This window comes from Anoplopoma fimbria, chromosome 4 (genome assembly GCF_027596085.1).
Source record: "Anoplopoma fimbria isolate UVic2021 breed Golden Eagle Sablefish chromosome 4, Afim_UVic_2022, whole genome shotgun sequence".
Lineage (NCBI taxonomy): Eukaryota > Metazoa > Chordata > Actinopteri > Perciformes > Anoplopomatidae > Anoplopoma > Anoplopoma fimbria.
Window position 1 is genome coordinate 8,771,580 of NC_072452.1, and position 72,089 is coordinate 8,843,668.

Consider the following 72,089-nt stretch of genomic DNA (forward strand, 5'->3'; position numbering starts at 1 on the left):
AGTATGTCGAAATGAGTAGACAAAAGGTCATAGTATAATATGTCAAAAAAGTCAGACTATTGTATGTCGAAAAAAGTAAAAAAAAAAGTCATAGTATAATATGTCAAAATAAAGTTATACTGTAGTATGTTGAAAAAAAGTCGAAAAAAAGAGTAATAGTATAGTATGTCTAAAGAATTTCAATCAATACCATTAAGTGTTTATGATATACTGACACTTTTTATGACATACTATGCTATGACTTTTTTATGACATCTTATATATTATTCGGTACATTTTTATGAAATTTTTCTTGAAATACTATGACTTTTTATGACATTATATACTGACATAATAAATAATGAAATGTTTTATGGCACAGTGTAGTTGGACATTTCTTCAGTAAATATATAATGAAATTGTTATGACATACTTTTTGGGTTTTTTTGTAGGGCCAACATTTTTCTTGTTTTTTCACACAAATGTCAAACCTTACCTTTAATAGCTTAAGTAAAACAAGACAATTGTTATATTGGTATACATTATACATTTATTAGTGAACAACCCTTTCAAATCAGCCACAATTAAAAAAAAATGATTGCACTACTTGGTAAAGCATAACTAGCAACTTTCATTTAAAAAAAGTACAAATCTTAAAAATTTCAAACAGTATACAGATGTATATATAATACACTAACTAGTTATGTTAAATGCTACAAACAATATGATTCCAATGGAATGAAAAATTATAACAATAAGAACCATTTCCTATATATAATATATATTAGTTGTTTTTCCCCCCCACCCCCCAATACAAACATGGAAAAAATGAGGTAACTGTAAATGTGCAAGTACCAAAGCAAAACATCTGCCTAACACAGAACACATGCCCCTGGCTCTATCGGCGGGTGGGTAGTCTGGTGTTCAGGCAAGGACCCCTAGAGGCCAGGGAGAGTAAGAACAGTAAACCACTATCCCACCACAGCAAAAGTCATTGGTAAACAATAAATGGCATCTACGGAGCAATCAATCACAAATCCTAAATTAATTTTAGCTGCTTATTGGAACACATTTTTGCACCACACAAGCTGTGAGATAATTCAATAACTCTTAACAGAAAGACTACAAGACTCTATTCTCAGTTGTCAATAAAAGTTACCCCATTACCTAGGCCTTAAGGGGAGGTTATCTTTTTATTTATTAGGGTAGCTGGATATTGTCAATTAAATATTAATTCCAAAATAAGATAATATTAACATCAATTAAGGTATCTATATGTGAACAATACATTTTAAGATATTGATACACTGAGAGCAAGAGCCTGATAGGTAGGTACAGTACTACACTGAAATAAGTATGACAACACTTTTTTTTTTTTAAAAATCCCTTAAACTATATTGATTTTCACTGACATTGTTTAGGGGTATTAGTATAACATGCTTTAAGAATACATGGGATCCATGACAAACTATTGCATTCACGCAAGTGAGTTTTCATACCTAAAAGCAGAACATCTAGCACCGTTTCACTATGGCTTTTGATTAACTACAGTAGTTTCAGAGCATGTCATTTTCAGTCGTTAGGGAAATAACAGTAACACAATGTATGTAAGAATTCTGGATTTAAGACCAGTTTTTTTTCCCTCTATAAAATGAAGTTAGCGCAATAAAATCTTGTAGTCATTCAGTTCTATTACAAATGTGTGCAGTACAATGCATGGCAGTTATCAGCTGAGCGTTAAGATCCAAACCTCCAGAACCCAAAGCCAAATAGAGCTAAAAATCAGTTGGGATCTGGTTGACAAGCATGCATATTGTGCACCATTAAATAGGTCTCCACCAGATTTTGAGATATCCTCCACTATAACAAACTTGTTTTACTTCTTTTTTTTTTTTTTTTTTTTTTTAATGTCATGCAAAACACCTCTGAAGTAGATTTAGGAGTGAATTAGGTAGGATAGTGTGCACCACGGCACATTTAGAAAAGGGATCACAACCGCTATGTCAAACATATGGTTTAAGTAAAAGAACAAAAGTATACACTTGTAATGAGTTGCAGTATACATTGCCTCTTTTCAGTGAATATTAATCAAATATTTACTGATCTTTTTTTCTTGCATGCCTGTCTTTAAATGAAGTAATATCTACTATTTCCGACAAAACTTAATATTATAATTGATTACGTTAAATTATTTGTGGTCTGAGGAAAACAACCACATTAAATCAGATATACCCTTTTCATGGCAACCTTTCCATCTGAAATGGACTGTTCTCCTTTAATTTTATATACCGAGAGGCCCTGAGTGATTTTTTTTTTTTTTTTTTTTTTTTTTTTTTTAAACTTACAATATATGCCAGCGAATAGATATGTACACATAGGTTAATTCTCAAAGCTGTGGGTTTTAACTCATTAAATGGCTTCTTTTTTTCTCTTGAAGGTGGCACACACATCAAAGACTCACATTCACTTTAGAAACAAAAGTAAAGAAAAGGCAAGATCCCTTTACACCTAAAAGCAAAGGTTACAACTGCCTGTTAGTGCTTAGTGGGGCAGTTAAGAGACAAGAGTGAATTCAAAGCAAAAGTCCATTTGTTGCTTTTCTTTCCACCCACCCGAAAACATACACTGGGTTTTTTTTTTTAAAGAGTGAACACAAGCAGGGAACTAGAAGTCTAACAGTGTTTCTACACTACTGAACACTCCAGCTCTGTGTCATTTGAACCCCGTCCTAATCACTGTGGGATACAGAGTTGAAGTATCGTGGAGTGTCACCAGTGACTTCTACAAGGGTTTTTTCAACATTCTTCTGTCTTCAGACGATTTCTAAAAGCATTCACACTGAAGCTATACGTACAGTTGCTCTTTTACAACACCATTACCATGGCCTAAGACAATGACCTGACCAAGTTTAGTAGAAATTAGAACACATACATTACACAAACATGTTAGTGCTCCAACTGTTTCCTTCAATGTATTTTCTCTAGAAGATAAAGCAAATAAATAAACGTTTTTTTAACAGCATACCTTCAAAACAAGTGGAAATGACAAAGTTTTTTCAGGGTTAGTTATAGGTTTGTGCTTGTCAAGGTCATACGAAGGCAGATCTGAAATCTTGAACGGTAGGCTATATCTGTATATTGGATTTGGCTCACAAACAATGAAATAAAAATCCTAGTCTTCCTAAAAGGGGAAGAAAGTTCATTTAAAACTTGCCACTCACTGCACATATTGCTTTCTGCACAGACCTCCAGAGCTTTATGGCATCAGCACAGCCTTCAGACGGGGATTCCCCTCCCTAAAAGCAGTTACGGTGGAACCACATGCTAGTCTTCCTTTGTGGTGCTTTCTGAATAAGCAAGCAGTTCTTTTAGTATGCTTATTTGTCTCTTCTTTTCTTAAAATTCGACAATTTTGGTGGCAATGCTTGATTAAAATATTGCTAGTCTGAATCAACAGTTCATGCAAATCCTAGCATGCTGCCCTGTATCCAGTGGTTACACAATGCATTGGCTCTGTCAACAGGACAAACACACACACACACTATATGTACACACGCATACACGCTTGCCAGAGGAACAATGCTGACGTGGAGGGTGGATGTAGCACTTGTGCAGTTATGCCAGATGACCTCAAAAAGACGCAGTCCGTTAATCCATGACTGCTTTTGAACACATCTGTGTTCCAGAGAGGATAATTAGGAGTAGAAGAAACCCCACAGTTGCATGTCCCATCACTTGCAGTCCATAACGTCGGGCTTAACAGAATCTGCGTTTAACCACAGCAAGTCACACTTTCACAATAGAATTTGCAAATCTAAAACAAATATGGGGTAAAACTGTTTAAATGATCAATACATTATTGCAGAACATACATTATTAACAAGTCACTTTGCCCAACATCTACACAAACATGCATCTATGATGGTCAGGCATCGCCTCCAAACACAGACACCCATGTTGAAGCGTTCCTATTATTTTTTCTGCTAATTGCACTAGGTGTCCAGCCTATCATCCTCCGACTTACCACTTCCAATGCAGGACTCCCACTTTTTCTTGAACTCCACAACCAAATCCACCAAATAAAAATGAAACCCTGTAAACAAAAGCAGCAAATAATGCATTGTAGGGGAAATCTTTGGAATCTGCAACACGGGGGCAGAGAAAGAACTGGCCGGAGATCCCAGAACTCTGGCTATAGGCTGCGATAGGCAGTGGGTTTCATGAGACTTGGACAATGAAGCACAGCAGAGGTACAACAGGCTCCAGAAAACAATCCTGGATTGCTTATTGTTTAGGAAGGGGCAGGAGTGGTGGGTTGGTAAGCTATATTTACTGGTGGACGCAGGTTAGGTGGCAGGTGTCCCCAGTTTTGGGAGAGACTCTGGTGTGTGCAGCTTTCCAGTTCAGCACTCAGAGACAGTTCTCACTCCACCTCCCGGTGTACTTCCGAAGCATCGGCTCGGCAGATAGGACAAGTGCGATTGGTCTGGAAGTAAAGCGGCGACATTAAGCATTAATGTATTAAGCACAGCATATCAAAATATTCATATAAAATTAAGAGAACACTATGAAAAAGTTTGCTTATTAAAACTGGCATGAACTTACCTTTAACCATTTGTCCACACACTTTGCGTGGAATTCATGGTTACAAGGTAATACCCGAAGTAGCTGCCTACACTCAAAGTCACTAAAGCACACAACACACCTGAGGAGAAGAGAGGATTGAGTTAACAGGAAATAAATGCATCTATTGTGATTGAATAAGTAGTTTACTTAATCAAAAGGGGAGGAAAAGGCTTACAGCGTTTGTTCAGATAGATGATTCTCTGAGTTGAATCTGTAGGACGGAAGTTGCTCTATATCGGCTTTAGTGAGTCCACGTGGTTTCGCTTCACCCAACCTCTCCGCCAGATTCAGTAACGCCTAAGCACAGGGAGGGAGGGAGGGAGGGAGAGTGTGAGAGCAAGAGACAGAAACCTTTCACTAAAAAAGGTCTTGTACTATTTCTAGCTTTTAGAATGTATGGTTCTGATGCTCTGTCAGAATTCTAAATTATTAAACATTTTCCAAATTAAGGTAAACCATCAGCACCTCTATATGAAATTAATTGTAATTCCAAGTGGATTACAATGGATTGAACACTAATGACCAAACTAATTAAAATGAAGACAGCTCAAACCCAGTTTATACTGTATATTCAATGTGTGTAAAAAGATTTAATCAAGACTAATTTGCTATTCCATAAACCATCAAGCTAAGCCAGTGTTAATTTCGTTAATTAAAACTATGACAAAATATCTTCGTCAACGACCTTTTTAAATGACTGTGGTAAGATGGCACAGACTTCATTAAACACTTACAGTAACCATATCAAACATGTAATATCGTTGACGAAAAAGACTAAATTATAGTATGAACATTTTTTTTATGTATTTTAAAACTCACCAAAACGGTCTTTTTGCACTGTTCCACCAATTTGGTCAAAGTAAACGCTTAATTCATCGAGTTCAATTTGAAAGTATGGCGCCTCTTCACACAGTATTTACGGATTTCATAGAATGATCGAATAGTATTCTTCTTGAAATGCCCATCCCTACAAAAGGTGCATTCTTAATTTTTCAACCTCTGTTTTTCATCAGATAATGATAAGATGAAATGTTATGTGAAATAAATTTGACTTAAATTACAATATTATTGTTTTGACTGAACTATATAGTCCGTCAATCTAGTCTAGCATTTATATAAATCAGTATAATCTGATGGAAAATTATATTTGACACAGGTCTAAAAAAAACTAATTAAGAGAGAAAACATTAATGACTAGTGGTTGACTAAACTGTTATGACTTTTCTGCGACTAAAACTATATGAAACGTTAGGGTAGAGAAAGGGTAGTAATGACTAAAATGTTACTAAAACAAATGAGCATTTTTATCTAAAATAATTGCAGCCAAAATGAACACTAACCTCATAGTTCTCCATCTCCACATCATCCACATCCAGGTCTAAACTGATTGCTGGGCCCACTGCTGTTGGAGGCACAGGAAGCATTGACCTGAGCACAGAGAGAAACAAAACTTGTTGAGCATCAACACAATCACTGCAACTTCACTGTGAAGCAGCACCTCTTCTGCAAACACCAGAAACAAGGGGGAGCTAGAGTTGATAGCTTCTATCCTGCTTGAAAAGTAGAGATGCAGAAGCCAGATTGTATATTATTAAGCCTTACTCGGCTGCAGTGTTGACATAGTAGAATAGTTGATTGCTGAGGCCAGTACCTGAGTAAAATCTATTTGACATTCAAGTAAATAACCACATAAATAAAATTGCTTTGCTTCACAAACAGGGTGATTTGTACTGCAGGTACTTACAGGAAGTAAGGGAGAAAGCCTGGGTAGTAAGATGGAGGGGGAGGAGGAGGGGGTAGAGGTTGCTGCAACCGGTATCTCTGTCCACTCACTCGCCGGGGCAGCATGTGGGGATATGGCTGAGGAATGACACACAGAGATTCAGGGAATCATGTTGAACAGAAGTCTGTGACTAAAGTGAACTTGATAATAAACATTTGATAGCAAGTTTAAGAGTAGTCTTACTGCATTAGAAGGATATTGTTTAGGAAATAAAGACACACTGAAAATTCTTGGTGACCAAAATAAGTATAATAAAAAAAAAAAGTTAGAACAGTGCATACAAGAGCAGTTTTATAGTAATGCGACAATTATCTTGGAACAGTTCATATGGGAATACATAACAGCACCTGTCAAATACACGAGATGCAACATGTGGCGGCTTTAGAGCGGTTGGAAGGCACCTCTGACCGAGCTGTAGCTGAAAACGAGTAATGTAAGAATATGCTATGTTAAGCAAAGTCATTTGGTTGCTTTTCAATGAGCAACTATTAAAGCAAAAAACATGTCTTGCCGTATTAAGACACTAGGTCCCAAACTTTATTCTGACATTTGATAGCATTTTTACTAGCCAGTAACAAAAAGGAGCAAATTATGAGTTTTTTTTACTTAACTGAAAGTTAGACTTTGCCTAAACTGCCAGACTTTTTAGGCACAAGATACATTTCATTATCATTACTGTGCTAAGTTATACTTAAAATAAACTTCAGAGCAAGATAAGCTTCCTCATATTTTGGATTTATTTGATGCTAATCTTTGTGAGCATCACCAGCTTTTCTTTTCTTCCCTGTCAAAGGTTTGTCAATCTTGATCTAAATAACTGCCATTTAGTTTTAAGCATAAATCTGAACACTTATTTCTTTATTGTTCCAAAATAAATAAGATTCATACACCTTTTACACAGAGATTTAGACCCCTCATAGCAGGAATAGCGGAACTTAAAACATCAATGAATTCGAGCAGTTACTGCAATGCAATACAGCAAATTCATGGTATTAGTTAATAATTGGCCTTTGGACATCTATTTAAGTTTAGTTTTACTCACACTAGTACCCCCTACTTATATGCACCTTCTTAGGTATGATACACGTGCCCCCCCAACTACCATCTTGGTGCTTTTGAGCAAGTTAGAAACGCCAAGACTGCTGCAATATAGCTACTCAGTGGCCAGCAGTATGAGAAGGCAGTTGTACTCAGTGTTTCTGCAGGGTTTACAGAGTAAAATTTAAGTCCTTTTTAATACCACATAAAATGCAATGTAATGCGGGCGGCTGTGGTGTAGTGGAGAGCAAGGTAGTTCTCCAATCAGAGGGTCGGTGGTTCGATACCCGGCTTTGGCAGTCGATGTGTCCTTGGGCAAGACACTTAACCCCAAGTTGCTCCTGAAGGCTTGCCATCGGTGTGGACTGGATGTTGCATGAATGTTAGTTAGAGTCTGATGGTGGCACCTTGCATGGTAGCCTGTCATCAGTGTGTGAATGGGTGAATGATATGTAATATACTACTGATTGTAAGTCGCTTTGGATAAAAGCGTCTGCTAAATGACTGTAATGTAATGGAATGCTTGTTTCACAATTATTTCAGCAAAGTATGAAAGTATGATGGAAAACCAAAAAGGTCACTTTTCCCTCTTCTTTCAGCACGCTGTTAGAATAATTTAACAATCATTTCTAATGATATAAATATTTTTCTTCCCAATTAAACTTGGACCATTTGAATGTGGATACTTGGCATAAAATGGATGGCTTGATTAGCCACTCAAATTTTATGAATTAATTCAGGTTCATTTAAACTGTGCTGAATTCCAAATTTGGAGCATTAATTTAGCATCAAACAACAATTTGCTATGTAAAGATATAGTGGAGTAATGTCTACCTGAGCAGTGAATGAAGTCACACTTCATCTGTGTGTTGTTATCGGGGCTTCTCAGAGCTTTGTTGAAGGAGCTGGTCTGGCTACAAGTGTATGTTAATGCATGTGAGACCCAAATGTGTGTGCCCCACTGGCTAGTCCCGTCCTATGCCATGTTCAAAAAGCAAAGCATCCACCCTTCATATCCCCCTCAGGTCTACACAGTTATCTGTGTCAGCACTGTTGCCTCTGTTTGCACAGTTTGTGCTTTTAGCACCGTTAGCTGCAAGCCGCCATCCTCAGCCATTACCATGTTAAGTGTGGAGACAATCTCTCAATTATGGATATGCTCTGAATTTGGAACTTAGCACCTTTAGGTCTTTTTTGCAAGGACACTTGCCCATTATGAGACAATAAGCTTCAAAGCTGTTGTAGTTAGCAGTAGTGACGGTGTTTGCTACAGGTCTGATAGAACAGAATGGAACTCCACAAAAAAAAAAGGATCGAACAGCCTCCTGCAAGCACAATCCACTGTCCAAACAATCCCACGCCGTTTTTTCTAAAATATTAGTCATAAGTGCACTGTCAATTTCCCCAAAAACATATAAGAAAGGCCGTCTTACCACACCAAAGGGAAGCTCCTGATGCAGAGGCTCTTGAGGAAGATACTGTAGGGGCAGAGAAGGAGGCAGCGCTGGTGGGTGATGAGAGGGAGGGTAGGAGAAGGTCCCTAATGGGTGCTGGTCCCCTCTTAGGTCAACTTCATTGTCTACCCTCTGTAGAGGCTGAGAGGAGAGATAGATGTACAGGAAATGGTGTTGAGACATATGTATGCAAACCAAAAAGCTACTGATAACATTCAACATGCTTTGTTTTCATTCATGAGCATGTGTATGCTGTGGACTACTCACCATGCGTGGGTGCTGAGGCTGTAAAGGGACAAATTGGCTCAAAGGAGTAAGGTGCGGTGGCTGGTGGGGGGGTACAGATGGGGTTGGGTGCAATACAAAATGTTCGCTGGAGATCAGGGGTGGAAAGGCTTGATAAGACACTGGCATATGCTGCATGGTACATGCCTGTATGAGCTGTAGAGAGAAAAAAATACACAAGAGCGGACAGAATTTAAATAAAATAAAATCCCCCCCTAATTTTATTGATGTTATCATTTTAATTACACTATGAAGCAGTCTCCCCCTAACTAAAGCAAATGTTTTCCTTACATAAGCAGTAGGGCAATTATAATAAAAGCATGTTGTAAGCGTGTAGTGAACAGAAGAGATTACATAAAACCACACCACTGACAGTATTGGCACGACACTAATTATTATTCTGTTTGTTTCCACACATACACTAAATACCCTACAGAATCATATTTTATGTTGCTTAACTGTTTCTACTTCTTGTGCTTACATCAAGACTAAACCACAAATCCTGCACAGTAACAGCAGCAGATATTTGTTAGTCATGAAAGGTGACAGATTGCATGGCTGGTATGGTGTGCTACATGGATGCCACTGACATTTGGGCTCTTCCTTTTCAAACTCACAGGAGGAGGAAGGCAGCAGAGCAGAGAGAGCTGTCCGCTGAACATTACCGAGCATGCTGGGAGCTGCTGAGTGTTGCACCCCGGAAGGGGCTGCCCGGTGTGGATAGGAAATCCATGGGTCGTCACCGTTGTAACAGTGTATGATATTGGAACGGATCCTTGGTGCATCTTTAAAGAAAAGAATGGGGGGAGAGATGGGGTGACTCACAATCTGCGTGTCTGCAAAAAAGAACTAATGTATACTATTACACAACACCAGGCATGTTTCATAGTAAATATGCACATTACTTAGAAACATGTTTGGACAGACAACACATCCACAACTGTACCCATCAGGTTGTTCTTATTTAGTTACCTGGTCATGTAGATCCACCATGATGGGGCTCTGCTGGGGCAGGTGAGCAGCAGGGTGAAGCATGCGTGGTGGTGTGCTGGTGCGGCTGTACTGTCTGGACTCATCTAAAGGAACCTGTTGGTGATGTTGGGAGAAAAGCAGATGATGGAAGTTCTCATCCTGGACCAGAGAAGTGTGCAGTACAGGCCTGTCTCGTCTCCCCCACTGGCGTCTCACTGGTGGGCTGTAACATTACACAGAATAACAAAATTGCCACAGACAGTTCAATACATTGTACATCGTATTGCAGCCTCTGCCACCAGTGTATAAATGTATGTGCGAATGTTGCAAAACAAATGTGCGGTAAGACCAATAGCTCAATTAAAATGCAGTGCAGTTAATATACCATTTAATTACTAGCATACTTTAAATAAAACACAATGTAGCAATTTTTTTCTTCCTTTGGAATCTTAAATATCTTTTGAGGAAAGAAGCAAGTCATACTTCCAAGTTTTTATTAAGTTTATGTTGACAAGGGCTTATGGTGCTTGAAAATCACCCTTTTTTCAACGAGTCAGAGTGCAGTTTTGCTGGATAAAGCCTGGTAAACATGTTGTATGTAACAATTTTATGTTTACTTAATGTTAAATTACATTTAGGAATAATTAAGGTGCATTATGAGTTTTTTGTCCGTAGGTAAGGCAACAGTCACACACTAAACTACCATTTGGTTGATGTTAGAAGTATCCCAATGTCAGTTTACATACTTTAAAGTGAAATTCAACAAAATAAATGAAAAGTGTCTTTTATATAAAAAAAAGTGTCTTAAGGAAAGACAAGGCAAAGTTTGTACCTTCTCCTGAGATGCACCGGGGCGTTGCAGGGCTCTCCAAGGAACCTCCTTGGATTTAATGGGGCTGTTGGTGGCAGCCTATTTACTGCTATTTCCCATGGTCGCATTGGTGACGTCGTGCAGACGAGTCACACTCTGGGAACGGAAACTGTACAGTGGAGGCACTCGTATGTTGCCTCTGATTGTCTCAACCCTGCAAAAACACACCAATTGACAAAATCACAACCCTGCTTCTTATGCTACAGACAGAGCTTATTAATATAATGTATCTATCAACAGAGTACACAGTTTGGTCGTGGAAAGCCATGGAGTAAAAAAAATACTAAAGGTAGCTAATTTAGCTCTTTACAACAGGCATATTCCAGCTATCAAGTGGGAATTGTACAGTGTCAGTCACCTTTTTACACATCATATCCTAAATGTACAGACTTTCAAGCTTGATACACCACATACCCCAATGGGATTTAAAATGATGTCACTGATACTGGATTATATAACTATGTGCAAATAAAATATAACTTTGAATTACAATATAAATTGATAATTTCTATGATGACCACTCACCCGATGTTGGTGACAACTACTCTCCTTTACAGTTAAGGTTTATTCTCAAACAATCAGATTGTAAATTAGCTGTGCTGTAAATCCCCCCCAAAATAGGAATATAGGAATTAGGTTTGGATGATTTGAGAAAATGTTTGTGACTTTGTATTTTACCTAAGCACGTGTTTTTGTTCAGGGATTTTTTATCTCACTTCTACACTTCAAATATTCTCATTGGAAATGGCCTAAATACAAAACAACTGTGGGCACATTCAAGGTTTCTTGTTATTTAAATGTATACATTTTATTTTTACATCTTTTCCCTTTTGTGAGATGACATTGGCCACCCGTTATGACTGCTAGGTGTTTTCTAAAAACTAAAATTCATATTCACTTGCTCCAATTTCCCAGTAGCACTTTCAATTGCCGCTTTATTAATATACTTGAAAACTACATTACATTTTAAAACACATGACAGTGTTTTAACACATATCATACGACAATTACAAGTTTGATGGCCCTTAATAAAGTGATCCAGATCTGGGCCTTTTGAACCCAAATCAATGTAATTTCTAACACAGAAAGAAAAGCCAGTCTAGTTGTACAAATTCCAAAGTTACAATTTTAATTTGAGGGTATAATAAAACACTTTACAGGTGTTGCTTAAATAGAATGGCACTATTGTACATTGTTAAAGAGGCAGTGTAATTGTTGCGGTATATTCGAGGGCAGAATAAATAGGGGTCGCTGTAGCCTGCCTGAACAAAAACATGGAGAGCCATGTGCTCAAGAGACAAAGCAACAACAAAAGATGTGAAAGGCAAGCGGAACTGCTCGCCAACATGCGCTAGAGGAAGCCACCGCACCGCCACACCGTTTCTTACAAACACCACGTTAAGCCCAGCGCTCACACACACGGCTGCGTAAAAGCACCGACATGACCCCCCGGTGGGTCCCTCACTGTCCGGGACGCGTCGACGTCCCCTGGTGAAGGAGAGCAGCTAACTTTAGCCACGCCAGGCTAACGCTTTGTCCCAACCAGCTGCAGAAAACTGCTGCCGACAAGCCATTTAGTCAGAATGCTGAATTTAGGACATTAACACTGCATATTATAGTCATGTGCCACGTGACACCATAGGCATAAACCAGCATTGTTGCGCACGGGTTACAGGCCATGTGAGTTGGCCAACAACACACCACATCTTACTTTCTTGGCTACTTTGCTTGCTCGATGAGAAGGAGCGATGGGAGATGTTTGTTGCAGCCTCTGAAATGGCGTGGCCCATCCGGTTATCCTTGCACCCCAAAGCGACTACTGTCCCCCCGACCAGTCTGCTGTTGTTGTTTTCCCCGACAGATTTTTTGGACAATGTCGGACGGCGCTTACGCACGCTTCCAGCTGCTGCACAGACTCTCTGTTTCTCCAGAAAGCGCACAAGACGTCCTGTCCATTGAGGGCAGCGCTCACCTGAGCAGGAAACACCGCCGGACATGTGACAAGAGGACATTCGCTACACGACGACAGGAAACATTCCTTGGCGGGTGTATGTCCCTTGAATGCATTGTTATGACGAAGCCACGCCTCCTGCTGCGAGGGACCAATCAGAGCGCAGCAAACACAGACAGCAGACACCCAGACAGCCTTTGCTACAATGTATCAAAACAAGCAGTTCCGGTTGTTACTTGTAGCTTCCAAACAAAGGAGGTCAACAAACACTCAACAAATAAATAATTAAATATCCCTCAGACCGAATAATCTGACCTTTTTTTGGGTTACTTTTCGTACTGCATCTTGCCACCTATAGCACAGGCAGATTTATAGTGCAACTAGAAGTCACCAGTGGTGTGAAGTAAGCAGATACATTTACTGGAGTTGTATATTTGCATATTTTTGAGGTGCTTCTACTTTATTTCCATTTCCTACATTGATGCTTTGATTGAACTATTAAGCAGTGCCTATATAAAGCAATTCAAATTGAAGCTTCTCCTCAACATTTATACATTAAAGCGCTTGCATGCATTAGTAATAATGATCCATTAATGTTCAGCAACACTAATGGGAGCCATGCTGCACAATGAATACTTTTACTTTGAAGTGCATTATGTTGCAAATACTTCTCTACATTTGCTCAAGTAAAATTCAGGACTTTATCTGGTAATGTTGTATTTTTTATAGTGTGTAGGGACGCTTAAGTAAATAGATTAATACTTATTCCACCAGAGCCAGTCACTAGAAAGTACAAAATAAAAATAAAAGTTATCCAGAGGTTGAACTCTTTCCAAATCAGGAACATATTATTTAACCATTTGACCATTACTGACCTGAAAAGTTTTGGGGGATTTCTCAACTTAAGCATCTCTCTTGAGGCAACCTGTCTCACTTCAAACACAAAAACAGAAGTGATCAATTTAGCAATTTCGACCAAAAGTAAAATAGCATTTTAAATAATTAGCTTTAGCCCACTGAAAACATAGGCTACACCAAGTGTCTCTTTTGCATGAACACTGTTTTTGCAAAACCTAAAATGTTGGTCTAAAACTCTACTGTTTTGACTCTCACTGGAGGCCACAGTGTCCGGTACACTACCCGGCCGGTTATGTAATATTGCACTTGCATGATCACAAACACCCTTCACCAACTAGTGCACAAAATGTATAATCTAAATATTGTTGTAGGCCAGCAAATGGAGCTGCACAATACTTTATGTGATGCCTCAATCGAGGATTATGAAGCTTTATTAGGCCGTATGAGCTAGCAATCAGGCCCATTTTCTCCAGTAAGAGTTAATAAATAATGCCTTCGTCTGTTTTGAATGCTCCACTGCAAAGCACATGAATGCATCCCGACGTGTACACGCCTAACACAGAGCTGTATGAGGATAGCAACGGTGGTATGCCACATTGACTAAATGTAAACATTACAACATCGCACTCGGTAGCAGCAAAACAAGGAGGGGCTGGAGGATCAGCAGGATGACAGCCCTGATAGCCCGTCAAACCATCCCCCGTAAACACGCACTGTAAAGCCCCACAATCAACCGAGACAAAGCGATAACGAGAGGAGCAGCGTAGTTACCTGATTGTTAATGTGCAAACATCTGATCACTGATATTTCCCTTGTAATGTTCACATCTCGTTAGGCTAAGTGCGGCATCCCACGGTCAGCTGTTCCCGTGTGGAACATTCCGTGGATTTCACCACTGTTGTGAAAAAGGTGTTCAATATTAGACGCTCATGTAATCGATGCATTTTGTCTGTATGTTGTGCGGGTTTATGGTTTTGTGACCCAAGAGATTATTTCCGAAATCGCCACTTTTTGGTTTGGAAAATGGTCATCCAGTCACACGGTTGCTTTGAGTTTCTGCGATTCCCTGTTACACCCCCATTTCTGCGTGTTTCAGGAGCAGAGAGCACACGCAGTGCTGCCATTTTTACCGTAATGGACAGAAAAAAGTGTTCCAGTTTGTCTGGAAAGTTCAGGGTTGTTTATTTGTAATCTGGGAGAGAAAGCGAAGAAACATAAAGAATTCAGAACCTTTATTTTAGTAATAGTAGTATTGCCAAAGTGTAAAATACTGATAAAGGTAAAGCCAATACATTAAAACATTTGAGGGAAGGACAAATGCAGAAGCTCGGGCTGTCTGAGGGGCAGAAAAAAAGGAACAAGGCACCAGCTGCCTGCGGTGGAGCACCAATGGGTAGAAGGTTAAAGGGCACCCCAGAGGGCTTTTCATCGTGTTTTATCCAAGAGGGCTCTTTATTATTTAACTGATTGATTTAAAGTATCAAAAGTAAAAGTACTCATTATGAAGAATGGCCCCTTCCTGACTGTCATTATGTAATTGGCTTGTAAATTATAAACAGCATTACTATGTTGATGGTGGAGGTTGAGCTAAGTTTACCTACTTTATTGGGAAGTTTAACTCATAATGCATCATATTATCTTGATCATATGTTTCTTTTGTGCAATCTTAATCTACAACTATTAGGTATAGCTGCCAGATAAATGCAGTGAAGTTGTAAGAACAATATATCACCCAGAGTTGTAGTGTAAAGGGACAGGACATTACAGTACAGTAGAGTAAGTCAAAACTACTTTGTTACTTTTCTGCTCCTCAGTAATGTCCACGTGACAGGTTATGTTAAGTTTAGACACTAAGCAGGATTGGCACACTGTAAGTCCATAGTTGTTGTTTTTTTTATACAGAGGACTTACTTTAGTTTTTACTGAAAGACATAGAGCCCTCAGTGATCATTATTCCCCCAGCAGTTGAATGAGTGATGACTGGTGAGTTAACATTGATTTCAACCCATGCAAGATCTTAATGCAGTGCACTAGACTTTTGATTTATTTGCATTTGTGTTAGAAGTCATTTATCACATTTTGGCATTAATATTGTTACTGCCAAAATGTGATGAGTGAGTTAAAAAAAGAAAGAAGGATATACACTGAGACACAAGTATCCCCCCAAAAGCCAAAGAGATGAATGTCCCTTTTTCTAAGGAAGTAGATAATAATATGGCAAAATGGATACTGCTTTAGTAGACTGATATAGTTCCTCCACACTACATCAAAACAAGGATTATGCCTCAGAGGGTCCTTCCATATATATGCTAAATGACTGTAATGTAATGTAATGTAATGTAATTTATGTATTGGCACAAATAACTATAACTGTAATTGACATTTATGTTTCTTAATCCATGAGCCAAAGTGCGTCAATACTTATCAGGATTTTTTTATCATCTTGTCTATGTGGAAAGACCACACCCTGACTAACCCTGTGATCGTTTGATCATTAATTAAAGTTAGATTTTTTTTATTTTTAGGTTTCTGTTTACTGGATTTGCTTTGATGACACTCCCAACAATTTAGATTGCTTCATTGCAGGGACAAGAGTGGGAGTGTCGTGTTCAGTACTGTAAATCATAAACCAAAGTCTAATTGGTTTATGTGTATCAGAGTTCTAGGATATGTCATCAATACCAAGACAGATGTTGCTTATGAGTATGTGAATGATAATATTCCACACGTAGGCTGCCTTTGGTTGCAAACGTCTTTGTAAAAGGTCACATATTCTGTTCAACTAACTGAATGATTTTCATCATACACTCATCATCAATCAATCATTCAATCCCGACGTACTAAACAAAGGCTATTCTCCAATTGCAAACACTACTTTTTTGACTTAAGACACATTATAGGTCAATTTGACAAATTAGTATGGTTACTGTGTTTAAAGCTATGCTAGCAGTATTGGTACATGCATGTCACCCTTGAGATGAATTGTAAAAACTTTGATAATCACTTGACTTTCCCTCCAACAGTCAGCAGAGAGGTTACAATTTAATTTGGTCAATACCTTGGTTTATGACCAAGTACTAAATATGTAAGGCATTCCCATCAGCCTCAGCTGCACTCTGTGGAGTGCCAGCTATCAAGTGCTAGCATGCCAACAAATTATACTAAGATGGTGAACTGTGTGAACACCATACCTGCTAAGAATCAGCATGTTAGCAATGCTATTGTCACTGGGATGAGCATGACTCAGTTGTAAAAACATGAACATCCCTTTTAAAAAACGACAATTCTCTCTCTTAAGAGCATTTAGCATGACAGCTAAATATTTTGCAATAAGTAATAAGGAGGACAGAAGTGTGTTTTCATTTACCACCATTCCAAGGACTCCATTTTAAAATCACACTGTTACATGTTTTCTGTTGGGGTAAAGAGAAGGGGCAAAGGTCTGATAATGAATGAGGCCAGTGTGTGAAGATAGAAGAAGAGAAAATAATCCTTTGTGTAATAGCTTTTGATTAGGAGGGCAGGCAAAAAAAAAAGGGGTGGGGGGCTTACTGAGAAGAACTCATTAGGGAGGTACATGGATCTGTGCTTTTTGAAAAGGGCATTGGTCCACTGATTGGTTCTGATGAGACATGTTTTAGAAAGGCCCCTGGTCTTCCGCAATGGAAGCAAAGAGCCTGCTGTTGTTGCCATGACAACAGAATCACCCATTCAGAAAGAGCTCCCGGGTTCTGATGACCCAGTATGGCATGCTGCCATTTATTACTAGTGACAGGGCTGGCCAGCCAATGATGGGGTGAGAAGTTTGCCTGTTCCTTTCTCTCATTACTACCCAGGCTTAAAACAACCATAAAGTAGTCATGAGAGCAAACAACAGGTGGATATTTCTGTTTAATATATCAATTTCACTTCAGTGCAATGTTTTTGGGTGCGTTTTGTCAAGATACATACGCACGAAGGTTTACTACTTCGTTATTGGCTGTGCATCTCATACTTGTGTTAATCATTTATATTTACAACTGCAAGGCAATATTCACAGGGAGGAACAAGAGCCAAAGGTCTCATCTAGACATAAAGCGGAACCACCTCAGTGAATGTCGATCGGTAAGTCTGATTGCTACATTTTCATGTGATGTTTTTAGTTTTTAGTTATGTGATTTTTGCTGCTCTGTTGAATCTGACATAGTAAACTATCTTCTACTGTACTGTATAACTCTAGCGTATTTATAGCCTATACTCGTCTTTTCATAGATACATATTTAGTTAAAACAATTTTCAGTAGCATGGAGATATCAGAGTGTTTCATCTGCTGAAGTCCTAGCATTAAAAACCAGATGATACTGAAATATATTCAAAATAGATCATTGCTTATAACATCCAAAACCTACCAAAAGTGCAGATTCATTTTTGTCTCTGTCAATAAGAAAGTAGATTCGGGGAAAGTTGTGCAAACCGTCAAAAACGTAAGTTAACCGAGGGGTACTGTACAATGTCCTACTTGTTGTTGTCTCTTGAAGACTAACTTCATCTTGATGAGATTGAGAGGTTTTGTTCCCTAGTGTTGCTCATGTTATATTCAAATGTGTCTACTGTAGACGTTCTTGCTTACATTGGTAAACATGATGTAATTTAATTCTCCAATTTAACACAATTTTACATAAAGCAGATCTTGTCTAATTACCTCCATTTGTATCATTATTAAAGATGAAGTCACACAGGGCAGAGAGCTGACGCAGCTCTGCTCTCTTAGTCATGAAACGTTACAACATGTTATGAGACACTGCTCAGTGACATCACAACAGGTGGTGAAAACACATTGTTATTTGGGTGTGGCCAGGTGCAATATGCTGTTAAATTTCAACCCATAAGTGAATCACATAAGTGACTTAAATGTCTGAATTTTGAAGGTTTTATCAGAATAATCTTTTATTTTGCTTTGTAATTAGGGATGCAAGCTACAATTTTTGATTAATCTGCTGACCATTGTTTCAATTAATCGATGAATCATTTAGTCAGACATGCCCCTCACAATGTGAATTCTTCAGATTGCTTGTTGTGTCCAACCAAAAATAAAATCATAATACTAATTTACAAAATACAAATCAGAGAAAAGCAGCAAAGCTAAGTTAAGTATTTGCAATGTAAGCTGAGTTGGTCATCATTTTTAGCAGCATGGCTCTATGGATAGCAATGTAGGTCTCATGGTCAGAAGGCCGGTCCAACTCTTTGGGCCAGACTGAAATATTGTCATTAAAATGAATTGTTGAATAGATGCAAAAACTATTCAATACTATTAAGGAGAAACACTGTATAACCAATTTGTTAAATTCAAGTGTGGTGTTCAATTGTTTAATTGACTACTTGTATCAATCAGCTCTACTTATCAGATTGCTCATTCTTTTTATTTGCAGACATGGAGGGGCTCATAGGAATTATGCTAGTGTTGTGCCTTATCGGCTCAAGTAATGGTGAGTATTCAGTTAATTTTATTTCAATTTTGTCATTATGTCTTTACTAAGTGACATTTATTCATAATGTGTCTGTTTTCTACAGCAAATACCAGTCCCACAATCAACACTAAAGTTTACACTGTGTGTGAAGACACCCCCATAGGTACCGTATATACGTGTGTGTGTGAATTATGAAGACCTATTTTGTTTTACTTTTGTGACATTATACCTCAACAACTACTGCACACATTTATATATGTTCCACCAATGTTGTTTCCATAGGTGTCCACGTGTTCACGATTGACGCATCGGACGCAGAAAATGACCCATTGACCTTTACACTCGTTGCGCCCAATCAAAATTACTTCACAGTTGACAGTAACAGCGGGAGTGTATCAGTCCGTGCGACACTAGATAGAGAGGTAAAGTGTGGTGGTTAGAGAGCCTTCAGTACTAAATAGTTTAATTTGTATTCCGTATGTGTTTTATCAATTCAGACATTTTTTTTTCTTATTTTCTTTATTCTAGATTAATAATGTAATGCCACTTGGAGTGACTGTGTCCGATGGTCCGAATATTGTAAGTTTCAGTTAATGTTAATCAACCATTCATATCAGTTTGTTATTATATTATATTCAGAATACACCATGCAATGTCTTTCAGTCACCAGACAGATTAACTATCATATTATCAGAGGCCAATGACAACCGACCCATATTCCAGGCAGCTCCTTACGATATTGAGATCCCAGAAGTAAGTCAAACATATCAGTTAATGATTCTCTTAACATATGTATGAATCAGTTTATCTACTCCAGCATCAAACTGCCAATCCATCATGATGTCAAAATTAGCTTACACAGTTGATAACGTTGAGAGATATTTGTGTGTTGAATTTACTTTTTTTCATTTCCGTTTTTGTTTTTATTAACTTCCAAATCATCAGAACACCACCGTAGGCACGACACTTTTTAGGGCACACGCCATTGATGCCGACACTTCGACCGGTGCTGTTGTTCGATACAGCATTGATGAAGTAAGCCTCTTTTGTAAATCATGTAATTGATTCATATCATATTGTGATGTTGCATTAACTTTATTGATGTAATACTTACGTGGTATTTTCTAGGTTAGTCCAAGTACTGGATTCAGTCTTTTTAGCATTTCACCCCAAACTGGAGAAGTCAAATTAAATGGACGTCTGAATTATACTTCATTGAGCACTTTCTATCGGCTGCAGATTAACGCAACTGTAAGTACCATGCAATAGTAAAGCAATAGTTAGACATTTTGGGAAATTAGCTTATTTGCTTTCTTGCTGAGAGTTATGTGAGAATATTGATGCCACTCTCATGTCTGGGAGTGTTGACAAACTTCTCATTTAACTGTGGGCAAGAAACTGAATTAGCATATATTACAAAAAGTTGGATTCAGTTGTTTTTCCCAATATATTTCACCTAAACCATGAAATGAAAAGTTTAAGGAATAAAAAAAATATATTTGTACAAGGCATATAATGCTGATAATTAAATGTTGTCAAAAATCACTTTAATAATCTAGAATTATTAATGTGGTAAAAAAAGTGACATAACAATTTAGAATTTTGACAACCTTGTTTGTCCCGTTACAGGATGGCGGAGGTAGTTGTTATTACAGTACAATAAATTACCAGTCAAGCATTGCTTATTCCTTCGTTACGGTTACGGATGTCCCAGACCTTGACCCACAGTTCATTGGTTATCCCTACGTAGGGAGAGTTGAAGAGCATTCTGTTTTGGTAAGTGCTGATGCATTTTATTCTGAGTGCTGCATTGGAAAATGTGGCTTAACTGGACTAATGTTAATTTTCAGTGAATGAAATGGAGATGAATTACAAACCAGTATGTCATCCAGTGCATTCCATTCAGTTATGGCACATTTTTACTTTTCTTTGTGTTACATCTGTTTTTAATTCTGATGTAGCTGCATGTTCTTGTGTAAACCCAGGATTGATGTCTATCTTTAGCCATTTTGTGTGACAAAGCTGCTGCGTATCGTGTTGTGATATATACAAATCTACAGGCAGTAAGCCTGCTTTGAGTTGTGTGTAAATGTAAAAGTATTTTTTGTTTCTTTGCCAGGGCCAGCCTGTGTTAAAAGTGACTGCCCTGGACCAGGACACAGGAGTCAATGATGTTATCATCTACAGCATTGAAAGTGAGCTTGATCAACTCAGCTAGAACAATTTTTTGTATGTACCGATTGAGTAAGAAATGTTTTTGTTTCTTCCACATTGTTTGACAGATTCCACAGCAGAGGGCCTGTTTACAATCTCAACATCTGGCCTCATATCTGTACTGTCGGATATTGACAGAGAAGTTATTGGTGACACTGTTACCCTAACTGTAAAGGTACAGCTGTTTTTTGAGTAATACACCAGCTTTAACACTTAATATCATGATTGTTTGAATTACTTACATTCTGCGTCTTAATAAGGCTTCATAGCTTCATCCTCCCTCCTGCGGCTCCTGTAATGAGAGACAAGGAGGCCAAAAAGAATACAAGGAGTTTGTGAGGGAGGATGTGAGAACAAACTCAGATACCCAAACGTTGAGACAGTGACATTTTTAGTTTTTGTTCTGTTTAAGGCTACTGAGTCTAAAGAAAACATCCACGGGGTCCGAGCCTATGCCACAGAAACAGTACAGATCAACATCATCGACATCAATGACAACAGCCCGGAGTTTTACAAATGTGGAGAAGAGTGTGTGAAAGAGAGTCACTTCACAGGAGAGGTTGTTGAGCACTGGTTGGGCTCTGTTTTTATTAACATGACTGTCAAAGATCTGGATAAGGTGAGAAAAAAAATCAACAAAAAGAAGAGCACATTCTCAAACAAAATAAAATGCATCTTTCTGCATAATGAGTGAATTAAACAAAATGATGTCATGAATTTTCACAGACTGCCAATACTCGTCTTACCCTGGAGGGAGATGACAAAAACGTGTTTTCTGTGGAACCAGGATTTACAACTTCAGACAACATCGTTCAGCTTCTGGTCAAGGAGCCCCAAAAACTGGATTTTGAAAAAAACATCAAATGGTTCTGAAAGTGAGAACAATTAAAATCAAGTCTATGATCATAATAATTGTGAAATTTTTCATCTTTTGGAAATCTTATATGTGATATTTTTAAAGAACTTTATCAGTCTGAGCTGCTTCCCATGGTTGTAATATGCTACAGGTCATTGCGATAGATGAAAAAGATCCCGCCTTCCACTCCACTGCAACAGTTACTATTAACATCAAGGACGCCAATGACAATAGCCCTAAGTTCCCAGAGCACACCTATGAATTGAACGTTTCTGAGCACTCTCCTGTTGGGACAATATTTGCCACCTTAACTGTAAGTCCTTTACTATCTGGATTCTTACTCAGACAGTCTAAGCTTGCATATAAGTAACACATAGCACTTGATGAACACACGTTGTTTTTTTCCCCCCCAGGCAGAAGACCCTGACACGATGGATCAAGGCAACCTAACTTACAAACTTCTTCCAGAAAGCATGTATGGGAAACCAGTTATTCTGCTAATTTGAATGCAGCCACTGTGCACCTGTTGCTGTCTTGCTAACTGAGACAACACCCCTGAACCGTCTGTATCTGTGTTTCAGACTACTGTATTTTGATGTGGAGTCACACACGGGAAAAGTTTACGTAAAAAACTCAACTCTGTTGGATCGTGAGGTCAGATCTCTGTATTCAGCCACTCTGCAGGCCATAGACACAGACGACAAGCCCGGCAGCACGGTACTGGAGATCACTGTGACTGACATCAACGACCACGCCCCAATCATCAACAGAGACCCTTACCGGGAGTTTGTTAAAGAGGGTGAAGAGTTTGAACTTAAGATAGAGGTAACTATGAGACAATAAGGGAACAGTTAATATATCCAACTCTTAGGTGTTGGTGCTATATTTAAAAGGATTTATGATTTATTTAATTCTCCGTATCATAAAAAAAAGGCCTCATTTCCACAGATTGTAATTTAATGGAAAATAAAAAAATACTTTACCGTCTTTACTTTTGAAGAAAGCTTTTTGGAACCCGAAACTGTGGAGTATTTGTCAGAATTTTAGGGATGAAGGATGGTGACACATTTTTGTTTTTCCTCATAGTCTGAGGGTGATTTCACAGATTGGACAATAGTACCCATATTTCCATTTAAGAGTTGGTCTTAAGAAAGCACTCCACCAATGTAGCACTCTACACTTCACACTATAACTTTGTCAAACTGAAGTTGGTCAGTTCACCAAAAATCTAAATCGATGCAGCGGAACCAGAGATATTGTCTTTTTATTTCCAAGCCTTCTTCCTTATTAGAAACCTGGGACCTACATTACTCACATTGCAACTCAATCGCCAACTGTTTGATGGAAAATGCGGTTGTGTTTAGTTAGTAGTAGCTACTTTAGCCTCAAGCTAGTTGAGGAGCGGGCTACAGAGGTCTAGTCTCCCTAACTCCACACCCCAAGATCTTTTCATTTTCAGATTTGTAGACCTCAGCCCCAAATGATGCTGAATCACGTGACATCATTTGAGGCAATTTACCAGATTTCGCACAGCTCCCTCTGGGGACACAACAAACTTTTTTTCTCATATACAACAGTACTAGAAAACACCTGTAAACTGACTCACTGTAGATGTGTTAAATCAATGGAGATCCCTGTTATGCTACAGCATACAATAATATCTTAGATAATAGTATTCTTCCAATAAAGTAGCAACAGTTTAGAGAGGCGCCTCTCCTGCTTCAACATGACAATGCACGGGACATAAAATAGTTATTTTTCCAGTTTGTTGGAGAAGAACGTGATAGGCTTGCACAAAGCCTCAACCCTGTCTAACAGCTTTGGGATAAACTACAACAGGTAGCCAGGCCATCTCACCCAACATCAGGGCCCAACCTCACTAATGCTCCTGTGGCTGAATGGGAGCAAATCCCTGCTGCCAGGTTACAAAATCTGCATGTAAATGACAATAGCGTTTAACTGAGATGTCCAACAGTCACATATGGGTGTCCACATGTCTTTTACGGGTCTTCTCATACTTTTGGCAATGTAGCTTACTTGCATTATTAAGTAACTAATGTAATCTAATGTTTCTTACATGGACAGGCAACTGATGCAGATGACTCCGATACAGTTAACAGCCAAATAGTGTATGGAATCGTACCCAGCCTCTACAGTGATAACTTCACCATCAATCCTGACACCGGTGTGTTAACAAACAGGGGTGAGCTTGATCGTGAGGCCCTGGACCCGAAGCTGAACGGGGTGATTGAGCTCAATGTGACTGCTACTGACAAGGGTACACCACCATTATCCACCATGGCCACCGTTATCATAAATGTAGAGGTAAATCTTCAACAGTTTGTAACAAAGTATTGGTGCTGTGTTGCTACTGAAGCTGACACTCCTGGCGTAGATGATAATTGTCCGTTTTTTCATTTGATGCATCCCAGGATGTCAATGACAACACACCAACATTTGAAGCCTCCTCTTACAAATTCTCTGTCAGAGAAGGAGAAAAAGGTCAGTATTTAACTTTGCAAAGCAATTTCAAGTGGTCATAATTGTGTGGCTGGATAGTAATTATTTTTCCCATCCAATTAGGTGCCTTTGTGGGTTTTGTTCAAGCTATGGATTTGGACCAAACAGCAGAGTTTGACCGTATTTCTTTCAGCATTATCGAAGGAAGCTTTGGCAGCTTCATCATTCGCACCTTCGCAGAGGAGCGGGGTTACAGGGGAAACATCACTGTGGACCCCGACATTGAGCTGGACTACGAGAGCGCTCGCAAGCAATTCAAACTGCAGGTGGAGGCAACAGATCTGGAACAGAAGAAAGCTGTAGTGTTGGTGGAGGTGGATGTGTTGGACGTGAACGATGAGAGGCCCGAGTTCAAGCCAGCAGTGACAACTGTGATAGTGAAGGAGAACACGACCATTAGCGGGGTTGTTGGGATATTTACAGCACAGGACAAAGATGGAAACCACTCACTGGTCTACGAGCTTGAATCCATGGAATGCAGATGCAACTCAACTTCTCTGACACCCTGCAACTGGTTTATTCTGGATCCAACGGGGGAGGTCAGAGTCAACCCAGAGCACACAGTGGATTATGAACAATGTGACATGGTGCTGATAAAGGCTCAGGTGGTGGACAAGTACACAGAGAAAGGAGAGAACAATAGCGTCACAACAGGTTTGCATTGGGTTGTTGAAGAGATAACAAAAGCAGTAAAAGCATACAGACCTGCACACACATCTCATTTCAATTTACTTCATTTTTCTTTTGAAATATTTCAGGACAAATGGAGATCAACATTGAAGACATCAACGACAATGCTCCAGAATTCATTTACTCAGATGCTGTATTTGGTGAGTGTATATTTGTGATCCTATGGGTTTAATTTTATTTATTTAAGCAGCCTTTGTTTGGCTTGTGACCCCTTTAAACTGAACTTCAAGCTGTCCTGCTCAACAAAAGGCATTAGTCATTAGTCATAGTCATTTGACAAAAAAATTAAAGCAATAAACTTGATTTTTTGTTCTCCTTTGAACAAAGCAAAATGTGCAAATATACAACTTGTTGTCATTTTGTGTTTTTATCAACATTATAATTATAATTTAATATGGATTTTCTTTCTTTGGATTTTAGTTGTGGTGTCAGAAAGTGCAAGTAAGGGGACATCGGTAGCAGGAGTCACTGTGAGTAATGAAAAACAAATAACTGACATGATTTCAGCTTGTAAATGAGATATGTGACATGAAGTCTAGACATTCTTGCTTGTATCTTTTGCTGCTCTCAGGCTACAGACCGCGACTCTGGAATAAATAGGCAGATTACCTTTGAAGTAATCACTGTCCAATTTAAAGACACCAACAATCAAACAAGTAACCTGAGGATACTGTTCGAAGCCGTCACCACACAGCAAAAGGACATATATGTTGGAATTATTCAGTGAGTACAAAGTCATTCATCAGCATCATAATTTTGTTAATAAAACAACTAAAAAGAAGTGCAAAATGATCCGGAAAGAGACAAAAAAAACTACAAAGAGACTTAAAGTGACTTCATAGTGACTAAGAAGATGTGCAAAGCAACAACAGAGACTCAAAACAACTTGCAAAGTACACAAAAAGTCACAATACGACAACATCAACCAAAGAACTACAAAGAGACACATAACTACAACAGAAATGCAAACAACTACAAAAGGACAAAAAATGACCACAAAAAGACACAAAATGACTACAAAGAGACAGAAAACTGCCACAAGGACACACAAGACAGCCATAAAGGCAACTACGATGACTATAAAGAGACAGAAAATAACTAGATAACTGACTACAAAGACACACAAAATGACTAGAAAGAGACACACAACAGAAACACACAATTGCCACATAGACAGACAAGGCAACCAGAAACACAGAGTGTCCAGATGGACGACTACAACGAGACACAAAAGAACTAGAAAAGTGACTACAAAGAGCCACAAAATGACTAGATAGATGACTACAAAGACAATTAAAAAGAGACGGAAAATGACCAAAAAAAGGACATTATTACCTTAATGTGTATCATTCCGTCTGGGTGTCTTGTCCCTGTGTATGAGGGGTGGGGGTTGGCTGGGCTTATATATGTCTTAGCCAAGGGACCCATTGTCTCAAAATCTGTCCATGGCTGGACTGATTGATTCCACTTTTCACAGAACTAGCGAGGCGCTTGATACATCACTGAAAGGGAAGTATTTGGTAACAGTACGTGCAACTGACACCGCCAACCTCTTCAGACACACTGTACTGGAGGTGAGTGATTCAAATCAAGCGGCTGGATTTCCATTCATGAAAACACCAGACGGACAGTTTGACTTCAGCCGGAGTTAGAAATTCTGTTCTTATTATTATGCAGATTTTCGCAGTTGATGAATCATTTAAAGTGGAACTTGCTTTTACAAAACCCCTATCCTTCATTGAAGAAAACCTCAACCAAATCACCAGGTACATTTCTCCATGCTATACTGTGTTTTAGTAATATTTGAATCTGATGACCCTGACTTGAAGAATTTCTCAATGCTTAATTTAGTTGACACTGTCATGTTTTTCATCGGGGACATGCTATTTTCTCTGATCTCCGGATTTCCAGAGCGCTTGTTGCTGCAACAAAGACTGCTGTTGAAATTGTTTCCATCAGGTCTAACACTGCTGAAGCATCCAGGCAAGCTTTCTTTTCTCATCACCTCAATGTATATAAAAATATATGATGCAGTCTGTGAATACAGATAAAGATAACCAATTATTGGCTGGCTCCAACAGGAACTCAAACAATCTTCAGCTTTTTACTCAAATGTGTATACTGTTGTCCACTAGATGGTGCCAATGCCCCTGTAGACAACAATATTGTTGAGGACCAATTATTTGCTGATAATTGTAGATGACACTTGCAGCAACAAAATATTATTTTGATTTAGAATTTAAAACAGCTGAAATAATTAATTTGGGTTCATCATTTTAAGTGTTTAGGTGTTTTGTATAATAGTGTTGTATTTTTTTCTCAGGGTTTCAGGTAACACTATCATAGTGGCATATTTTGTCTACTCCAACGGGACTGCTCTTATCCCTATTGAAGTGGAAAGGATGATCTCTGATCCTCAACACTCTCTTGGACTTATAGAGCTTGGCCTTGCGGACATTGTGAGTATTAGCACTTTTAGAGTTTTTCTGAGGCCTCTTTTCTGTCATGTTGTACTTACTTTAACTTAATTAAGCAGCATTACCTGCCCATTGTTAGTCGCTAGATTAGATTTCCATAACTTCCTCTCCCGCTGCTGTTGATGCATAACTTTCCACTGTATTGGAAGAGATTTCCTTTTATACAGCACAGTGAGTCCCTGAAAAAGAAATCATAGCAAGGAGCACATCAGTACTGTTAACTGCAGAATATTTGTTGCCTTGTGGTATCTGATTAACAACGCAGAGGACAAAACTGTATTTGTCAAATTAATTTAAAAAAATTGATTGTTGTACATTTCTACAGTATTAATCAAAACTACAACATATTGAGCTTAATATGTTTTATTGAACCAAGGGTGACGGATTTTGGGTTTTGAATACCGAAATAATGAATACAATTTTATTAATCATTACTTTTATGTGCAAATAATAATAATCTGAATTTTATGACAGAGGATTTTATTGCAGAATAGCAAGATGTCTGTAATGTTTGTTTCATTACAGTATTTGTTTTTTTTTGTTTAATTTAATTTATAATGAATGAGTCAGAACTTGATCTGACAACAAGTGGCAAAATACAAAATGATATACACATACACAAATATACTTACACAAATATATTAAAGGGATTTGTTACTTGTGTTTCAGGGGAAGGCTCCTGTGATTGAACCAGACACTGACCCTGTGAAGTACATCCTGCTTGGGATGGTGGCCGGCCTCGTCATCGTGCTGGCTGTCCTCACCACTTCACTGATGTGCACTCGCAGAAAGTAATAAAAGGGATTTGGAATAAAATTAGGGACAGGATTTGATGGGACAACTAACTATTAACTGCAGTTTGTGACAGTGAAGTTTCTTAAAAATCTTTGAGACATACTTTTTGTATTCACAAATAAACTCACTTCTACCTACAGCTACAAGAGGAAGCTGAAGGCAGCTAAAGCCATGAACTCTGCATCCATGGTGACTTCTGACAACCAGAAAAGTGGTCCTGTGGTGCCGGGAACCAACAAGTACACCATGGAGGGGTGAGGAGACGACAGTTTTAACGAGAAAAATGAATAGATAAATGACTTGAAATATGACACGTTTGTCTTCCTGTGTATGTCATTATTAATCAACAGGGCTAATCCTGTTCTCAACCTCAACATCGACACAACCATGATCCTGGACATGGACGCGGAGAGCTCAGATGTGGACAAAGTGAGGTAAAGTAAACCTCTCTGGGACTGTCTCCGCCATCTGTTGATAGCAGTTATTTGCACGGTCACAAGGTGGTGGCTCACAGTGACACACGACCTCGCGCTCCACTCTGTAGCCGTGCTGGTTGATGAACTGGGAATGTTTCCAGCTGAACATTTTGTCACAGCATGCTCATGACAGCGTGTTGTGATGGAGGACTGGCTCTCCAACGTTGGCATGTGACATTTATTTAAATCAAAAAACCTTAACACGGATTTTTGATGGGGAAAAAAACTTTCTTTATGAAATTGTTAGTTGGGCATATGGAGGTAACTTTGGTCCCTTTGTTTTTCTTTTTACACTACAGCCTCAACTCCATGGACTCCGCTGATTATATGAGCATTCCTGAAAAAGATACATCTTTAATGGTGAGTTTGCATTTTAAAGTCCAAACCAGTTGTAATAATTAGAATACGGTTACATTTCAAAACTTGTCTGCTCCTCATTAGAACATGATCCAGGAGGAGGAGGAGGAGGAGGGTGACCGCGTGCCACTGGAGTACATTGAGCCTCTGGGTGCAGCCCTGGCTCAGCGGGGCCAAAAGAAAGGCTCTGGCGATCCTCGCGCTGGTATTAGTAACCCTCTATTCAGCACTACAGACCTGTGATGGAAATAAAGAAGGGAGAGACACTGACCCCCAGCCGCAGATGGACCTAATTTTGCTTCTCTATAATCAGTCAAACACATTGATGGTGTTGTATGAAGTCTTTGTGTCTTCAAGTAGCCTTCTGTTGTGACCAATAGTAATGAGTTATTGATAATATGCACAAGCTCATGGCACCAAGTGATGAATTTGCTTTGTCAAAACATTAAATCCAAGGAAAAAACAATAAGGACAACCAGAATTTGGAGATGTTACTCTGTGAAAACAATATAATGACACCACATAGTGTATTGATGTATCGATATGCTCATTCTCCAGCCTCTTGCCTGCTGGCTGTGGCTTCACATTCAGTGCACAGACACACAAGTATAAATGTCCTCACATGATTGTAGCTAGACATTGAAAAATTGGACAGAAGCAAAGGGAAAGCAAACAAAACAATTGTTTGTTGCACATTTGAATCACTTTATTTTTTAAGCAGCAGCTTAAAAATTATTGGTTTGCTTTGAAATAAACTGTATTATACGTTATGTCAACACACAATGTTAATTTTTGTTGCAGCTGATGCTGCCAGAAAAATACTTCCAATAAGCGGAAAATATTGTTCAATGTCAATGTATGAATTAAATCCTTTTTATGACTGCACGTCAGCCAAAAGGCTGAACCTTATGCCTGTTTAATGTGTCAGTGTTTGCTTTAAGTTTGAAATTCTCATGCTGAAATAAAATCTCATGCAGTGTGACTTTGTGACTTCCGACAAGCAGTGGATAGAAAAGATTATTTCACTGTTTCCCGACATCTAAATGAATGTATTGTAAATGCAATCTGAATAAAATCAATTTCGGCAAATGTGGATTTGATCCCACTTTTATAAATTTCACACCAACATCACTGACACTGTAACAAACTCTGAATTAAAGCACATTAAAAATAATTCATCACAACATTTACAACTGAATCACTAAACATGGCATTATAATAAAGTCAGTAAAGTCAGTAAGTAATGACTAAAAATACCCTCATATCAGCTGTCGATTGTGCTCGTCATTTGTACATTTTATACTTTTCACATTACAATTAAGTTAAAATTGTGCCAAATCTAAAAGCAGAATATAGGACATACAAAAGCCTGCACTAATGGAAGGGGCTCCTCACACAGACATATCAAGGCAACATTAAAATCCATACATTTGCAAAAAAAATGACCTCCAGGTTGCGATGACTGACCACACGTTCATAAATTACAATCAGAAACTGTCACTGTCACTATCATCTCTTTCAGTCAAAGCTGTATTAAGCCTGTGAATGGCTTCATATTGTCTGAGGTGCATTTAAAAAAGCAGCTACAGCAATAATTACTCGGTGGACAGTTGAGTGGTCTGATTGAAAAACAGTAAAGGAGAAGAGCTAACGAAGGCATTGATGCATCTCTCTTTTTTCAAAACATGAAAACATGGAACTCGAAGAAAAAAAGAAAAATCCCCTCTTGTATGGCTGATTCTCAATGCTCCATGATTGAAATTGTATATTAAATGCTTTTGTGCTTTTTTTTGGTCTCGTGTGAGGAGGTGATCTGCTTCTCACACACTGAAGACAATGTCACGTTGAAGTAAATCAGCGTATCACAGACACATGTATCATGTGAATTTTCTGTTGTTGTTATCGCACAGGTTTCTTTCCCCTCTAAACAGCTGTTGTTTTCTCCACAGGTTTCTTGTGTCACTCAGCACTCTGAGCTCTGGAGCAACAATGTGGCTGCTGCATGTTCTCCATCAGCTGACGGAAGGGGTTTCTTCTGCGTCGGCTCACCTCTCCATCCCGCTCTCCCCTTTTCCCTGGACGGCCCTTACCCTTACCCGAACCCGAACCAGAGCCAGAGCCAGAGCCAGAGCCAGAGCCAGAGCCAGAACCAGAACCGGAACCCCCCTGGATGGACTCTGGAGAGAGGGGCACGGCTGAGGGGTTGAGAGGAGGAGGGGGAGGCATTGAGGGCTTCTGCTTCTTCACCTGTTTCTCCAGGTGTTTCTGGATGGCCGAGCCCAGCACAGCCACTTCCACCACTGCCCCGTACACCTCCCACGTCATCCCCTTTTCATCCCAGCTCACTTCTTGCACCGGCTCCTCACCTTTCTCCTTAGAATTTATTGCCTCCTTAGTGTCCTCTTCAGCTGCTTCCGCCTTTTTCTCTTCAGTTTCTTTCTCCTCCTCTTTGTCCTCCACCAGCGGCTCCTTTTTATCTTCTTCCTCCTCCTCCACTATCTTCTCCTCTGTGCTTGCTTCCTTTCTTATCTCAGGAAAGGTTGTGATGGTGGGCGTTCTCGGGGTCATAGGTGCTGTAGCGACAGACCGAAACTCCACCTGCTGACCCACTTGCAGCTCAGCATCTTTAGTCTCTGTGCCTACGCCTCCACATCTCCCCAAAGAGCTGGGGAAGTAGAAGGCTTGGTCGCCCTCAGGAGGGGTCATGGGGCTGGTAGCCACGGACTGACACTGCACCACCTCCAGGCTCACCTGCGTGCGGATGTTGTGGCAGCCGAAGGGAGCGGGGGATTCAGGGACAGGAGGCTTTGTCACTTCTCTCAACTCACCACACGCACCTTTCTTTTCTTTCACTTCTGAATTCAAGTCTGTTTTTGCTTTGGTGCAAGCAGAAACAGATGATTCTTCTGTATTTCTTTGTGGAGGGGTTGCGATTGAGATATCCTGTACATCAGGGGCAACAGTTTCTGTGGAGATAGTCTCCTTTCCATCCGCCCTCTTTGCATCACCGCTGTTCTCCCCTAGTTCCTCATATTCATCTATTTTGACCATCTCTGTCTCAAGGGGATAAAAAGATGACTCAGCCTTATCTTCCTCTTCCTCTTCATTGTTGCCATAGTGGGTCACCAGGATTGTAATGTCTTGATCCATACTTCCCATCCTCTGTTGCTTACACTGCTGATTACTATCCTCCAGAGTTACTTGCGAAATTGTTAACCCGGCAGCATTGCAGGAGCTCTCTTGAGATGTAATTGAGCTAAAGCACTGGCTTTGCTCCTTTGGTGTGGTACATTTAAAAGTTCCACTTATCTCTGACTTAGTCTCTTCTTGACTTTTTGTCTTTTCTTGTTGGCCACTCTCCCTCTGCGCCTCACTCTTTTTCACTTCATTCTCCTTCTGCACCGTCTCTCTCCCGATAAGCTCTGGGAAAGCCGTGGTCGAGGGCGTCTTTGGCGTCATGGGAGACGTGGCCACAGAGCAGAACTCCACCTGCTGACCCACCTGTAGCTCTGCGTCTTTAGTGTCAGCACCCAGAGCTCCGGACTTCCCAAAAGAGCTTGGGAAGAAGAAGGAATGGCAGCCCTCAGGAGGCGTCATGGGGCTGGTGGCTGCAGAGCGACTCTGGACCACCTCCAGGCTGACCTGTGTGCGCATGTGTTGCTGGCCGAAAGGAGCTGGGGAACGTGGGTCTGAGGGACCTGGGGTTGCTGGCACAGACACTAATATATTTTCAATGTCTTTTTTTCTGTCATGACCTAAGCTTTTATCCTTAGATGTTTCCCCCTGAGTTTCTCCGTCTCCATCACTTAGGAACTTATCAGAGACTGTCGTGTCGTTATGTGCTGCTGTTGTTTTATCATCTTCAGGCTGTTGTGTCAGAGGGATGGCTTCAGTCTGCATAGGGTCTTGACCACAACCCCCTCCTGAAAGTGCTTGATCTTTGGATTTTCCGTTCTGGTCTCCCTCTTGAACAGAGCTGGCACTCATGTGAAGTTTTGGCTGAGGAGTTGTTGTCTCTTGATTTGTGTTAATCTGAGGTCCGTCAGGCTCAGAGCTGCCATATGAGCCGCCTGGACGCTCTCCATCATCTGTCTTCTCACACGGCTTGTTGTCTTCTCCGAGACCTCTCATCTCGTCCTTCAGACTTCCCATTTTGCCTCTGCATTAAAGTTGTTGAAGTACCTGCAGGGCACAACACAGCACTGATACACTGCAAATTGTAATCAGTAACTATAACAACAACAGTGCGATAAAAATATTCTGTCATACGATACCGATGTCAGGTATGCAAACGACATGTTACCAAGTTACATCATTGCTACTATTTGATGGACATTATTCACATGCTTATTTTGTATTTTAGGTCACTATAATATATATAATATCTGGGATATATACTATAATAAAACACATGATTAGACTGCATTTTGAATTACTGATTTTATTTACATTTTACTGTTAGATTATATATAAGATTGCATCTTTCTGCCCTAAAGATTTATCCACACAGTTCATATTGCAGTTCTGTTTTGATCCATATCACATAAAAGCAGATACATGCACTGGAACTTGTCAAATTTGAACTATGAAAATAAACAGGATAAAACAAATGGCAAGAAATCACGAGTAACAGACATACCTCAGCAGTCCAAGTCAGACTGAAGTCTCTCCATGACTCTCACTCACATTTGGGTCAAACATGGCAAAATCTCAGCGTTGATCGAGAGCCACATCTGTCCGTATGTCTCCCCCACTGATTGATGGTGATAGCAGTGGCTACAGGTTTGTCTCTAGAAGAATCTATCTTAGGCAATCCTCGCTCTTTAAGCTGCGGCTGTGTCTATTGAAAAGCTTCACATTTTCCAGTTTCCCTGGAAACCACGGTCGGGTTCTGGCAGTGAGTGGTAATGTAATGACAAAATCTCTCTCCAGCTCTCTAATCATCAGTAAATCATAGTAATTAACTCCAGGTTTTCATTGCAACACAATGGCAAACTGTGTGCAGGGAGATAAACCTGTGAATTAGTCAACTGGCTTTTGGGGGAGGAAGAATTGGATATAAAAGCTTTCATGTTACTACAGATGATCGGTGCGAGAGCTTCTAGAGGGAGGGTGAAGTACGCAACAGAGAGGAGAAGGGATATCTCTTCTTAATAATGAATTGCTACTTTAGGTAAGGCAGGGGTGGCTGAGGGGCACATTTGAATGACCACTCTCTGTGTTAAGAATGCACAATCATAATAAAAAGAAGGCTGAAAAGATCAAAAAGGCACTTCCTGTAAATCACAACCTTGTGCCATTTGTGGAGGCAGATCATCACAGGCTTATTAGAGGACCAGAAAAGCAATGCAACCTCAGATCTTTTTTGAAGGGAATTTGTGAAATAAGTAAATGTGTTCTGCTGCAACAGTGGAAGCGCATGAAAGACAGCAGGGGATGTCAGCTGAAGGAGCTTGGGGGAAGAAGAGCTGCGCCTCCCACACAAACACACACTTGTGAACCGCCGCGTCTTTCCTACTCGTTCCTCCCTCCAACTGCTCCACTTTGCTACACTTATTACTCTAGAGCCTCAATAATTTAGCTTGCCTCGAGTAACTGTGTGGATCTGAGGATGTTTATATTCCTCTCATTTTTAAGAATCGCTCCTTTTGTGATTTTAGTGTAACGGTGGGCTGCATCTTGCCCAGAACACTATGTACTGACAGAAGTAGTCTCAGCATTAATTCAAAGGTCTCCACCAATCCCTGGCTGCCACAGAGTGCTGTTGCCTAGCAACCACGTAGTGTGATGCAGGGAGGTGTGCTGCTGAGGGCCAAGGTAGACAGCGCTGATCATATTCTCATCAGGAGCCATCAGCCTGCCAAAGGCCATCTTTCAGCAACGTGTTGGTAATAATTGCCACGGTGATTTATTAGGGAGCAAAAACAGGATGCAGCACAGACAGAGCGCCTCTGCAGCTACTAACAGTGTTATCTCTACTGTGCGTGGCAGGTTATCACATTTTAAAAACCTGACAAACATGTTGTTATCTGTTTTTATTTTCCAAAATAGTCACATTAAATGAAGTTGATAATAAAGCAAGAAACACAAACGGAAAAAGGGTAGAGGAAAATAAGAAAATAAAAAGACAGTTAATAAAGACTTCTTTAGGAATGTTGGCTGTGTTTTTTCAGGTTTTCCGATGCCAACATACTTCCATCGAAACATTATTACTTGTCTGAAATGGAAGATGAGACAAATTGTCCCTAGTGGTTCAGCTAACGGTGTCATATTTTTCAGGGATCATTTGGTCTCGAATTTCTGTCCAAACTCCTTGATGGTGTCCGTGGCCTTGTCCGCAGCTTTTCCTATGGCTGTCTGAGTCTGTGTGCCGGCTTCTTGAGCAGCTTCAAAGAGTCACAGTGAAGCAGAGGAGAAATAATCAGGAATGAGTGATAAGCATATATTTATGTTTAAAAGAATAGCATGTATTAAATCAATTCCGTTAATTGCATTCCTGTAACGTTTTTAGTAAAAAACACTTTCAATCAAGCTAAATATGTATTACACACAGTGTTGTGAAATAATAGGTCATATTAGGAGCTTAGCTTTCATCAACCGTTGAACATTTAATTCAACGTTTTTCTCATCCTCTGACAGCTTATCACTGCACTCTTAACTCCTCACTGCTCAAAGTAGTACACCCACTTGACCATCATAATGCTTCAAAGACAGAGGAGTGTGCACTTTACCTATGGTGGCTGTTTCTTTGGAGGAGTCTGCCACCTGCTGCACAGCTTCTTGAGCTGCCTGCACTGGAAAACACATGACAGGGACTTACAGAGACTGACCAGCTTCTAAACTATTCAACTTTGGTAAATGCCTTAAGTTGTTTCTCTTTTTCAACCAAGAAAGAAAAGCCCTTGTGGGAGGAGCAGCCTTTACCGGACCTTACATTGGCCCTCTGTTTTCTCACAGCTGTAGTTCTACCTGCAGTTTCTGTGACGCCCTTCGCAGCCGAGTGGCTCGTGCCTTTCAGGCTCTCAAAGGACTTCTTGAACGCGGCCATGGCTCCTGTCTCTGTCCCTGCAGCGTCCACACATCCGTCTGATCCGACAGCAGCAGGAGAGACTGTTTATACCCTCTGTTTGAGCCCGACACCACCGAGCCTGAACGTTCCAGTCGGATTAACCCAAACAAAACCAGCCCAAAGCGGCCCGACCAGACTGGCATTCCAACTATGACAGCGTCCTGCCAAGGGCAAGAGCCCGCTCAGCAGATTTTACACATCCTGTAATTAAACCCCTAGACAAGAGTGAGCAGAAAAGGGAAACACGTGAGTAATAAAATAGATAAACCAACAGGCATAAAAAGAAATAACAGAATTGGTTACAGGTGGTTTAAAAGGCCAAAAGTGAGTTTAAACATTATCAAACACCACCAAATGGTTTCTTTTTTTGATCTTTATTTACAGAGGAATGTATGTTTGTCTTAACACATAAACCTTTATATTGACAAGTCCTGCAATTGAAAGCACATATTGATATGACAACCATCATGATTCCAAGACATAATATATTGACTTTAACTTGTTAAAATCTTCAGTACACACAAACACACGCACACATAAACATGTATACTCTGTCAATTTCAGAGATTACAGATTTACTGGAATGATTTCACAAGCAAATATAAAGATACAATGTAAAAAACTCTTACTTCAAAAAAGTTCAAACAAATTTCCAAAGTGCAAAACAAAAAAGAAAGAACCCACAAACAGGCATTGTCGACACTTAGGAGGATATTATTGTTTTCATATCTGCTTGCAACCGGAAATATTAATTTTTTCCACTCCCAATGTCGCATTGGAAGATGACAAACATCTATTGCACATTTCTAAGTACAGATACACACAAGTACAAAGTCACAAGCCCTGGCTCTGGTCTCATTTCATTGGGAGGGAGTCAAGGAAATGAGACAGAGAGGACAAATCCTACGTCTCAATAATTACCTACACCCAACACATTACATTAATAACATGACATTTACAATATATAATAATAAAAGATTTGTGTTGAAGGAAGAACATTTTTCAGTGGGAATGCTTGTCTTTTTGTTGATTTTTTTGCAACAGGGTTATAATTGTGATAGTTTCAGCATTTGTCCTTTTTATTATTAGAAATATTATTGTGCTGCTGGTTGGTTGGTGGCATTGACTGGTGCTTTTATGCTTCTGGCTCGTAGTCCTGGCTCTCCTGGGCAAAGAAGAACAGATTTTTTAAGGGACTGGCAGGTAAAATCCATAGCACAGAGAAGCTCTATGGTTTTATCCAACAGTAAGACTTTGATAGACTTGATCACATGAAATACGACTTAAATCAATTTAAGAAGAATACATATGACAGAGGGCTTATGGTAATACATGATTGTGGTCTCCTCAATGTAATGATGTCACTTTATCACAACTGTAAGCTCCTCTGCTAGTCTCTCTCTCTTCAGCCTGCAGAGGGCAGCAAAACCCTACACCAGCTTCAAGGACGTGTCGTGAGCACAATCCCAGCATCCTTGTAACCCTGCACACGCCTCTTTCAAGCACATGATAATGAAAAAAAACAACAACACAGCCTCCAGGAATATGCAATAGTCTTAGGACATATAATGTGTTCACAAATACAAGAGTGTTACTGGATGAGATGGATTTTTATATGCAAATCCTCCCTAAGAAGGCTTGGTTCACTCTCTAGCACTCAGGCTTCATATTCACAGCACTGCAGGGAGACCCTGACATTACCCACAATGCACAGAGGCAGAGAGCGTCATCACCACACCCATTCAGACAGAGCTCGCACATCGCTGGTGTAGCAAAAGATGGGGGAGGGGAAGCGATTGCGGAGGAGAGGAGCATGAGAGGGAGATGGAGGAGGACATGGATGACACAAGCTACAGCCTTTGAGAAATGTCCCTTTTAATTTGCATCTCAGGGAATATCTCAGTTTCATATTTTCAATTGGATGCAATAATCTATTCAAGAAAAGAAAATAGAAAAAAATAATCTAATTAAATGCATTAGAGAATTTCTTTTAATGCAAAATTAAATCTTCCTCCAACTAAAGGGGATTCTGAATATTTTAATATTCTCTATGAATATAACAGTTTTCTGGCTTAAAACACAGCTGATGCAGAAATTTAATCCATTATATATACCAGTGAAAGGATTTTTCAACAATATGTACATTGTGTGATATTTGTATTTACTCTTAGCTATTTAAAATCTGGTTTCAAAGAAATAGGTTCTGCAGAGTTTGTCCCGCCTCTGACAGCCAAATTCCAAAAATAACCATCGGTGTCAGACTCCCATCCTTCCTCCCCACACGCATGCACAAACACACACACACACACACACACACACACACACACACACACACACACACACACACACACACACACACACACACACACACACACACACACACACACACACACACACACACACTCCAAACGCTCAATGTAGGTAGGTGGTGCTAAATTCACTGTACTCGTTATGTGGCAATTGGCTTGTTAAGCCCTCTGTTTTCATTTCCAGAGAAAAGAAGAATTATCTCAGCGTGAGTGAGCTGTAATGTTTGTGTGGGACGAAGTGAAGGGGGGCAAGTGTGGAGTGCTATTGAAATGCAATACAGCTATAATGTGAGCCTCAATCTACAGTAAGTGTGACTGCAGTCTATAAGTTGACCGTGTTTTTTATAGGCTTTTTGCAAAACATACAAAAAGCAATTTACAACAAATCTTATTTCACCACAGAGACATGAGATTGATTCTTTATTGTAAGGCAGAGGCATGTATGTGCTTTGTGTCGTGTAGTCTGATTACCTGCTGGGACCCATCATATGTCTCCCCTTCTGCCTCCAGCATTGCTTCTCCCTGGCCCTCCATGGCCTCCTGCCCGTACTCCTCAGGCTGCAGAGACAGGAAGACGGAGACGATGAGGATATAAAATCAACTAAAAATATTTGAAGTTACTACTTATTTGTGGTACATCACTATTACATTTGAGTCACAGAGCTCAGCATCAGATTTTCCAGAAATACATACAAGTCGATCCCCAAGAAGCAATTCCAGAGAGACTCCCGAAGACACTCATATAAGTGCACAATACAGAAAATATTTCTTGGTAACATTGGAGAAACCAGCAAGAGAACGCTAGGTGTTTTATTTCATTATCCAACCAAAAAACCCAGGCCAGTGTTAGAAGCTAGCAGTGCTATGTGTGTAACTAGCAAGAAAGCTGTAAAGTCTGCAACACTGACAGCCCGTCCCTTCAGGCCTCCCTTCAAAGCTACAATATTATCATAACGACCGTATATAACAAATATGGCTAATGTTTTATTTGGTTCACATCCTACAAATTCAGCTTGAAATCTGTCATTTTCCGCCACCATTTTTGGATTAGGAAACATTAACAGTAGTTTAATTTGCAGGGGACAGAATATTTTTTCATCCAGATAGTTAGAAGATGATGCTGCAAATACCTTCAGAACAGCAGTTAATGTTTTCTACCAACCTCAGCTGTGTTAAGTGCTAAATAGCAAACACAAACATTATAAACTAATGTAATAAACTAATGGAAAAAATTATCATCATTGCACCGGCAGCTGAGATTAAATGAAAAAGGCGCTCATATTGCGCATCTATTAACAATATATTCAAAACGAATTAGCAAACTTGATTTCTTTGTATTCTAGGATGAAAATCCAATTAACGGGTCTTTATGTAAAAAAAAAAATATCACTTGTGCTTTCATGATCTAGTAACAAACAATATCAACCAATAATATCAACATTGATATTATCGGTTATCAGTTAACATTATCATCGTGAGCATGTTAGAATGCGAATGACACTGACTTTTAGCTCAAACACACACTGCTGTACCCGAGTACTGTATCATAGAGCTACTAGCATGAGTGTAGACTCTTAGCCACATTTGCTGAATATTCCTTGTTTGGAAAAATTGAATGCCTAGTTCTATGATGTAATGGTAATAGAGAGGAAAAAAATTGGGGGCAAGACAAGACAAAAACTGACGACGCCTGTCTCTCAGTACTTCTCAAAGGAAATTGTGCATTATGAGGGGACTATTTTCAACTGTTGACTGATACATATTTGGTGCTCTTGATGTCAAATAAACTATATCTGTCTGTGTTATTTATAAAGGAACATGTCACCAAATGCAACGATGTGGCTCAATGATGTGATTTTAATCATTTTTGGATAACAATTGAAGCACAGAGGAGTAAGAAATTGGATAAAAAGACTTGTTAGTATTGTTAATTCATTGTTGGTTTTCAATGACTATAAGAAAAACATAGAATACCACCACTCTTATAGTTTACTATTCAAAGTGACGTCGATATTGATTGATATCCTGACGCTGTGAGACTCTCCTTCTGAGAGCTTTTTCTGATGCAGACAGCGCTACATCTTTAATGCACCTCCTACTTCAAGCCCTTAAAACAAAGCTAGTGGGTCAGCACACATTTATTTTTAAACCCAGCACTAATCAAGTCAATTAGGTCAGAGAAGAACATACCGTAATCCTATGTACTGTATTAAGCTGGTGTTATTGCTGTAAACCCACCAACATGATTAGCATGGCCTTAAATGCTGCACAATGGGAAACCACCACAAAGACACACCTAATCAGACGGATCATTGACTGAGAAAAAGTGAACATGAAAAGTGTTTTTTGTGTGATTATAATAGTGGAGAAAGACAAGTTTTGTGTCTGACTGATCACATTTGAAATGTCTAGACTCAAGCACAAGATAAGCCTTAATGTTCAGATAATTTAGCATAAGTTTCTCCTAAAAAGATTATTTTAAATATTCCTAAGTGAAATATTTTATTGTACGTATGGATCAGTAAGTGCAATTTTAAGTTCAGAATATAGTGACATAGAGGATATACAGCCCAGCAAGAGCTAGAGCTGAGCAGTAGATCGGCACATGTGATAAGAATATCAACAGTTTAACAATCTGTTGTTAGGGTGTTGGAATGAGTAGTTTTGTCACTCAGATAGTGCCTCTGAGAAGCCTATTAGAGCAGGCTGTCAGATTTATTAGATTAGTGAGTCAGTGGACGGAGTCCAACTCTGAGGGGATGAAGGCTACGGACAGCAAGACGACCTCCCTGTCTCTCTGACAGACTGACAGCGAAAAACGATCCATAGAATGTGTATCACCCAAATTTTCAAGCTTGGCTATAAGAAGAATTTTCCAAGTCAAATCTGTTCCACCTCTGTGATCAAACTCTGTATAACCGTATGAATTGAAGCTATATTTTTGAGACTGAAGGCAGCTTGGTGTGCAGAGCAAACTGTGTGGAACAACAATTTATCCTCGGAAACCCTCAAACCTCCTCCAATACAACAAGTGTAAAACAAAGCCTAAGCACAACTGCCTTTCTTACTATTTTAATTGTATAAAAGCTGTTATCAACCAGCAGGTCTACCCTTTACATTTTGCAGCGTGAATGTTGAGGAAAGCAGAATCACGCTGTGGAGCCAGTGTTAAGCATTAAGAGACATGTTTTTAAGTACATAAGTTAACTTTTTCTCAAAAAAACCTGATCTTGTTTCCTTCCGTAGCAGCAAATGTCTGTGCTGACAGCAGAGGAATAAAACAGATGTGGACCAGTAACTCTATGTTGAAGTGACACGCAAATTCATCAGCCCGTGTTTATCCCTGCTGTCTAAATCTGGCTCTGCTACATCCACAATCCCGTCCAGACTTTAATGAACACAACTAACAGAATAAAGTGATTCTGGAATGAAGGTTTAATCAGTTTCGCAAGTGTGCACATCCATAAGTAGGCTCAATCAAGAATATCAATAAGCTGCTGTATTAAATATGCATATCATATACAGTTTTAAGTCACTTTATTATATGCATGCTATTAAAGGGGCAATCCATCAGCTGCTGCTGCTTTGACATTTCTACCAAAATTGTTGATATCTTTTTTTTGTTATCTTATCTTATGAATCCCAAAACTATATTTAAACTAAATATTCAAACAATTGACTCAATGAATTGAACAGTCGGTCAACAAACAAAATTGAATTATTTGAACAATTTGAGAGTGGTGAGATAGTTTTATCAATCAAACTGCCAAACATTCACTGTTCCATTGACTTAAATGTGGGGTTTTGCTTTTTTCCAGTGTTTATTATCATTGGAATGTGATATTTTTAACCAGCAATTTTTGAAAAAGTTTTGAATTTTTTTGAAAAAAAACTAGATTCTGGTTGTATATACCCAAAAACAATAAAACAAACAAATGATAAACTGACCATAAATACATATATAACCATCTCTGATGTTATTTCTTAATTAAGGGCCACTGATTTCCTGTAGGTGCTCGTGAACACTGCTTTACTTTGTCTAATAACAGAAACATACTGAAGAAACTAGAACAGTGTGTTACGACTCACTATGTGTGCTATATGGGAGCTGATGGTGACTGTAACAGTGTACATACGTTCATGTCAGCAGGGAATTCGTCCTTTTTCCCCAGTCCAGTGGCAGCAACAATGTTCCCGACGGCTCCAGTGGTCTTCTCAGCCACTGCAGAGACACACAAACATCATGGACACACACACACACATGAACATTATCTCAACAGATTTAGCAGACAGATTAAAAGCATGCACATCATGTCTGACCTCTTTTGTTACTCAATTGATTATTGTACATAATGACCACTTATACTTGCCCCCTTCAACATACAAAACCTCCCCCATTACCATAATGAATTTGCCATTTCCCAGTAAGGAGTAAGTGGGTTATCACGCTAATGAAACTGAGCTTGTAACTGTATCAGTAATGAAGTTTGCGTTTGACTAACAAAGAGAAAACTCACCTGATCCCACGCTGTCTTTGGCCTTGTTACCTGAATTAACAAAAAATAAATAATTGTTAGAAATGTAACTTCAAGTATCGTTTGACATTTTGCCTTTCAGGATTTTTTTCTTCTGTGGGTATTGAACTTTACACTCGCCGGAAAACTAACCACTAAAGCACTACTGCCATCCACTCTGAGTTTTAGGCTGCCTTGTAATTTGTTAAAAGAGCATTTTGCTCTTTCACCACCTTGATAGGTCATCTACCTGACAGCATGATTCATGACAAACTGATGCTACAGAAGCCAGACTTAATAAATAGCTGTATTACATTCAAAGACACAGCACTGAAGCGTCCTGTTCATCACTGCTCGCATGATTCTCTTTGATCTGTCACTACCGACCAATCATTTTTCATACAACTGATGCAATATCAACTTAGTTTTTTATTCACAGCTCCTTAGGGAATATAGAACAATCATGGCTGCAGACCTTGGGCTTGCTTGTTCATTTTATTGTGAGGAGTTAGTGGACTTTGTGGACGACTTAAAGCCAAAACCACCAATCAATTCTCTGACCTTTGGCAGATCTCATCGATCCACCCTTACTCCATCAAGCTATTTGAGCAATAAAATAGTGGCCACTGGCCCTGAACGATCAAGCATTGTCATCTTCTCTACTGTGCAGCAGTCACGTGCCTTATTGGTCCCTGAGGGCCTTTAATAGCCTACTGAGGAGAGATGAAATGATGATGAAGTACAGAACCGTCGCAACAAAAGGCGAGTCTCAACACAAAACATACATCTAAGACTAAGCATCTGCTCCGATGAAAAGCAGCTACAACACTGCATCTTCAGGTATAAAATACACGATTTGATAATCATTTTTGAAAATCCTTTTCAAACTCATTAAGAGATGAAAATAAAAATAAAAAGTGTTATCTTTTGCAAGAAAAAAATAGATTTAAGTCACCTTGCCGGTTATAAAATACCAGCTTAAGTCTATAGTTCTTGGGTGTGAAATATATTATATTTTTGTCTCCTAAATATTGATAATAAACATTAGCATCCAAAACATTATATAATTGAAACTGATTACTAAGAGTTGTATTATTTTTTCAAGCAATTTCAGGCTGTAGCTATGGTTTAGCAGACGTGAGTAACAGATATACTGAGACAGTCGTAGTAGGGTGCATGCTGTTGATGCTTTATGAATAAGGCTGTTAGTTGTGACATTAAATTATATCTAGTACAGCAGGGTTTTTCTCATTTCCACCTCTCCTTGCCTTACTCAGGCTGTCTGCTTAGCTCAGCTGGGTGGGCGGTCTGCAGCAGCTGTCTAAAGGTGGGCCCTAGGCCTATCAGATCACTCTCACCCCTCCTCCAAGAGGGGCCTTCAAGCGAATCATACGCAGCTTTCTAGGGCACCGCTATGCTCAACAAGCAGCACGCAGGAGCACAGAGATGCCACATGACTACTCCTTTCCCTTTCTATGTGCCACAGGCAAAAGGCACGATGAAACAACACAGCATGGAGAAGGCGTACGTGTTTTGACTGCAGATTGACATGTTTGGTTCTGGTGATGAGTGACGGGGACACGGTGCTAAATACGAACGGGTCCATCTAAATGCAGACACATCAGACAACTTGTCTTGGAATATGTGCATGTGCACAGATTGTAAAGCCCTCTGAGGCAAATTTGTAATTTGTGATTCTGGGCTATACAAAATAAACTGAATTGAATTGAATTGAAATTGAATTGGAATACCCAGCGTCAGGGAATCAATGTTATTGGCTGGTGACTGTAGAGCTACCAGCAGGAGTGTCACTGGATATTTGGGCCCTCTGAGAGCAGGCTCAACAACTGACAAGATAAATATCAGTAATGGCTGGCAGGTTCCAGGGCTCTTGTCCAGCTCTGAGTCCCCTGACTCATCTGGCCCTCCCCCCATTCCCCCGTAACAGACCGACTGTAAGCTAACAAGCAGAGCTGGCCAATATGGAAGAAATGAATGATCACAAATGCCATGGGGTTTGTCAGTATAGACCTACAGCTTGTGAAATATATGAAATCACATGAATTACAATAAAACAAGACATTGCTCATCGCAATTAATTGTGCGGTAAATTACTTGAATTTTCAAGAAAAATTGCTATACATGATCTACTTCCAGCCTCTCAATCATGAAAATATATATTCTGATTAATTGCTAATGCAAATTATCATTAGTTGAAGCCCTAGATATATTAAAACCAAAATATACAACTCAAACTAGGTTCTCTAAAATAATTAATTGAGTTTGGTATTCATTATTTAAACAATAGAACTGGTTAGCACTAGCTACCGTGACATCAAAATTCCATTATTTCATAATGATTTGGCACCATTAAAGAATAACCCTAAATTATTGACCAGCAACACAGATAATTAAATCCTGCATAGCACAACCCTACACATGAAGCGTAAAGCTGGAAAATAAAAACTGTGAAAGATTATCAAAGATATTGAGACAATCATTTGTCAGTTTCTAATGCTCCTTTGCCCGACTGCTTGCTAACCTTTTTCAGGTGTCAACCCACCTTCATGTCACATGTGTTTATTTTAATAAGATCTAAAGCAAGTGAATTGGATTAGGCCAATAATCTAATGCACATATTCGGCAATTGAACTTTAAACTTGTGCAACAGAGGCACTGATCTGTGCAAAGAGCCGTAATGGTGTCCATTACAAATTAAACTGCACTGCAAAGGACAAAAGCTGAGGCCTTTAGTCTGTTTGTCTCAAGGAGGTGAGACTGTTTTACAATCTGCTGCCGTCCAATGCGCTGACATGTGGCAAGAGCTGCTCCCACCATCCCACCATCCTGCTGCCCCACCCCCATCCCTGCTCCCATCTTCTGCCTGTAGCCCAGACAAGTCAGGCGAGAGGGCACGAGGACATTCAGAGCCCTGTATTACATCACGCACGTCAAAATAACTCCTCATCCCAATGCATCCATTTAAAAACAACTTATAGTACAGTTTGATAATACATAGGGTAAAATCAGTAGTTAATATACTGCATCAGCCTGCATAAGTAAAACAAGATATTGATCAACTGACAGGCAGATTTATTTATTGAATCACTGCTGACTTATTACGCTACTCTGAATGAGGACTGCATTCAGTTGTACTTATTATGCCGTACACTTTCACACACATATCAGTCATTTTTACTTACACCACATGTTGAGTCCAATACTACAGTAGTTAAACATAGAAAATTTTGCATGAAGGTGTAATATTGAAATTTAACTGCATCATGATGGTGGTGAACAAGAGGTTAAAGACTAAGTAATGCATACAGCCAACTGGTAGCTTACACGTCTGAGGGGAAGCAGGATTCTGCTATTTATTGGGCTAATGAAGGTGGTTATTGTAAAATGTAACCATTTGTTTTAGGACATAATGGGGATGCTGCAGGAGCTAAATTATAAAATATTCTCTCTGCTGATCTGTCACTGCTCATGCATACTGTATAGGAGGAGCATTAGCAGACTCAATGTGCCTGTGATTGCATGTAAAATAACCTGAAAACAGATGTGTGATCGACTTACCTACAAACATAACTCCTTCTTTAGTCTTTTCAGCCGCAACCGCAACTCCCTCCTTGGTCTTCTCTGCTGCCACAGCCATCCCTTCTTTCGCTTTAGACAAACCCTTCATAAACACATCCATCTTGGCCGAGTAACTGTGGAGAGATGGACCATACCTGCTGTCAGTCACCATCACTGCTGTCACTATGGACACATTTTATATATATATATGCACGTGTGGCGTTTAATAGCTCATAATAATAACCATCTTTGGGTGTATAATTTCTATCTATTTCTACAAACCTCTCTCTCTCTCTCTCTCTATATATATATATATATATATATATGGGTCTATCAGACGACCATACGTTACAGTAAAAGAAGGCAGCAGCGCCTCCTGTGGTAGATCCTGACAGCTGCACATCAGGCTGTAGTAAAAAAAACCCTCTGTTCACTCATGCATTCAACCCCCTTTTGCACATCCTCGTCAGAGCATGAAATATTCAGAGGCAAAAAGATTTCAATGAAATGGTTAATTGTGGTGGCGCTCATTAATTATTGCTCGCCTGTAATGCTACCCTCAGATGGCAGGGCTGCGACTGAGGGGGTATTAAAAGAGCAGGCCGTATTAAAGGGACTATCAAATGATACCAGCAGGAAATATAAATATATATATATATATATATATATATAGCAAGGGCATCAAAACGATGCTGGAGGGGGAGGGAGAGAGGGAATCACGATCTACACTATCATATTCCCACGCCTTTACGGTTTAAGCGTGGACTTATGTGGATGCAATTTGAGCTCGTCAGATCACACGCACGGAAACATTTAAATAAAACAGACAAGGCTGCACACCAACAGCTCCAATTGTCTTATTGCATTTCACACCAATCCATTTCCAGTCCCACCCTGGGTGTTGCAGGTCAAAGCTTTTAAAAAATGACCACATTGCATATCATTTCCCCGATTACCATCCCTCACGTTTGCATCGGTGCCTGGCTGACATTTATTATTTTTCATACGCCAAAATGGATAGCGAAGAGCAGCCTATTAAATTCATAAAAAGGGATGAGGGCACGATGCAAACCAGTGTCTTCACATGCACGCTCCTCAAATGGTGGTGACCTCTATGCGCGTTAAAAGTCTCATCCTAGTGCAGTGACGCATAGAAAGGAAAGGAGTGCTTACCTATTTACAAAGAGACGTCGTCTTGTCCCCTTATGGTTCAATCGCGCAGTCGAGTCACACTATCGTCTGAATGGGAGATAGTTTCAAGTGATCACTAGGTGGGCCTTCCTCGGGCTGATCTCCACCAACAGGGACGGCCCCCTTCACGGCGCGGATGAGACTATCACGTCGTCCCCTCCCTCCCCCCTTTTCTCTCTCAACCATGGTTCACTCCACTATTGATCACCACGAGATGTCAACTTGTACAGCAAGGGAAATGACTTTAACAGAGCCCACACCAGCTCATCGTGTCCCTTTGTCTTTTGCAGAAGTTAGACCCGGTGTACATGACAAAAAAATGAAATAAAAAAATCATATCTGTAAAGTGACTATATGAATATTATGTTATATGGACACAATACAATTGTCATATTGTGCAATAATAGGCCATCCGGGTGGGAGTATCACCCATTTGTCAACATTTGATAAATGAAATGATAATGATGATATTTATTTTTTTATTACTTGACCTACTTTTAATTGTTTCTTTTGGACTCCATTTTGGATTACATTTTTGCTGCCCCCACCACATATTGCACTAAAACTGGTAGCATTTTTATTGCCTTTTAATTAAGAAATGCAACCACCATTCTATATTAAGGTAATGTCATATAGTTTTTTTGGGATCAATATCTTAACTGCCCCCAATTTGCAGGTCGTGTTACAGAATAACTATGTACTCTCGTGAGGTGGAAAACGTTTTAAATCAACTACCCCACTTCTGTTTAATGTGCCAACACTGACATGCGTAGAACAGGAGTGTGATCGGGAGGGTGATACCATTTTGAGTAAGAGACGGGGGTTCATTCATACACACACACATACATATGTATGAATACATACATATATATATATATATATATATATATATACATATATATATATATATATATATATATACATATATATATATATATATATATATATATATATATATATATATATATATATATATATATATATATATATATATATATATATATATATATATATATATATATATATATATATATATATATATATATATATATATACATATATATATATATATATATATATATATATATATATATATATATATATATATATATATATATATATATATATATATATATATATATATATATATGTATATATATATAATATTCAGGGATAGGAAATAATTTTAATTTCTATGAAAAACAAACCAAACGACAAACAGGTCAATGAATACAAGATCAAATAATACACTTTGGTATAAGGCTAAGAAATAATGAGAAATAATGAATATATATATATATATGAATGTATAGTATTAGTCCTTAATTGTAATTCAATGCTATGCGGTCAATAACTCGTGACTTTTCCCTGTAGGCCTATTCATTTACGTCCGCAGTGGACTCGTCTCAGCCAATCAGAGCAGAGGATGACCTCAGATGGAATCATGGCGGAATATCGGAGTGGATGAGGTTTTGATGCTTTCTAGAACAGTAATAAACACTACATTGTGATAATAACGCTGTTGCTGGATACTACACGTTTCCCAATGAGATGATTTGCAGCCTCGACGAACCACCCCCTCCTTTTTACCCCCCTCTGACGTACATACAGTGACGCGGTCCTCCATGTAGTGGGAGAGTATTTACGAAATCATCCTTCTTCCCCAAACTCCCCCCTCCAGTTTGAGGAAATCCCAGATAACTACCTCTCCTTGAAATGGCCCTGTCTTGTCTGATCTGGTCTCGTCGAGCATGAGTAGGCAGGATGTGGCCATTATGTGCCATGACCTGTGAAGTAGATAACCTCGTAAAGTATGACCACCATTCTCTCCTACAAAGAGAAATGCAGAATAGCTGTGCTGTACCAGCCCAAACTATAACATTCACCTCCCATGTATTAGTTGTGCTGCGAGAGGAACAGCCCTTTAAAGATGTTCTTTTTCACATGGCTTTGTGGGTTTTTGTAAACAACCATCATGACCTTATTTTTCATCCTACCATCCATTACATATTATGTGTGATTTGTGAGCTGAACCGTATCTGTGCTTTGGGCAGTAAGGAAGTATTAAAGCTCCATCCTCCATTGAGTACCAGTCAGGCGCTGTCCAGAGTCCTGAACTGAATTGTGTCTCTGTCCATGGTGCTGAAGCCAAAATGACACAGGCCTGCAGGATAGGATCTAACTCATAAGGGGTTATTAATGTCTCCCTTTAAAACAATTCAAGAAACTTAACGAGCAGTTAACCCTGTTGTCTTTTAAAACTGCTTTAGGTTCAGAGGCACAGGAGATACATTCAATATCTTGGTTTCCTCACAGACTGTTGGAACTTGTTAGCTGCAGCTGCCCTCTTGTGGTCTTTTGTGAGAATAGCATGTCAACGTTTAGCATTTCCAGATTACTTGACTGATATTGCATATGAAATCAAATGCAAGAGTTGTTTTTATGAAACCACATCATTACGTTCATTTATACCCTTTAATTAATAGTTAGTAAACATGCAGTAGCTCCATCTTAGCATCTCGTGTTAAAAATATTTAAAGCAGCCTTACCAAATTCATCTCATTAGTTAGAACAACAACAACATGAATATTAATAATCCCTATTCAGGTATAGTTCCTGTTCAAAATTAGTGGGTGGATGTTTGCTCATGCATTTTAATGTAAAGCAAATAAAATGTAATATATCTTCACTGTCAGGGTGGACATTTGACTTATGCTCACCAAACACAAGATAAAACAAAATAAAAAGCAGACAAGTAGTTAGCGGAAAAAAAACATAGACGTGGTCATATTACACGTAAAAACAGTTCATGTCTGTGGCTTAAATCTTCTGTTATACATTGCTGAATTAAAAGTATTGATGGCACTTTGGATAAGGAGTCATTCAATTAAACTTTAGTTGCCAGAGGGACATTATAGTGCCTCCCTGAGCTCAAGAGCTCAAACTGACTGAAGCTAGAATACCAGGATACTCAAAGCTTTCTTCTTTGTCCTTTCTGTAAAAAGTTGAGTTAAGGGCTCTGGAGGTTTTCCTTTTTTTTTCCCTATACAAAGTTGCTGTGAGCATCTCTTGAAAATGTACAATATAAACTCTTTTACACAGATTCAACATGTTGACAAACATGTGAATCTGGCTCTGTTTTCAGATCGTATTTAGTGCAGATACTTCATTTTTAGTCTTTGCCGCATTCATTTCTTGCTGGCAACTACGACACAATATTTGATGTGCCTTAATGTGGGCCACATAGGCAGCTAACACTTATGGGTCTGTTCTCTCCAGAAGGAAACTAAGCTAATGTCATCAGCATACTTAAACTTCTTAAAATCTTAGATATTTCTCATTGATGATAAATCCACTGGTAAGGAGAGAGAATAGTGCAGAGGAAAGAACATAGCCTTGTCGGCAGCCTTAGCTCCCAGGGAGCATGTCTGACATGCTGACACAGACCCTTCGTGGGCAACGGGAAAGAAAGTCTCTCATCCAGAGAACGAACCATGTATTGATGTTGAGATCAATGAGCCTTTTCAGGAGAATATGTCTTTCCATTGAGTTAGAAGTTGAGCTAAAACCCAAGAGTAGAACTCTGACATATCCTTTGGAATCCATTAGCTGTTCAGTAACTGCAAGCAGAGTCAGCACAGCGTTGTCTCAGCTTATTATATATTCAAACTGGAGTGGATCTAGTATAGCGGCCTTAGTGAGGATCAAGAGGCTGGCCAGAACCCGTTTTAGTTTGCTTTTAATGAAATGTGCTCAATACTTAAAATTTCCGTGCATAGAACCGAGAAACTAATTATAGTAAATAGCCATTTCAATATACCAATACCATTTTGATTGTTGAGCTGAAGGAATAATCCATGATTTAAAATATCCCATAAGTATGCCACCCATTCATTTGCCCCAATTATTCTCTCTTGATTTTGTGTTGTTTTATTAATCAGGACAAGCTAAGCTATGTTTGTAAAGGTCAGAGAGTGGACAAAAAAGACTGAATTATTACTAAAGCAACATTTCCCTTTTCTATTTAGATTCTGATTTTACTTAAGTACATTTTCACTGTACTTAACCAGCCCCCCTAAAATAAAAAATACATTGGGCAGTAGGCTCCTCTCCCCAAAGGAAAGTACTGAATGTATGAGAGAAAAGTTGCTAGTGACATAGTTACTAAGACGCTAAAGTAAGGAAGGTTTCAAATCAGCCGCATTGGGTTGTGCATGCTACTTTAACAATGTGTGCCTGTTAGTAAGTTAGTAAGTTAGGAAAAAACAATCTCCATGTTATACATGACTCATATAGTCAATTTACTGGGATCTATACATATACAGTAGAAGGCATTTGCTTCAGCCAACAGTTGTTATGTAATAGTGACTTGTCAGATTGATTTCCCGTTACAATGATTCTCTCAAGAGGTATTTTCAGGTTCAGGCTTCTCTCACTGTGATATGAACTGCCACATTCAGGCCAGTATAAATACAATCAGATATAGATTTCACTTCTGTGGTCGAGGTAACTTATAATTGTGAGGATTGACATGTATGCCAAAATCTGAGCCCTGTGACTTAAAAGGGCGTTCAAACTGACATACTTAAGCCTATGTGGTTGTGTGATGCAATAACTGCCCAGTTTGAATCCTTGAAATACAAATATTCTTAATAACCTTTCTTAAATAGTGTTTCTAAATAATTTGTCAAGACGTAAGACATTAAAAGCATTTCAATGAACAGCACTTTGCAAAGCCTCCTCTCAGCGGGTTAACCATATTTGAATAAGAGGAGCTTGCTATACGAGCCCGTTGTTCAGCCTTTGAGGACTTGGTTTTCCCATCCATTAAACAGATACCCCCTCACTACACTACCTTAACCTGCACACTTCAAAGGAAACAACGTGCCCAGAGCACATCTGAGCTCAAAATCACGAAAATTGAATAATGCTGCTTCTTAACTTCCATTTTCTTCGTTTTGTTTGCAGATGATTGTGGCTGCACAGGTTGGTGTTAATGACAGCATATCTGAAGTAGACTGTGCAAGCTCCACAGAACCAGCGGCAGGCCAAAAATAAAGGTGATTCACCATGCCTTACATTCTGGGGAATAAATGTTGAAATAAAATGTTCTCCGTCTGCAGTTCCAAAATTGCTAGCACAGTCAGATTTCTTAGCCTCAGTCGGCAGTGGTCTTTCAGCCACAGTGAACCCGCCTTTATCTATCATGACGTCTTTACACCCTGAGCTCCTGCACAATGCTTCTCCTTTTTTTACAGATCCACTGAGTGGAGTCGGCCAGTCACAGCGAGCATTATATAATTCCAATCAATCTGAGTTATAAAATCTTGACACAGGTCAGGCCGCGCCACAGCTGAAATTTACAGCTGTTTAGATTGCAAGTCGTTTTCCCCGTGGCATGTGCATACACACTGCATCTGCCTTCTGGAGCTGAGTGAAAATAAAACCCTGCCTGTGAGGGGGACTTCAAATCTGAGTTTTACTCCCTCTTAAATGCTATCATGAGTGATTGGGTACATTTACCGTATCAGAATGCATTCATATACTTTAGGCTGCCATAAACTGTATGAAAAAAAGGAGGGAGGGGGTGCTTGCAGCAGGTCTTTGAGTAGGAAACATTCTTGACATTTTTAAGAATGATGGAAAAAAAAACAGCAAAGTAAGGTAGCACTCAACACCTCTAGGTGGCAGCAGAGACTGTTTATCTTCTCCAGAGGTGTGATTACTATTCACAGCACTAACCAGGGTACATATCAACCCCAAGACATGCGTGAATCGATGCAGTTTAATGTGTGCACGGTTGCACAGAATGAAATATTCACTTGTAAATGACACACCTCCGGAGGTTGAGTATGGATGTTATTAGACCTGTCATCACCTTGAGCCGTCTGAGCTCTCTGTGTCTGTATGCATGTTCAAGTTTAGAATCAACATCCAAAAAGGGAAATTAAGATAAACTTTCATCTCACATTTAAGATGTATTTTTATGTCACATACTGTAGCCTAATCACTGTTAATGTCGTAATGTGCACCGTTTACGGCTGTAGAGGATTTGTGCTCTATTTGTTTACAACACCCGTCTGTGTTTGTCATACAGAGCATCGCTGTGACCTCTCCATATCTCTTAAGAATACACCAACGCTTTTAATAATGCCAGTTAATTTATGTAACACTTGTTGTTAACACATTTGTTTAAGTGTTCCTTTACCCACTGTGTACATTATACACACTGTGGGCAAGTCTACAGTCTGCTGATCGAACTATCCTTTGGGTATAATAACGGATGCACTAAAATTAAAGGCATTATGCAAATTGTACATACAAAGTGCCCAAAGCTATTCTCCATCTTCTTTATGCATGCAGGCTTAATTCAATGAATCTGTGTGAGAGCACTTTCCCCAACGATTGGACTCGATATACAGCACCTGAATGTAAGCCAAGCTATACAGATTAACAATGTGAAGTACTGGAAGCAATATAACAATTATGTCATAGCAATTTGTTAAACTGTCTCAAGGCTGAGCGCATGAACAGAAGGTTAACTTATGGATTTTGTGTGGCTGCATGACAGTGTGTGTGTGTGTTTGTGTGTGTGTGTGTGTGTGTGTGTGTGTGTGTGTGTGTGTGTGTGTGTGTGTGTGTGTGTGTGTGTGTGTGTGTGTGTGTGTGTGTGTGTGTGTGTGTGTGTGTACGTCTGCAAATTTGCTCCTTAAAGGAAAAGGTTGCTCATTTTTATTTTATTTGTCAATTTTTGGCAGTTATATAAACCCATCCCAGCTGGCTGGTTGCCTGCACAATTGCCTGCTATTAATGTTGGTGCATAATTGCATTACATAATGTGTTGTGCTGTCTTTTTGAGGAGTCAAACAGCTGTGGCTATTGGCTGTCTCTGCTGTGCACAGAGTCAAGCACTCTCCTCTAGTACGCTGCCAGACGACTGCCTGATCACAAATGGGAGACGTCACAGATCATTGTCAATTTTAAGCCATATCAATGGGGCTTTTGTAACAGCTACAGACCTTCAATGTATTTCATCATTGAAGTGTAATATTTTAAATCCAGGGAGATTTGATTCATTTCTTTTCTTTTATCAGACTTCCACTTATTTCAACAAAGCAGTCGTACAATGTCATCAGTGGCAGACAGAGAAATCAATCGCTGTTGTAGAGATAGAGAGAGAGATAGAAAGACACACAGAGAGAGAGAGAGAGAGAGAGAGAGAGAGAGAGAGAGAGAGAGAGAGAGAGAGAGAGAGAGAGAGACGAAAGAGTCTAGCATTTAAAGCGACTGGCTCAGCCTGTTGGCTTCCCAGCAGATGGTAGTGCAGCATCACAGAGGAGCATCTCACAGAGCAGGATGAAAATGGTGCAGGAGAAGAGCTGTCTGAAAATGAACGCTGCAGATTCCGAGGTACCAACCTTAATGGGATAATAGGGTAATATCTTACCTACACCATCATTGTGCAAGGCAGCACATTTAAAAAAAAAAAAAAAAAAAAAAAAAAAAAAAAGGAACAAGAATCACGAATGACAGCAGTATATCTTTCAACATCTCCCATATGGTGTACCCAGGGGGACGATTAAAAGTGGAGCACATTGATAGCCGGGGTGCAATGAATGTATGTGCGCATGGCTGCAGTTTTGAATCCAGTCACTTACGTAAATGAATCTAGGATTGAGTGCAATCATAATATTCAAACTGCAGATTAAATACTTGATACGGCAAGAGCAAAGACAACCAGCTGGGTTAACAGAGAGCAAACAAGGAGCAGAGCAAATATCAAATGAGCTTACATCAGATACGTCAAAAGTGCTTACAAGGGCCTTGTTTGCATCACAAATAGCATATTTTACGGGAGGATTTGGCTTTTTTGTTTCATCAGACTTTGCTTTGTTGTGTGGTATCACAGGTATTTTCATGTCAAATATAAAGCACTCTCTACCTGTTTACAAAGCTAGAGCACTTTGCTATTTCAGATTTGGCATTTACAAATTTGCTACGCAGTAAGTGCATGTTAAAAGCGAGATCAAACTGGCTGAATCACACAGGTTTCCAATTGCCTCTGCCCTTATACAGAAAGTCAAGTATTGTTTCTGTGCTGTATAGCATGCCATTTGGGAAATATCTTGGCTGTCTTTTAGCTCTATATTGGATGGGAACGAATAGATTCACACTCTCAAAAGTGCTTGAAGAAAGGGTGGTGAAGGAAGCTTGTCACAGTGTAGCAAAAGCACCAAACAGGCTCAGAACAGCAAGTGGCCATATACAACAATGTAGCATTCTCTGTGCCCACCGAAAAGGAAAGAAGAAGGCAGGATGTCGTGCTCTGGTGATGCAATGCAATGTATTAACAAGAACAGAGGAGTATTTAAGGCGAAACACATCGCACAATATATGTTCTGACAAAATATATCAGTGCAGGAAACATCAGCCACAAGTTCTAAAGCAGAGCTGTATCCTTTGAAGTCCTGCAAAATGGCTCTCATCAGATGAGAGCTCTACAGACTGAGACATCCAGCTTATAAAAAATGCTGTGATTGGAAACCTGGTAAGCTAATGAGTTTGCACTTCTATCTTCTCAATTTGTACAGGCTTTTGTGCCAAGGCCTTTGAGGCTTTTCTGTGCCAAGTCGTGTAATACTATTCTCATTGTTCGCCTGAGAATCTGACACTTTTTTTCGTGAAACTTAGGGGGACTCCATCTCCAAACTTTTTCACATGGGAAAGACAGGGAGGCAGGGAAAATCACTGTGAATTATGGATATTGCTGCAGTGAAATGAAGTTGACAAAGAAATGGCGTAAAAAAAAAAAAAATCCTGTCATAAATGGCTCCAAAGGATGGATATTTTACAGCTGCATCTGAGCTGCAATGCGGCGTTACAAGTCATAAGACGTTCTTGTTAAAGACTTATGAAACCATAATTCTCCGTCCCCTTCTCCTTATGTCAGCCTAAGAGCCTGAACTCCAGCATTCTTATAGATAATAATCATCTGTAACTATTAACTATTGGCTCCTCAAATAAAAATGTGTATATTAGAATCTCATTTTTGTTGTCAGAGTTGTTGCTGTAGATGCAAAAATAATTAATGGCTGGTTGTGTGGTAGTCATCTACCTCACCCTCTGTCTTCCATCTTTCTCTTTTGGTTTGTCTCTGTCTAAGCAGACCGCATAACTAAATGAGCTACAAATGAGATAGGGTTTTTTTTTTTTTTTTTTTTTTTTTTACACATGGGAGTTGTTGAAATGATTGGGAGGGCAGTGACCACAGTGCTTACTTGAGCTTAAGATGCAGGCTGTTGAGATCGGCTGGGAGCAAATCTAGAGGGCTTGTTGAGTCTTCGGGCATGTCCAATCCTATTCATTCAACCATTAATGCCTGAGAGTAGACCAGAGGAAACATTACAACTCTGAAGCAGAAAGACCAGGGTCCCTTTTCTCCTCATTCTCACTGCTTCCTTTGCCCAGCCTCGGCAAGAATTCAATAATTCTTACAGATGACAAGGCAGCACGGAAGACTCTCAGTATCCTCCTCGCTATTTTAAACTACTGTACACCCAGCAGTTGAGTTCTTTAATTATAGTTACTTTGCATGCAATAATAAGCTGTCTGGGGAGTTCGGGATAAACATACAGAAAAGACCAGACCCATTATCGCATCACGCACTTTATTATTATGAATGGAAACAGCTGTTCACACATTCTATAGGTCAAACTACTGAAGAAGAACAACTGAATGAGATATTGAAGAGGAAATTAAAACAAATGGCTCCCGTATGAAAGTAAGAATTCCTCCGTACAGTTTGTACAGTACAGAGCACACACCTATCTCTCTATAATGCGCAGACACACACAAACATGCACACATAAACGCACCCAATAATTCTATGAGGCTCAAGGTTGTCGTGCTTATTAAATATATCAACTTAACCACTGATGTCATTGATCAAAAAGCCAATTCCAGTTCTATTATTGTGTTAGAGGGTAAAACAATTGCCAAATGACTTTGTGAGGTGCACTCACTTGGTAAACAGATCTGAGATCCATTAAAGCCTTGGAGATTATCAAGCCTCAGTCCAACAATTTGTGGAGATTGCTCGAAACACCTTGCTGGTGACCTTCCTCGTCCAGTTGAAAGTCAATGGGAAACGTGGCAAGGAGCCCGCCAGCGCCACAAGCGCCCCCTGCACTTTAATTACACCGTGTCTCAAAGGCTGGCTATTCCCTTGTCCGTGCTCCTTCCTCGTATACCCATGTCTCCCCTATCAATACCTCAGACCCAGCTTTATAGTCCAGATGTGCCATAGGCTTAATAGTCCCCACATCACTGCTGGACACACTAAATCAGGGTATCTTTGCTCCATGATAGATATAGCATAGCATGAAGTCCATCTCATCAATATTAACTCCATGATGTGCCTTGTGGTTTACTGTAGCTGCCTCTCTCTGACCTCTGAGAGAGGAACGTGGGTGTTTTCCATGTGCTTAATCATAATGCACAGTGCCTACTGCACTGATAGGTTAATGTACCCGAGAGGATCAATGCAGTCTTGAGGACGTCTAGTACAACAGACGTTTAAAGGTTCAGGAAAGGCTTAAACAATGAATGCAGTTGGCCTATGTTAAGATCTCGATCCAGCTTAATTAAATGGGGTTGTGTAAGGTCTGCGGTGCGATGAGTTACTGTAGATAATTGGCGAAAGCAAACGTTCTAAAGAATGTAAATCCAACCAAGAGCTCATTAAGAGCACATAAACAATATTTTTCTACGGATTTTTGAAAACGTATTCCTAAAGATCAGTGTCAGTTCAATACTTTCTGAAAAACAGGCGCAATAATGAATGTTTTTAGCTTATGGGGTCCTAAATCAGACTGAACTCAAAGCTGTCTTGATGTGCTTCCCACCCAGTTATTTAATGTTTTGCTGATATTCAGGATATTTGAAGATATCTGAGCCCGATCCTTGAATAACACTGACTGGCAGGGGATCAACAGTCGAAGCATTTATGTACTGGTAATCTCCATAAAACTTTATGCAAATCTGCCTGGAAAGAAAGGGACAGGCTTTTTGCCTGACACGGAAAACTCAGCAATAATTGAAAAAAAACAAGTCAGAAACTATTTTTATCCCTCTGTGTCAGGATAATATTTTCAATCTGGTATTTGCATGGAGGGTATTTGGTGTGCCACATGAAAAAGTGTTTCTAAATAATTTCAAATAATACTTGAGTTACTGTATCTGTCTCCTCCGAAGGGGAAAAAGCCCCAGCATGGACACAGAGAAAAACATTTGCTCCCAATGAATAAATAATGAAAGGAAACGAGGTGCTTGCATTAATTTGCAAAGCAGAAAATGCACAAATTTTCAGTCGGAGTTTTAAGCCAAGGTTTTTGGGAGATCATTTACCTCACGGCGGGGTGTTACAATATGCAGCCAAATATAGCAACACTTTGGTGAGGAAACTTAAAAAATGCAGTGTACTTGACAGTAAATTAAATGGAAAACATTCTACAACCTTTTTATTTTGTAAGGGCTCGGGCAGAATCCAAACGCAAACTAAGAGGAATAGCTGAGTGTGCTTTAAATGGAAATATATAGAATCTAAAAGAGAAACTTAATTTCTACATATATGTATGTGATTTTAATTCTTCTACTGTTCATCTTTATGAATTTGTGAGCAAGCCCATCTGAAAATATATACCTCGTTTGGATAAGATATATATTTTGAATTGTAAAAACATGCTTTTACATGAAAGCTTTACTGAAATTCACTAGTACTGTGAACCTGTAGCTCCTCCACTGCTGCAGAGCTGATGAAGACAGTATTCACTCCATTTGCAGAAGACCACTGAGCATCTGCAGGCCAATTTTCTCTTTTATTTCCCAGTGTCTGGCAAGCCATAGCAGAGCTTTACGGTCCAAGGACTGGAAAGCTGTTGTCTCTTCTTGGTGGAGACCTGAAAGCAAACACAGACATGTGCCAGTGTCTGGTCGGTCATTTATCTTTAAAGCCATATTGTAAATATGACTGTAAAGATGTTGAATTAAATATCTTGCTAAACATCCACACAATAATAATTAATATGTTGCCTTGGGCTTGTGTCTGTGGTGTCTGTGCAGAAATGCCTCAAGCAGACCTGAGTTCATTTACCCCTAATAATGCATTATCTCACACTGAACTAGCTTTGTTTCTGTACTTCAGTCTCCGAGGAATATCTTTCTTCGCACTATCTGAGCAAGAAAACCTGATAATGTAGGTAAACACTTGAACATATTTTCTTGGCATGGATTTGAGCAAGCACAGTAAATAATAAGAGCAATAATCTGTCCCACATGGAAAATTATTTGTGACTATGAGGTATTACATCACTTAACGTTAATTTTTTTTATTAATTAGCACCTCCAGAGAGCAGAAGCAGATCCAAGATTTCAAGGGTAACACTCAGCCAAAATCTCAGCCAATATATTATCTCTCACATTAGCTGGTACACTGCTGCAAGAGAGTACTCTTTCCATTTAGAGATATACAATATGGCTGATGAATAAATGCAAGTCCTGGTCACAAGCCCAAATATTTTCCATGTTTAATAAACTGAGCTGCCATCAAACTATTTATACTCTACTTTTCCTTGAGTAAGGCTTGTATCAAACCACTATTATGAGCGTATGGCTGCATTTCATATCAGAAAACTAGAAGAAGGCAGCTTCTTTCTATTTCTTTTATGTACAAAGGGATTAAATGCTGTGGTGTGTTGCGACCTTTTCAAAGGGGGACTTCCGTGGTTTCAACGTGTCCCAAACTTGTAAAATACGATTGAACCATACGGCTGTTGGTTGGAGCTAAAGGTCTTAATTAGCATGTGATTGCCTGTCATGAGTCATCACAGGAATGCTGGATGTTTTTCAGTGTCAGTTGCTGTGTGTGCAAACACATGGATCCAACAGATGGCAACATTGTTCCTTCAGAGCAGGTTACTTGGAGATCTGCCAGTGAGGTATGGGTGCATTGACAAAACCCTCCAAAATAAAAACAGCCATCAAATACAAGTGTGGGCGATGACGATGTGACTAATTGTTGCCATGGTGATCTGGTCTTTGAGATAACGTCTGACGGTAAGGGTAAAGGAGTGAGCCGTATGGAGAGCAGAGGAGAAAATGAGAATGGGAAAGGGGAGGAGAGGAAGACGGTTAAAGAAGAGGAGCATTAATGTTCCATGTGGGAGAGGAGAAAGGATAGACACGGCCCTATAATGTAAGGTCACTTCAATGTCCCCCAGTCAATTTAGCGATGTAAATACCTTTTGACTCATTTGTTCAAGAACTGGCCTTCATCCTCCGAGAGTATCACTCAATTACTAGTGTTCAAAATGGATTGTAGCACTTTACATTACAGCTCCATAATCACATGGTTATAGTGGGGTAATAGATTCATAATTAGGAGGTATAAATTAAGAAAAATTTTATGTTAATGTTTAATGAGATGCCAAAAACAATGTAATAATGGGGAAACACATTTAAAGATGGCCACGAATTTGATTATATTCTGAATTATGTTGGCATTAGTGTATAATAACCTGACAATAAGAATGGTTGTGTTTTCGTGAGCTTAAAAGGAAATCTTAGCTAACGGTTTTGTACTTAGCTAAATCTTAGGAGTCTGCCACTCTTCTAACCAAACACTGGCTCTACAGAGAGCCTTTTGCTTGCTTACATTACCTGAAGGCCACCGTAGTTCTCCGACATGCTTTTGAAACTGCGTTAACATGAGCCTAGAGGGAAAACCGTGGTGCGGCCAGCCGCCGTCTAACTTTGGTTGCTCCTTAAGTAGGGTTATTATAATAATGATGGCCTCTGAGTGTTACCACGGTTGGATGCCACAAAATCCTACACACTGTAGCATTCAGTAATATTTCGTTTAGTAACCTGCTATTGATTAAATGGTTATGTCATTGTGATATTTGGCTAAACGGATGTTAATATGGTGACATGAAAGGGGTTATAACCTGATAATAATGAGGTAATATAGGTTGATATTTTTACAATATTATAGGCTATCAGCGTGATACCTTTAAAATCAGATGAAAATTCTTCCGTACTTATATTTCAAACAACCCTGGGCTTGGTTTTTAACCAAACAAATTGTGTCACAAGTTGCTCGTATGAAAGAGGTCCTTACACCCGAGTTTAATTATGTTCTGAACCCTCTTGCACCAGTCTTCTAAAAGTCAAAAAGTACATGCTCATGTATTTCTATCTGAGGCAAAAAAAGAACTGCTGCTTGCAGGATGCACTTATCCCTTCAACAACCTGCAGGATCCTTTCATCGTCAGGCTTTGTCTATGACCGAGGTAGCATAGCTGGCGCGTGTGTTGTTTGCTCAAGCAGTGTTACCCCACAGCAAGTGCAGAGTCAGTGTCTGCTGCGTTAATGTTGTTCCAGAGAGAGAAGCCTGGCCACAGACTGTTGCATCAGCCCTTCCTTTTGTTTAACAGGACAATGAACACTGGATGCTATAACGCAAGACAGGGAAAGTGAGGGGGAAAAAACAAGAGGGCATGAAAAGTAAGAGGCTCTTCATTTCAACAGCATAACGTCACCCTTTGTTAAAAAATCTGACTAATCCAGTTTTCCCCATGGTCAAGGTCAGCGCTTTAATAAGGCAGATATAAATCACCACTGGGTTCATATTTCCCCTCAGCGCTATCTGAGACCACGCAGTACTGTTATGTGGTGTATTATCACATGGGAGCTGCCAGTGGTGTGGCAAACTATGATACACCACGGCTTGTCACAGCACTGTGTGTCATATGACAACCTGCTACCTGGCAAAAGTGTCCACGGGGGCTGAGTGATAAGAGGGGAGCTGCAGATAAGACGTCGTCTATTCTGGAGGTGCCAGGAGCCCATGTCATTTACGAGGGAGGGACTGATCATTTTTAAAGAAGTGAAAGGAAACTGCCTTTGTAGTGTGTTTGATTCCACTCAACCTAAAATGTCATTAACGGCAGAATTTTTATTTTAGCGAAGGACTCGTGAATAGTAGCCACCACTGTACGTGACTTATCATTACTCACTCCTCCGACTGCAGTGTGCCTGATAACGACGCAGGAATGTGGATTTGTCTTCACTCCCACACAGGCTGTTGCTAAATGACAGTGAAGTGACGAGTCCTGGCGATTCTGACATGATACATGTCGTCTTTCGCCGAGCAAAATTTGTCGGTAACACTCGTCACGCTGCTCCTGCTACTCATCCCCCGTGCCTGTCACTGTGATGCTACCACAAAAAAAAGACGACCTCATTCCCTTTTCCCTGTAAATGTTTATAACTGAATCAGCTCATGCCCTATATAATACAAAAAGACTCCATTTTGTACATTTTATAATGCAGGAAAATTGTTGCAAATGTTTTTTTTCTCCTGTTACATCTTGCTTGAAGAGAATGTGTTTTTTCATGTAATGTACCCCTGGGTGTCCTCTCTGCTCCCTCCCTATGTTTACAGGACAATTTGTTTCTGTGCAACCTCTCAGCAGGAGTGTGTTAAATTAGTGGGGACTGTGTGGGCACATATGCACCAGGCTAGTTTTTTTGTGAGTATATACGCTTTCTTGTGTGCCTCGCCTAAGTTTAAACTAGGCAGTTGTGAGGAACTCCATGTAATAGCAATCAGCTAAGGCTTCATAAAAATGTAAATTCTACCCGAGCCTCTTGTGAGTCTTTGCAGTGCTTCCAAAATAACCAAGCTAAGGCCTTCTGGGGACTTAACGTATGATCTAATCTGTGTGTCTTATTTGAGAGCTCCCTCTCTCTCTTTGCAAGCAGGACTGGAGCGCCCCGTCTGATTTTGGGGGAACGGAACACTTAGAAGCAATGCCTGGCCGGCTTTCAGACTGTCCCCGCTTTCCCTGTTTGTTTGCTTTTCAAGAGCAGCACAAAGCTAATTAGACAGCTGGTGTTGCCAATTCTTGTCCCTCAGTCTGTTGTTTACCCACTTTTTGCATAATGCAGACGTGATTGTTGACACCGTATGATGGCGCTACATGGTCACAAGTGGCCATTTGGTTTATTTTCCTTGGTGTAGCCTGAGTGGCAGGAAGTGGGGCTTTCTTGGTTTGGGGAGGCACGTGTGTTTGATTGTGTGTCTTTGTGTTCTAAGCACTCATCGATTTGCAATTAAAGCCGGTACACAATTAGCAGCCAACCAAATAGATTATAATGCCATTCCAGATCAAGTTGCCACAGGAAACCCACTGACCGCACTCTTGCTCCATAGCACTCCAATTCAAATTGGCCAGTTTTCTGCACTCACACTAGAGCTCAATTAAAATGTTGGAACCAATCTTCAGTATTTTTGAGAGAAGACTGATAGGAAATAATGCAGCTCTGTTAAACGCAGCTACATTTATGTAAGTTCTTTTGGTATCAATAATAAATATCATGACTTATTATTTTCCTGAATAAACTTTCATCCAAATTGTTCTGAGATGAGTAAAATAAGATTTAATTCTAACCAACCAACAAAAAATGATCTTACACCTTAGCAAAACAAATATTGGCAAGAAAAATATTACATTCGACCATTGGTGGAAGACAAATATAATATTGAGCTTATATTAACCTGTGCAAATTTACATTTATATTCCGCTACATTTCCATAGGACAAACTGTACCTTTTTCTTCTCCACTACATTTATATGATGACTGTTATTTCAGTTCCTCTGAATATTTTTTTATGTAAAACATAAGAAAACAATGTTTATGTTACAGTATAAAAAGTAGAATTAGGACCAATTACATTAAAAATTGCTGCTTAATCTTGACACTAAATGAAATAAGTTTAGTCTGCTTAATATGTCATTTCAGTTTTGATACTTGTTAAAAGGAAAAATTATTTGCTTGACTTATAAGGTCTAACAATTGAATATGTTGTTAAGAGCTGGTAGTATTAAGAAAGAGAAGCATTCAGTATGTTTTATGCCCCGCGTGTGACTTGCTTGATTCAGATTTATAATTGCTCCTGGATAATTTCAATATCATTTAAGGTAAGAAATACAAAATATTTGTTCAGACTTTCATTCTCTACTTGATCTGCCAAATGTGTCTGTTTCTCTCACAAATGACACAACGCTCTTATTTGGCATGTTTGAGTGATCTGACCCTTAAGCTCCTTCGTCTACTGCCTCTCATTAATACAGATCAAATCAACGCACATCGACATGTAACATCCATCAAACCATCTTGTGTATCTGCTTATGCTGTTCAGAGTCCCCTGGAGCTGCAGCCTATAGGTGTTGTATAGACTCTGCACTGGCCACCAGTCTATCACAGGGCTAACACATATAGATGAACACATTCACACTCATGTTCACACCCACAACAGGAAATTAAGAGTGTCCAATTCACAAGACCTGCGTGTTATTGGACTGTTAGAGAAAAAAAGGAGCAACAGGAGGAAAACCACGCAGATAAGAGGAGAACATGCAAACTTCACACAGAGAGGCCCCAGCTGGTCGGGTCGGGTTCCTGCTGTGAAGCTACAGAACAAACCACTTAGTCATCATCATTGAAAAGACCAGCTAAGTTCTCTTCATTTCTCCTTCCTGTAACGTTGTGGACATACTTGGTGGTAAAAAGTTAAATGTACTTTATTAAGTCAGGAATTGGCCAAACTACATGCCACAAAACTTGAAATGTATCAAACTACACAACAAAATACTGCTGTCCCATCTATTGAAGATGTTGTTGGTTGTCTTTTCCCAGGTGGTTCTTGTGCCTTGTATTATAACGTGGACTGGAATAGCACAATATATGTTGCCGTTTATGACAAAAGAGTCATAAGGAAATTTCCCAATCATGTCATATCATTTAAACTGTTTGCAATAAATAGTAACATTTCATTTTTAAAAAGTGTAAACCATCACATTTCTACTCTGACCATACTGGGCAGAGGCCTGAGTGTGTTCGACCACTTGGGAGTGATTAAAGTGTGATGAAGCATCGACTGCTCACAGATAGTAATGTTAGTTTGGGGTTGTTGCCCTGGTTACTCTGCAGAAGTGACACACAGTAAGTATTTTTAGCGGTTTGAAAATAGAAATATATTACCTATAAGGTACAAATGTATACAGTATGTACACAGTATGTCATTTTACAAATGAATACAGTTCAGTTAAAGCTATAATCATTTTCAAGTGATATAATATCATATAGTGACCTTCATGGTAAAGAAGTGTGACGTATTTGAATAAGAAGCAGGTTTATTTCTATAAATATGAGAATAATCTGAACAATTTTTAATCATGTTGTACTCCAGGTGAAGATCATCTGAAGAATACTTCAGAAAAGAGGGGCATAACAAAGAGACAATGAATGAGAAGTTGAATCCCATTAATATGATAATGTATGTGTGTTATTACTGAGAGTAAATTCAGAGTCAGAGAGTTAAATGAATGTGTCTGCAATTTTTATTTTTCACAAAATGTGAAGCAAATAGCACCATTTGTGAGTATATATATATACCATCAGATTATTATATTTGTCTATCGTCATAGATTTTGCCGTACGGTTTATACTGTGGTAGCCATCCAACCTTTAACATCACTGTGTGTACTCTACACAAACAAATTGATTTGTTTGTGTAGAGTGTTTGAAGTATATTTACTCAATTTATTTCCCAGAAATTGAATTGTATCACGATGTATTTCCATATCCTGACATGAAATAATTCAAGGATATAGTCCTTGTCTTGATCAATCTGCCTCAAAAAGGGCAATAACAACAGATATTTAAATTCTTTCAAACACCTGTTTCAAAAATACAAAAACTAAAGCTATACAGATAAGTGTCATAATCATCCACACCCCCACAGAGACTGTCCTGTCAGACACCACGCTGCTAGCTGCTTCAAAATTGTGAAATTTTTGACAACCACAGCTAAAAAGGCATTCAGTTTTCCCCCAATGAAAAGCTCAGTTGCATCAAGGCAGAAGAAAAACACTCTTTCTCTCAAAGGGATTCATGCTGCAGACCACAAAAAGTTTGGATTGTGTATAAAGTAATAGTACCACTACTACAGGACAAACTATTTTCTTTGTAACACGACATGAATTTGGTTTAACTGTGATTAATGAAGCGCAGCCAGCTGCACCGCATTACATAACGTGCTGCATGAATACACATAGCGTGATAAGGCATAATGTATTTACTGTATTCAGGTTGACACTAGGTAGTCTCCTGTCTGTGTCACATGATGTCCTGCTGGACCAAGTGAACCAGTTATGTTACTATGTTAGTTGTTTGTTAGTTGCTTCACTGCATCAAACACAAATCCACATTACGTTCACGTTACAGCATTTGACAAACCTTCTCAGTGCTTTCTAATTGCCTATTATTTCCATAAATTCAATTGTGCTTGAAAGGATATTATATTTGTCAGCACAAAAGTCTGCAACTGTATGTACTAGATTTAAGATTAAAGAGAAATAAATAGTTAAAGAGTGAATAACTACTGCTTTAGACCAAAGCATGATTGGATAAAAGTTGGCATATCGTGCGGTGGAAAAGCATCAGACAAGGGAGTAATTGGTTTCTTAGGGACATGTGGCAGTGTGTCAACTGAAAGGTTACAAGAGGCCATCAGACGTGCAGCTTCCTACACCAAAGACCATTTTAAAAAATCTCATTATCAACTCCCATTCCTATCACATTTATCATTACGTCAATACACGTACAGGTAGCTTGGCAGAAATGAATGCTTGTAGATAATTTTCATGTCGAAACTTATCTATAGGGAGTACTGTTGATATAGCTTCATGTAGCATGAAAGAAAGATCAAAAGGAACCAGAATAAAAGTTCAATGGAGAGGAGGATCAGAGGCCGGCCAGGAAAAGAAAAAGCAATAACCCAAAAGTAATAAAAGATGCCCTTCTCTGAAAGTGGGCGTTTGCTGATTTGTTTGCCTGTGATCTTTGGTGCTTATGTGCATATATTCCTCCAATGCATCTCATCATCAGACTGAAAAAAAAGATGAAGGCTGCGTTTGGATGGCGAGCTCTCTGTTTAAATGTGACTGTCTATTTCCTCCGTCATGTCAGATCGCGACCCTGTGCTTCTGTCAGTCATCCCTTCAGCCCCGAGGGGAACAGTCTGTCTCCGTCATGCAGGCCTTCCATCCACTGATGTCCTTTTGTTTCAGACTCTATTCATAGATCATGAAAAGGGAGACGTCTTTTTCTCTCTCCCTCTTTAATCCTATTTTTGTCCTTGCGCGGTTTGATTAAGTTGTCATGTGCGAGGCTGTATCCCCTCGCAGCCTATTCATCCTTGCAGTGTAATAATTATCAGAATGGATGCATCACATAAACACACACACCCACGCCCACATACACCGCAACAGGGGAGGCTACAGGTGGGGCGCTCATGTCTCTTATCATCAACAAACCTAAATAAATCAGCGATCCTGTACGCAGGGTGTGTCTTCCTATCAAAGTGGAGCAAAACTGGGCATTGTGTGATTTATGCAAAGCATGCTAAAAATGTCCTCTTGTGTCTATATTTACACACGTGTTCCTGTATCTCTGTGTGTGTGTGTGTGTGTGTGTGTGTGTGTGTGTGTGTGTGTGTGTGTGTGTGTGTGTGTGTGTGTGTGTGTGTGTGTGTGTGTGTGCCTTGTTACACTGCATGCCTGCGTGAGCCATGTACAGTATCTGCTCTCAGAGTACTTAGCCAGAGGAGCTGTCTACTGTTTGAATAAGGGCAGTCAGTCACCGGCACTAAAGAGAACATTCATCAAGCACTTTCACAGCTTACACCTGTTTCTGCTGGCTAAGACAGACAAGCTGGGACGGCTGCGGTGCCACATCACTCTCCGAGCTTTCCGGACTGTTCCTGGTGGAGGGGGGGGCTGCACACACATATTGCTCCTGATGCTTTTTCGCATTAGCTCCCCGCAATGACTATCACCATTCATAGGTAAATAAAGCTAACTTGCCTCGACGTGACAAGAGGCGAGCAAACGGCGACACGGTTGCTGGTATCGTTTGTAAATCACAAATTTAGCTGCACCTCGGCGGCGGTGGTGCCTTTAAAACAACATTACAGCACAGGTTGACTTATGCTTGACTTCACTGTTGGGGGGGGGATCAGACCTCACACACTGCTAGGGGTTTAGATACAGTTGTTGCCAGTAACAGCAGGCATGGATGCCCCCTGCCCAGCCTTGTTAAACTATAGGACTGTAACGCTGCATAATTCCTGCTAATATGACAGCTGTGTTCTAATCATGATAAAGGGCTGACTGTGACACGTGAGCACCCAGTGGCCTCACCTTCGAGCTCAAAGCGTTGCTCCTGTTCAGGGCTCTGCAGCATCACATATAATTGCCTAACTCTATTCTGACACAGCCACTCAGTGGAATTGGGCCTTTTCTAGCTCCACATATCACACGGCTCTCTTCGGTGAGGTGTGTGCGCCCGTCACGATTTCTTTTAGTGCTCACTTCAGCGTGCATTTCCTTATATGGACAGGATATGGGCATTATTAGTGTGATCCATCTGAGGATATGTGTCACTCCTTCATATTTTCTTTCCTGCCGCCTCAGGTTTTGATATTACACTCTTATCTTCTTCGCACTCCTGTTGTCTGCTGTAGTGCAGGGAGAGAAAAAAAAAAAAAAAAAAGAAGCTCCTCCACTCGCATGCAGTACACATATCAGGCTTTATCGATTTCCTTTAAAATTGTATTTGCAGAAAACAGGAAGAATGTGGGCTTTAATATTTCCTACTCTCTGCAACACCTGGTCTGGGGTTGCTAGGTAACACGTGGCACAGCAGCGTTTGATGTGTGTGCTCTTTGCAAATGGCTTTGATCCTTAGCACACTGACAGACTCTCCACAGAGTTGCCTTCCCCTGGTAGTTTTGGCACCTCATCACACTATGGAGACTAAAATGTATCTGAAAGCTCCCAAGTGAAATGGAATGCCTACCTTGTTAGGCAAAGTAGAAAAGGGAAGCTGTCCAGAAAAGTTTAAGCTTGAAACTCTTTTCATTAACAGCAGTACAGGATAGCGCAGGTGGTGCCTCCGAGTTACAAAGTCATGTGACAAAGGAGACTGGGGTTCTCTGGAAGCAACAGACTGCATGGTGTTATGCACTCATCAAGGATGAAACAGTTAATGTTTAATACAACAGACATCTAAAGGAATAGCACTGACACAAAGGTCAGGTATGCTAATGACAGTATTGTTTGAATCGCATGAGATGTGGGATCTTTAAAGTGAGACTTCTCTCTGTTGCATGTGATTAAACGTTCAAAAAGATTCCCTGCATGACATTTTACTTCAACACGGTGACATTTCATTCTTTTCAATGAAGTTAACTTTCCTTCTCATCCAGGTTCAGGAAAATGCTTTGTTAGGCAAAAAGAAAAAAAGAAATCTTCTTTTTATAACTCAATTCACTGGCGATCACATTTATTGCTTGAAAATACATTTTGTAGCATCTGTTTTGAAGCTGATGGGTAAAGTTTTACTGCAAAACCATTCCTTTTTTAAAATGCATGATTTACAAACATTATTTTCGGTACAGGCATACAAATCAGCATATGAAAGAGCTCCTCTCTCTTACTGCTGTTGTAAATAATTCTAGTTTTGAAGATCAAATTTACATTGAATGTAATCAATTTATAGTCCACCAAAGAGAACTAGCTAAAGGGTAACTTTTGGCCTGTGACAAATAGGAAATTGAATATAAAGAAAGCGTAGAAATTATGAAAAAAAACAAACACATTTAGTCACTAAGTCAAAACATTTTTTATATGTTTGCTTACTTTTAAGAAGTGGAAAGACACGTTTTACCACAAAGTCAAGCCATGTGAGCTAACGTGAAAAATGTGGTTTCAGGTAGGGCATGTTCTGAAGTAAAATAGTCCGCTAGTAATCGTACTCAATTTGCAATTTGCACACAGACCTGCACAACACTGAGCCAAGCCAAAGGAAGAAGCAGACACAGAAAAAGAGCAGGAGAGAAATGGGGTGTGCAGCGAATGGCCCTGCACACGAGAGCATTCGAGGTTGTGTGAGGTTATTACAGGTTTGATTATTGAGTTCCACAGGGCAATTGGCTCAAATGAGGGCTGACAGCTTCGCAGGGCACCAAACAGCTGGAGAGCTCATCTCTGCCAGCAGCCATATTAAGACCATTTCACTCCCAGGTGCATCAGCGGCTATGATCTGTGATTAAGGCACAACTAATGAAGAGGTGGTGAAAGTAATCTGATGCCACTGCATCTGTGGATGCCTTCAAGATGCTGGAACTGTGTGTTCATAGCTTTACAGAAAAATAATCAGGGAGGATGTTAGTAATGACACTGACTAGATTCAAGGTGGAAATCTAGAATTAAATTCATTCTTTACAAGCTACTAACATGTCATCATCGTCCCTTAAGAGACTAAGTGCAACACAATGAGCTGATCCTTCACAGCCATTTGAATAATAGCCAATATACGTCAATACAGCGTCACACAAGTGTCACTCCAACTTATTTGCCGATTCATATCTGTAACCTAGCAACCTATCAACAGCTGGCAGCCAGGCAACAAACTAACCAGCTTCATTGCTTTGTACTTCTCTGTGCAGAATCCATGAATGGCACTGTCTCTTGGGTAATATTGCTTAATTGTTAACTTGAACTACAGAGCAATAATGGAATCATCTTTTGAATTCTTGTTTCAAGCGAGGCTGGTTTTGGCTGAAATCCAGGTGCATCAATTTTTGAGT

The 72,089-nt window shown here is 39.6% G+C and overlaps 3 protein-coding genes across 6 annotated transcripts; 1 reads left to right on the forward strand and 2 right to left on the reverse strand.

Moving 5' to 3' along the window:
* Nucleotides 1-2,293: 2,293 nt before the first annotated feature.
* On the reverse strand, nucleotides 2,294-14,677 carry rnf44 (ring finger protein 44). Of its 4 annotated transcripts, none has more exons than XM_054597923.1 (11): nucleotides 14,588-14,677; nucleotides 10,969-11,161; nucleotides 10,137-10,359; nucleotides 9,782-9,949; nucleotides 9,147-9,320; nucleotides 8,859-9,020; nucleotides 6,349-6,464; nucleotides 5,945-6,032; nucleotides 4,780-4,901; nucleotides 4,584-4,683; nucleotides 2,294-4,464 (listed from the first exon to the last, which is right to left on the reverse strand). In XM_054597923.1, exons 2-11 carry the CDS (start codon nucleotides 11,073-11,075, stop codon nucleotides 4,402-4,404), a joined length of 1,323 nt encoding a protein of 440 aa, XP_054453898.1. In that variant the 5' UTR covers nucleotides 11,076-11,161; nucleotides 14,588-14,677; the 3' UTR covers nucleotides 2,294-4,401. The 4 variants fall into 4 exon arrangements, with proteins under 4 accessions (XP_054453898.1, XP_054453897.1, XP_054453899.1 ...); XM_054597922.1 differs by lacking the exon at nucleotides 14,588-14,677 and adding an exon at nucleotides 12,719-13,240; XM_054597924.1 differs by lacking the exon at nucleotides 14,588-14,677 and adding an exon at nucleotides 12,719-13,238 and having other exon boundaries at nucleotides 9,830-9,949.
* Nucleotides 12,881-29,894, forward strand: cdhr2 (cadherin related family member 2). The gene is given in 32 exon segments (XM_054598180.1): nucleotides 12,881-13,055; nucleotides 19,228-19,284; nucleotides 19,370-19,429; nucleotides 19,549-19,688; nucleotides 19,795-19,845; nucleotides 19,930-20,019; nucleotides 20,212-20,301; nucleotides 20,395-20,517; nucleotides 20,896-21,042; nucleotides 21,386-21,461; nucleotides 21,549-21,655; nucleotides 21,893-22,099; nucleotides 22,207-22,333; nucleotides 22,336-22,355; nucleotides 22,488-22,649; nucleotides 22,750-22,811; nucleotides 22,918-23,161; nucleotides 24,422-24,661; nucleotides 24,769-24,838; nucleotides 24,920-25,510; nucleotides 25,615-25,686; nucleotides 25,967-26,016; nucleotides 26,118-26,269; nucleotides 27,024-27,120; nucleotides 27,224-27,312; nucleotides 27,458-27,529; nucleotides 27,870-28,005; nucleotides 28,693-28,814; nucleotides 28,959-29,072; nucleotides 29,169-29,252; nucleotides 29,594-29,654; nucleotides 29,736-29,894. Coding segments are annotated over 32 exon segments (4,047 nt in total).
* Nucleotides 29,895-37,089: 7,195 nt separating this feature from the next.
* Nucleotides 37,090-48,343, reverse strand: sncb (synuclein, beta). Its single transcript, XM_054597789.1, has 6 exons — nucleotides 48,296-48,343; nucleotides 47,123-47,256; nucleotides 43,547-43,576; nucleotides 43,166-43,251; nucleotides 39,501-39,587; nucleotides 37,090-37,885 (listed from the first exon to the last, which is right to left on the reverse strand). The coding sequence occupies exons 2-6, from the start codon at nucleotides 47,241-47,243 to the stop codon at nucleotides 37,856-37,858; spliced, it is 354 nt and encodes a 117-aa protein (XP_054453764.1). The 5' UTR covers nucleotides 47,244-47,256; nucleotides 48,296-48,343; the 3' UTR covers nucleotides 37,090-37,855.
* Between the last annotated feature and the right edge of the window lie 23,746 nt (nucleotides 48,344-72,089).

Excerpts from the sequence above, each read along its gene's own strand:
- sncb (XM_054597789.1), bottom strand. The coding sequence starts at position 47,243 with ATGGATGTGTTTATGAAGGGTTTGTCTAAAGCGAAAGAAGGGATGGCT. Across the intron at positions 39,588-43,165 it reads AATTCCCTGCTGACATGAAC|CCTGAGGAGTACGGGCAGGA; the intron begins GTATGTACACTG and ends CTGTCTCTGCAG. Across the intron at positions 37,886-39,500 it reads CATATGATGGGTCCCAGCAG|GAGAGCCAGGACTACGAGCC; the intron begins GTAATCAGACTA and ends TTCTTTGCCCAG.
- rnf44 (XM_054597923.1), bottom strand. The coding sequence starts at position 11,075 with ATGCGACCATGGGAAATAGCAGTAAATAGGCTGCCACCAACAGCCCCA. Across the intron at positions 9,321-9,781 it reads TCTGCTGCCTTCCTCCTCCT|CTCATACAGGCATGTACCAT; the intron begins GTGAGTTTGAAA and ends TTCTCTCTACAG. Across the intron at positions 4,902-5,944 it reads TGGAGATGGAGAACTATGAG|GCGTTACTGAATCTGGCGGA; the intron begins GTTAGTGTTCAT and ends CCCTGTGCTTAG.